General features: G+C 50.9%; 2 protein-coding genes across 6 annotated transcripts in view; both read left to right on the top strand.

Moving 5' to 3' along the window:
• Positions 1-29,771: 29,771 nt before the first annotated feature.
• LOC122373214 (carboxypeptidase M-like) lies at positions 29,772-56,289 on the top strand. Of its 5 annotated transcripts, none has more exons than XR_006255003.1 (11): positions 29,772-30,198; positions 41,381-41,709; positions 42,502-42,635; positions 44,661-44,797; positions 47,640-47,827; positions 49,367-49,671; positions 50,046-50,222; positions 51,606-51,698; positions 53,407-53,477; positions 55,178-55,910; positions 56,140-56,289. XR_006255003.1 is itself a non-coding variant. In XM_043351062.1 (9 exons), the coding sequence occupies exons 1-9, from the start codon at positions 30,176-30,178 to the stop codon at positions 55,298-55,300; spliced, it is 1,509 nt and encodes a 502-aa protein (XP_043206997.1). In that variant the 5' UTR covers positions 29,772-30,175; the 3' UTR covers positions 55,301-56,016. The 5 variants fall into 5 exon arrangements, 1 of the variants encoding a protein (XP_043206997.1); XR_006255005.1 differs by lacking the exon at positions 29,772-30,198 and adding an exon at positions 36,207-36,360; XR_006255004.1 differs by having other exon boundaries at positions 53,406-53,477; positions 55,178-56,289.
• A 10,364-nt stretch (positions 56,290-66,653) lies between these two features.
• The window catches only part of LOC122373215, a gene marked incomplete at its 3' end in the record, with an annotated part of 13,419 nt that continues 8,229 nt past the window's right edge, over positions 66,654-71,843 (top strand). The window contains exons 1-7 of the mRNA XM_043351063.1: positions 66,654-66,658; positions 67,062-67,216; positions 68,353-68,473; positions 68,725-68,915; positions 69,251-69,444; positions 69,862-69,990; positions 70,367-70,519. Of these exons, the coding sequence (XP_043206998.1) occupies positions 66,654-66,658; positions 67,062-67,216; positions 68,353-68,473; positions 68,725-68,915; positions 69,251-69,444; positions 69,862-69,990; positions 70,367-70,519 (948 nt within the window). The remainder of the gene's footprint in view (positions 66,659-67,061; positions 67,217-68,352; positions 68,474-68,724; positions 68,916-69,250; positions 69,445-69,861; positions 69,991-70,366; positions 70,520-71,843) is intronic.

Raw genomic sequence — 71,843 nt, forward strand, 5'->3', positions numbered from 1 at the left:
CGGCTATTTCCCCCATTCCTTGCATTTCACAATAATGGTGTATTAAAGCACCAAAATTGACCCCGTGCCACGGCACGTGCAATAGCACGTGCGACACGTGACCACCAGTGCGACAAGCTGGATTCATCTGCTCACCGGCTGCACTGATTTGGTGTCGCTAGTTGAAGTCGTTTCCACGCCATAGGACCCCCAGTTGGCCAATGTCGGATTTTCCCGGAGGTTACCCCATCGAACACGTTTGCACGTGGCACGTGCTTTTCAATCGCCCCATATCTGACCCATACCATGTGGTAGCCGACACCCTGGGGCACAACATATTGGAACATTTTCAAAATCTAACGTGAAAATTTTTGACAAAATCGATTTGAAAATAATTTTTCGAAATCGCCATAGGCTCAACATGGGGTAACTGTTTGTGACGATTACCCGAAATTTTGTCAATTATATTTTAAGTAATTACCACCGTCAGTTGGGGTGCCAGCCCGAGATCCGACCCTAAAAATATCAGCAAATATAATTGACGAAATTTTTCGCAAATCGCATTTTAATTTTTTCCCATGTTAACCCTATGGGAAAATGCACGTGCCGATTACCCCAAAACGGGCCATTATATTTCATAACGAAGCTTAACAACATGTTCTATGGTCGTTTCTCAACAGGTCCTGAAAGTTTAAACAAAATCGTATCATATAATTTTGTGCAATGAACGAATGAAAATGTCTCTGCAAAAACGTCCATTGACTTAGCATGGGGAGCAAAAAAAGTTCAACTTCAAACTCGTGCAACTCAAGTTAACGAATTCTGACGGGTATACGGCGCCCACGGGCGTGTACCTGAACGTGTCGGTCATAAAATGGTGTGCAGCAAACCATACCTTGATCGGCGATTTTTTCCGCTATTCGCGATCGCGCAAAAAGTGTCCAAAACCCCGTTGACTTAACATGGGCGAAAATTGAAACGCACGTGCCACGTGCCACGAGGTTTTAAGCGAGTAGCGACCGGTGCCATCAGGTAGATCGCCTGCGGGAGCCCATACCCTGAACTTTTTACGAAAATCGCAATGCACGTTTAGGCCCCACCCAAGTTGTACTGATTCGCGGCCAACTTTGCAAAACATAGCCCGGAGAACGACCGCTCCGGTTGTTTTTCAATAGAAAAACACAATTCTAACGAATAGTGTTTGTCTTTTCAAACAACCTGCGGTTAAGCAGTAAGCACTGCTCAACCGCAGGCACAGGTTTAGACGGCGTTGGTCCGCATCAAAGCCAGTGTGCTGGAGAATCCATTGGCTGAAATGCTCCATAACATTCATCACTGTGTTTTTATGAAAGGTGGCTACAAGCTCAGTTAAAAGAAAAAGTACCAGATTTTTTTGCTTTTTAATTACAGCGGGAAGAAAGGTGTTCGGATAATTTCGTTACACCCCCTGTTATGTTCAAATGGTTGCTAAATTCGAAATCAGCTCCAAAAACTAGCCTAGAAACATGTAAAACTCGAAAAAGGAACCGAGGTCATCAAAGGTCATTGAGCTGACCTGACCTTCAGGTGACCTTGACACCCACCCTAATGCATGGGACCAGCATCGCTGCATCATATCACATGTTTCAACGCTTGAAACCACGTGAAGACTGCAACCGCGCGGCTAATGCGAGCCGACATACGCCGAATCGCGATTCGGGCCAAACATGGTCTCGAGAAATAGGTCACAGGTCAAAGGTCATTTGGGTCAGGGTAGGTGTAAAATTGATAAAATCGGGGGCATTGAAAGTTTCGTCGCGATCGGACGGTTTTTACGCGAGTTACTCACGAAAAACCGATAAAGCGCACCCAAAAAGGCAGAAATATGCACATGCGATATCCTATACTGCGAAAAAAGGTGCATCATTTTTTAACGTCGCCGACAAATTGTAATTACCCTGAGCTCAGGCAAATGTATGGTAGAAAATCTCCCAAGTGAAATACACTACGGCGGAAATAAAATACCCTACGGCGGAGCTCGGTTGCAATTTGTAAATACGCGGTCCGACAGCCGCCAGCTGGCCCTGCGTGCTCTCACTGCCACCTGGCGGCCGACCGGACAACTACCGGTCGGCGGCGTGCATGACCGGCCGGCGGCGGCGGCGGCGGCGGCGGCCCAGATCAGCGGCGGCGCATATCGACCAGAGCCGGGCGGCGGCGGCGGCGGCGGCGGCGGCCGTCAGACGGGCCGGTCGCCGACCCGGCCGGGCCATGGGCCGCCGCCACCGCCGCCGCCGCCGCGCCGTCCGAGCGGACTGCAAGGTCGGCCGGCGGCGGGTCTGTTGCTAGGGCGGCCGCCGCCCGCCAGCCGACCGAGGCCAACACTTTCCCGTCGTGCGTGCGGGCCGCGGCGACGGCGGCGATGGCGGGGGCGGCTGCTCACTACTGCACTGACGGGCTACATCAGACATTTGTATATGCATTTGGTGAACTTTAACCCCCGACTGTCAGGTCCATCTGGCAGTCAGCAGGCCGACCGTACCGGCCCAGACAAAGAGACGTTCCGCCATGCGTGCCCGCCGGCCACGGACCCAGCGCCGCCGGCGGCGGCAGTGCGGCGGCACACCTGACTCCGTTCCCAGTGTCCTGGGCCGATACAGATTCCCGCAACCACGCTATCACAGTGCTATCTGCCGACGCACCAAACCCGACAGCCCGGCGCAAGCACCACAAACGCTGTTCATGTGCTCGCGCCCACAACATGCGTCTGAAGAGTTTGGCAGCGGTACTCGAGTTGACAGGCCGGATTTGGCATTTTTCGCTGCCCAAAGAACGCAGAGGCCGGGCAGAATTTCGCGGACAGTTGACCGTCGGTGTTGCCCGTGCCGATGCGCGCGCCGCGGCTATATGCAGTCGGTCGGAGCGCTCGCGGGCAGGTGGCGTGTCTCCGCACGTGCGCCGTCCGCTGCGGCAGCCGCGGCAGCCGCGCCGGCCGCCAGACAGGCCGCCCAGCAACCGGCCGGCTCCGAGGCTATCCGCCGGCTGCGCCGCGCCGGCCGCCATGACACGGCGAGGTCGCGCGCGCCGCGCCGGCTGGCGGCTCGCTCCGGCCGGCGCGGCGGGCTGGCCCAGCGCGCGGCCGTGGCGGCACAAAGGACGAGCCTCTGCAGCGCAGCGGCGGACGGCACAAACAGTACCGTACCCCGCCGAGCGAGCTGAGCCAGCACGGTCAGAGCACCCGCCAACACACCGCACACCGGGCGAAAAACACCAACAGGTGTCACCAAAACCGGGGGGGTGCCGGCTTGGCACACCTGGCCGGAGCTTTGTCATTTAATTCATGATCCGTGGATAGTAGATACAAACGTGCGATGGACAGCTAAGCGCCTTTTCGTGGCATCAAACATATCCCGTCACCTCATCGTGATTATCTTCTCGCTGCAATGGCCGTAATCTTGGCGGCTCTTTCTGGAGTCCGCAAAATGTGGGCGCGGGAAGTCTGTCAATGGATCCGATAAGGACGGCGATGGACCCACTCCCGCTTCACACTCGACAAAACAACAGCGAATCTTCACCTTCAATTTGCGCGTTTGTACCATGCAACAAAGATCCAACAGGACCGAAAGAAAGAAAGACCGAAAATACAAAGCACAGAGGAATTTTCACTGGGCGGGGCTGGACGAGAAGCGATATGGTGAGCAACGGCCACCGGCGGAGTGGAAAGGATAAGAGGGGCGGGCGCAGCCGGAGTTGTCCACTGAAATGCTTTGCGACTAGCATTAACTGGGGAAGTTGACCCCTAGCATTATACTTGTCACCTCAGTCGGAAGAAGGGACGCGGAAACATGGCTCCAAATTCATATTGTGGAATTTGCTTTGCTAAGCTCATCAGCTTACTTACTTTTGATGGTCTGGATCATCCGCTGACGTTCGATACGCTAACATACGATCTAAGCTGCACTTTTGACCCAATTGAAGCAATAAAAAGCCTAAAAAAGACTTCATCGACTCAGGTAGCTACCTACTTCAAACGTCACTGTTTTTACAACCACCAGTTTTGTTCGTATGCGTTATCTGATACTGTGGTAGTTCTGACAACTTTCTATAAAAAAAAAATCAAATGAACAGCACCGCGTGGCCGGTGCTGTCCCAGAGCCCTTTTGAAACTGTCTGCCTTATGTCGCCCTTTCCATTCAGGCTGCGCTGTCCCGTTTCTCCATGGCTTTAGAGTATAGCGCACTTTGTGCTGGCTCTGTACGAGGTGGCTGTCATGCACGCGCTGCAGTTGCATCAGTCGGCTCCGTCCTGGCCCGCTCTCCTATCCGTCCTCTCTGCCCACACCGGTAGCACTGCCTGCCCTTCGGTAGGCCTGGGTAGGCCTATCTGTGCTCGTATTAGGCCTGCCTGCCTGCTCGGCACCAACAAGCGGCGGCCGGTGGCGGACGGAGCCGCCGCAGCCGGCCGGCCGGGCAGCCCCACCATTTCTAGGTCAGGGCTGCCGCGGCGGCGGCACGGAGGCAGGCCAGCGCGGCGCGCGGCGCAGGAGGCGGCCCCCGTCCGGCTCGGAGCGCCGCCGGGCCGGGGGCGGGGGCGGGGGCGGGGGTGCCAGACAGACGACCGTCCGGCCGCGCCGCCGACCCGCCCGCCAGCCATCGACCGACAAACGGCGGCTCGATACCCGGCCCAGCGGGCCACCGGCCGCCAGACAGCGCACCTGTCCTAACCAGGCAGCGAATCTGTCCTGTCCGGCCGCCAGACAGCTCGCCCAGACCTCCAGACTCCGCGTCCAAGACAATGGACTGCGCGGCACAACACGGCAGACAAATCAAGGTCAGACCCGGGTCGATTGATCAGTAATCCACCATCCGGCTAATTTCTGCACACACCCAGCGGGCGCAGCAAGTACAGTAGTTAGTTACAGTGCGGTAAGAACAACAAACACTAATCACACCCAAAACCGCCCCCGCTCCGCCCCCACCCAGCGGGCGGTCAGAACGAGAGACCCTCGCGCCGGCACCAACAGCCACACTCCCGGACACCATTCACCATCGGACCGTACTCGCGCGCTGCACAAAAACTATTCTGTCGTTTTTGCCGACCGGCAAAACAGCGCGCAAGGCCGCGCGTATGAAACTCCGGGGCAGCGCCGGGGTCAGACCGCTAGGACGGAGCCGGCGAAGCGGCTGCCACCGGGTATGGCATTGTTGTTGTTGAGCCGGGTATGCCCAAAGGCGGGGCCGGATGACTACGAGACAAGCGAGGTGAGGCGATCAGGTAGGCGAGGGGGCGATTATGATTGAATTTTAGGGCGCCCTAATTGTATCATTGAATCCGCGGCGCCCACGCAAAGTCGGCACTCGAATGGTCGGGGTTGGTGGTATGCCACCTTTGACAGCCATCATAGTGACTGTGACAGCGTCAATGACAGCGACGCTCGATGACAGTGCGCAATGCGCACCAGGCGGCGACGGTAAGTTCAGTATCGGACAGAGGATACTGGCATTCCCCAGCCCCAATCCATACATGCCGATGGTTTATAGCTTGCAAGCTACTGAGCCATTCAGATTCATCGCACGACTGACAGTTGCAGTTGACCAGTCAGTTGACCCGAGCATGGGGCACAGCCGCCGGCAGTCATTCGCCCGTTTCACACCGGTAAGACCTTCTCAGTAGCACGCACCGCGGATTCTCACCAGCCACGGCCTACGCCTGAGCAGGCGGCCACGACGGGAGATACCAGCAGTGAGAACACAGACAGCCGGACACAGACAGCCCGGCTGCATTAGGATCATGTTTCGCACAGAAAGGAGTGTCTGAAATAAGCACACGGCATCCACCAGAACACCACGGCTTGTCTCTCTGTTAGCCGTGACTCGCATTGTCTCAGTTCATACCGCGCCGCCGCTCTCCGCAGTCAGCTATCCCGTTAGCGATCTCACCTAACCGGCCGAGGTGGAAAGGTCGGCAATACGAACGCCACCACAGCCAGCCAAACGCCCCGAGGCCAAGGTCGCAGTGCGCCCAGTTTCCGACCTCCGCGTGCCGGCGGCTCAGATAGGCATGCCAGAATGTCGCGGTGCAGCTGCAGCCTTTGTATTGTGTATTTGCCTTACACGAGAAGAAAGCTGTACAATACCGTCTGTGAATTCTGTCCATGATGACTTCGACGTAACTCGGTAGCTGAAAATATTTCCATGAAAGAATCCATCTTATACGAACATAAGTCACAACACTATCCTAATTATTGACAGAGAGCAGCGGCATACGGACTACCACAGCTATATTTGAAGTTTGATCCATGCATAACGCTTATGTCGTTTAGGTTGTCATTAGCGATAGTTCAGGAAAATCACCCCGCATTTACAACCACTGGGCTTGCACGATCACTGATCAGTGACTGGTATGGCGATGCCGCTGATAACGGTCCCGGTCCAATGGAAACAATCGCTGATTATGAAGAAGCACGCCCCAGCATTCAGAGCGTCTCATGTCTGGTTACCGCTGCAGATTAGCCAGCCCCTGAAGGCTACAGCACCGGCGGCGCATCACAACAGCCACTAGTCCAGCCCAGGCGGTCTATATGGGAACAAATGCGGGAGCGCGTCCATCATATCATCACACCCAAGGACCCTCACAGCCGCCATAACCGCCCTGACAGGTCACGTAGCTGGGTCGGGGGTCCACGGGTGACCACTGACCAGCGCGGCGGCAGCAGTCCGGTGCTGATTGTCCTCAACGAGCGGCGCGGCGGTCCCCGCGGCCGTGATCTATTCAGTCGGGTCAGAGTCCCAGCATTGACCCGCGCACCGTGTCACGAACTTTCCATTTTGTCCTACCAACTTAAATTGGATTCAAGCAATATTTAGCCCAGTAGCAATTATTCATCACTCAACCCCAAGGCTCCTCCAATACGTGTAAAATAGGTATTAATTACAGCCATCACTTTGAATCAACATATTGAATCCACCAATTAAACTTAGAAGCAAACTTCAACCGTTGATAACCAATTTATGCGAAGACTGTAGTAATTTATGAAGGCTCTGATTTCAACTGAGCGACAAAAGTTCGCCGTCATCCCACCATCACGCATGAGTGACGAATGTAAAAGGCATGGAATGCAAAAGGCAACTACCACAACTGCCAAGGTGATGTTAGCATTCAGAACGCCTCCAATAAGCTGCCTCAGCGGACAGCAATCACAGAAAGCTCGCATCAACCTTCAACTCCTAAAACAACACAAACATTCCCCAATCCCCATAACTCGACTTTAGTGACTCATTTTCGACTTCCTGTGTCCGCATCGTTCAGACAACGGTACAATGGCCCGTTGCATAACCCAAAGGTCAATCGGCAAAGATTCCACTCTAACAGTCTAGACGGCAGTCGTTGCGGAAGTGGCTAGTCGTAACCCGCAGAGCCGCTGTTCAGCGCTGTGGTTCAGACAGCTGCAAAGGCCGGGAAGGACTGACTGCGATCTCTCGGAAGGATTGCCCAGGTGGTTATTCTCAGGTCAGGACGATAGAATCGTCCAACGCCATTCGAACAACTTCATCAGCAACACCTTGACCGATGAGCCCAGAATGGCGACATCACCTATCTGAACAAGAATCAGACACGAACAAACGCAGACAACCACCCCAAAATTCAGAGGATCATTCGACCGCGTTGGAGTTTAAGCAATGAGGCGAAAGGTTGATCCAAAGAGGATCCCCAAGGGTATAGGCCATCGGAAGGAGCCCTTCGTCAATGGACGCCAGCTGTGCCAGCTGTCCTCGTGCTCATGCTCAGTAGCACCTAACTTGCTATCCATCTTGATCTGCGCGTAGCCACCAAGCCCAAGAGCATTTGCGCCTCGAGTGCGCAATGCGCATCAGGACCCGCATCAAAGCAATAGACACTTCCCAAAATGGCTGATGCAGCTTAAGCGACAGGCTGATGAAATGGACAAGGTCACTCGTTCCAATGAAAAATGATGTAACTTCTCACAACAGGCCATTAATATTGATGCATGACAAACACATGTTACTTCAGCCATGCATACCTCGAATCGATCGAATACACACTAGACAGCCATGATGCACGTGTGAGGCGACTTGCTTAGAGGCTCACCTTGAGACCAGATTCTACTAATTAAATGCGTCCGACGTGACAACACGACCATGTGAAGGTATGCGCCAACCTCCATACACTTTGCATGGAATAGTTAGTTGTCATACCTAGCCACAGCCCACAAGTTCGAGAAAGACAGGTTCAACATAGCCCACGCGATGAGAAAAGTCGTGCCTAAGCACCAGAAGCAAAAGTCTAAGACCGACAGCCAGAAACAACGTAGCCCACGCGTAGAATCCATTCCAGGTGCCTAGAAACTTGAGACAAATAGTTAAAACTGAAACAAATGAGGCACAACAAGCGTTACCATACCGCGGAATCGAAGTCAAAACCCGTACTGAGATTTGCGATCCCCAGCCGAGGGGCGCAGTGTTGTCAGATGAAACGCACTGTAAGAAGAAGAAGCACTGCGCAGTGCACACGTTGAAATCCTGTGATGACATGAAAACGAGTAACCAAAAATTGTAGCAGCTCCACTTTCAGCAAGCAAATAAATAGCTCAAATCGTGCCAACTGGAATGGAATGCACCTGTAAAAGAACAACACAAACACAACACGCCTGGAGGCAATGAAAATAAACAGGTCTCAGGGAGCCGAACTGGAGGACGATAGCCGGTCATGCGCACACCACGTGATCAGCCGAACGGGTACGCAAGGCCACGGCGGCTCGGCGGCCGGCGCCGCCCGTTTCGGCTCTCAAAAATAGCACTAAATCAATGGCGTTGGCAGGCCGGGAGGAGACTGCGCATGTCTCGCCAAGCGCCATGTAGCGGCGGAGGCTGCGGCAGCAGTGCGGCCCGCCCGGCGGTCGGGCGGTCGGGTCGGGTCGGTCGGGCCGCGGACCCGCCGTGGTCGGTCTGTGCGTGAGCCGGCCACCGCTCCGAGCTACCGCCGCTCGGAGCGGTCGGCCGGCCGCGGCGACCGGTGACCTTCAGCCGGCCGGCTGGCGGCGGCGGCGGCGGCGGCGGCGCGGCCGGCCCGACAGCTCGACGCCGCGCCGGCCGCCCGGCTGTTCATGACAGAGGGCGGCTCGGTGGGCCGACCGACCGGCGGCCCGACCGCCGCGCCGGGCAGGTCAGGCCGCCACACACACGGAAACCCTCAGACAGGCCGGCGAAAGCCAGCCGCCGCCGCCCACCCTCCGAGGGTCGCAAATGGCATCACCTGGCAACAGCGCCCCTGGTTGCCTACCTTCATAGAAGTGTTCGCCCATGGACGGTCCCGATAGGGCGTCCGGCGGTCCCAGCGGCTGGTACATGGCTGCACCGAGTCTCTCCTCCTGGCTGGCTGGTTCTCACTCGTTCCCGGGTCCTCTCAGAGCGCCAGTGTCACGCCACACATGTCGCCGGCTCACACGCGCGCGCCTCTCATGCCCCAACACCCTCACTCCACGCGGCCCGGCCGATGGCTCCACACTCAGGCCAGCCGGCGGCAGCGGCGGCGGCGGCGGCCGAGGTGGCGGCCGACAGGGGGCGCCACGGGCTGGGCCATGAGCGGCTGGCCGACCGACCGCCCCCCGCCCCCCGCCGACGACCGACAGAACACGGCCGTCGGGGCGCAGACCGTGAGGAGACGTCCGAAAAGACCGTGATGGGGCTGGCAGCTGAACGCTTAAAGGTAGACTGCCACCTTTTTTCCACAAAACGGTTTTCACTAGAGCTGAGCCACCTATGTCCCAGACTGAAGTCGGTTTTCCGAAATTCGAACCCGTTTGCGAGAAATCGGAGACCAAAGTTCAGTTTGATGCCATTTTTTTAGTCCAAGAAAACCGACATCTCTACTGTTTATCGATAACTTTGAAACATGAATTTTCTTATCTTTTGGTAAATATATGCCAAAACTTTGATTGTTTCGAGATCAGAGAAGAATATTGGAGTGTCAAAATAAAAGTTAAACTTATATATTCAGTAGTTCATTTTTTCCAAAAAAGTGTGGGAAATGGGGTTTAACATGGGCCAGACCCATTCCAAATGAGCCATGATTTTTTTTTAATGTTTTACGAACTTAAATGCAAAATAAATTAAACATGGCCAATTTCTCATGAAATCATATATTAGTAAATTATAAAATACCTTACTTTTTCAAATAAAATGTAATAATCTTATGACCTTGAAGTCTAGTGATGTGTAAACATTGTCGCTAGACATTAACCGATTGATAATTGTATGAAAATCGACAATTTTTTTCGCGATTCACGTGATGATACTTTGTCAGGTGAATTCTAAAATTTTGTTTTGTCCAGGGAATAAATCATAGGCCGATCTGAGAAAACTTTTTGAAGGTGGCAGTCTTCCTTTAACACCTTCAGGCATCAAACGAAGGCCGAAAACATGGGAGAGGATAAAAGCGCATGTATGTTTGGCATCAGCGCACACGCACGCGGCAAATTAGCCAAATGCCAATTTTGCATAGCACTACTGCTAAGATGCACGCACAAGCGTATGCAAGCATCCCAGGTTGACCTGTTTAATGTCTCGTTAATTTAATGTCCTGAATCATTCATTGATAGGTAAATATTAAAAAGAACACAATTAACGGCTTTACAGCACGCACCACGGTCTATCCCCTCCTGGGGAGTGAGGCCCTAAATATGTTTTTTGCATTGTGCAGTTATCCCAGATGAAAGGCCCACTGATGCTCTCATGTCATCATCATGTATGAACATTAGATACTCAGTGCAGTGGTCTACGGACAGAGTAGAGGGAAAGGCGGCAGTTGCCCGTCATGAGCGACAACGTTTGATCATTTCCTCCGTGATTGTGCATGAAACAAAATAAGTGATTTTTAGATTTAGCATCTTCCAAAAGTCGGGCAAAACCAACTGCTGCAGATATATAAAACGCATTCTATAAAAATCGCACTTCAGGCGTTTCGTCCAGTCCTCTGAAATTCGGGACCTGAGATGCACCATTGAGATGCGTCCTTCAAAGCCCCCATATGACAGAGCAACTGTGACTGCGCAGTGCGCACGCATCTTTTTCTCATTGAATCCCTTGCAAGTACTATGCTATTATAGATGCAATTGCTGTGTTCGACAGAGGCTGTAGGTGCTCTGAGAAGGCTGGGGTAAAACCCTCAAAAAGATATAAAGATATAAACCTATGGTGGGTGGTGCTCACTGAAGGTGTAACGCCCCGTGTGTTACTCTTGCAGGGGCAACGTTCTGATGCAAGTTAGGAATCGCGGCAGTTTTCATATGGAAAGAGGTGGTAACCACTTGCAATGAGCGTAAGAAGAGTTGGCTTAATTAACTCTTAACTCGACACAGCGATAAAGACTGAAGATGTTGAAATATTCGGTTTTTAGTATTTTTACCTCAGTACCCGGGAGTTCTCGAAAAAAAACAGCCGAGGCCTCTTGCACCAAACTACCTAGCTAGGTAAAATCGAAAAATCGGTTTCAGAATAAGATAATCTAACGGTGATAAATTTGTTTGCAATAGCCCAATACATAATCCTAAAGGTGCTTGGTAAATTTTACATGTAAATTGTCACATTTGAGTATTGGATTGGGTATACGATGCAAAATAATCCAGGCATTGGTGCAAGAGGATTTTGGTGCAAGAGGCCTCTGCTTTTATTTTTCATCTACTGGGAGGACACGAGATTTGGTTTGGTTTCAGAAAAAGGAGGTTCAGACCGAGACAAGCAACGCCCAGTTGAAGGTGTATCCGGATGTCACGCCCATTGTTTTCTTAATTTGGGGATATCTCAAGCTTCAAGTGTACCGGATAAATGGGAAAATGATCAATGAGTTTGATAATTAGCCTAGTGTGCTATTCGGGGCGCACGGCGGTGGCATATATACAGTAAGTAAGTAAGTGTAAGTGAGGCATCATGCGTCCCCGTGTCTGGAGCGTTTTGGCAGCCTTGTGGAAAAAAATGCTGGACGGACGGCATGCAACACCGACGTGAGCACCACACCACAAAATAACATTGAATATACTATCGCTTGGTGACTTTTATATTTCTGGAATTTATGGTTTTCAAAAAAAGTGAAACATAAATCCGTCTGTTTTTTTTTTTCGGGGACCTACGGTGGCACCTACGTTCCCTGTAAAACATAACCACTTTGCTTGCAATCCGAGCCTCCTCTAAAATGTTAGCTGGCGATTAGGATCGCCCCTGGTAGGTGATGAACGATGCCACCTGTGTAAAGGCTCTACATACAGCAGGAGTTTTTTTCAGTTATTGACAAGTACCGGACTAGGCTTTTCAGACTTAAGGCCTGGCTACACTAAGCGTTTTCTGCGTGCGTTTTTTTGCGAGTTTGCGTGATTTGCGGAATATCGTTCTTGAAAGAAACGACATTACGTTTTAGTTATGTTTTTCATATAAACCTATAATCAAGATAAAGGTTTTATTAACTTTTATATGAACATTGAAGATGTTAGGTATATTAGTAATATCCTTTTTTCTAGAACGATATTACGCAAAACACGCAAACTCGCAAAAAACGCACGCAGAAAACGCATAGTGTAGCCTGGGCCTTACGTGGAGGTTCTATTCCAACGAGCAGACAGCCTTCTGTATTCTATGTAACATACCTAACATAGTTGAAGCTCATAATTCCATGGAATATTGTTGAGGCTCCAATATAAATATCAGGACAACAAAACATAGATACACATGATCAAGGCTGCGGAGTCGGAGTCAAAGTCGATTTTGGAACTCTGAGTCTGAGTTGGAGTCGGAGTCGTCAAAAATACAGCGTGCGGCAAAGGTTTTAAAATCTTGCGTCTATCCGATATAACTTGGAATGTTTCCAACATAATCCCAAATATCGTGCTGCTGAGAACGTTCTTATGTTCTTGCATTCTTCCCTGGGGCGGGAATTAGCTGAACAGCTGAACTTGACCCAGAAGGTGACTAGCCTGGGTCATTGTTCACCCAGTGATTGGCGCATGAACCACGGCTTAGACATGGAGGTTTAACTTCACAAATTACAGGTTCGTACATAGTAGCGCTATTAGCTTGCACTAAGCTGGCAAGTGGCAACACACAGAAGTACGTTGCCTGACACTTCGGAGTCACAGTTCTCACCGCCAAGCGTTGGTGGAAGAAGTTTCAGGATGCGAGGAGCGTCAAAAATAGCCAAGAATGCAAGGCGACCCTCCTGCATCTCAACCGTCCCCAAGATCAAAAAGAAGAAAGCACCTGGGATGTCTGAGCACTCTGCGAAAAAAGCTGGCTAGAGGGCTAAGTCAAAAGTGATAAGGTGCCTTTCCGTCGGTACTGAAAGGACACAATTGGACCAACCATTCCCGCCCATCGGGCAATAAGGCTCGTGAAGGGCCAAAGTCAGTTAGTACAGAGCTCAACACTTTGCAAGACAGTCAAGACCTGGAGTGCGGAAGAGTGGAAACGGAGTAGAAACGAGTCGCCGTTTCACCAACTTTGCCAGCCAACACGCCAGAAAGAGCGAGTATGGACTGAAACATCGCTCAGGTTCCGAAAGATTTCCACGCTAATTCCTCGCCACGTCTGATGGTATGGTATGGCGCATGACGTTCCTATCAGGACCTGGGCTAGTTGGACGTGGTCCCGCTGAAAATGGTGGTCGATGCGTGCTACTACATGGAGAGCTGAAGAAAGCCTGCTTCCCTGCCATCAACAGGACGGCCACCACCGCCTCCATTCTTAAGCGGCGCATGATGGTGCCCCGGACTTCAGACAGCATTTTCATGCAGGACGGTGCTCCTGCTCATCGGTCTGCCAGAACTCAGAGGTGGCGTCAGGAGCATCTGTCCGATATCTGGGCGGACACATAGCTGGGGAGTAGCCCTGATCAAATCCCATCAAATCGATCTGGGTAATCGTGTAGCAAGAGCTTGACAAGACTGAATCTCCCAGCGACACCGGACAACTCCAAAAGACGCTCAAGGGGGGGGGGCGCCCGGACTACAGTGGTCATCGGCGGCGCTCAAGAGGGCGTGAGGCACGCAGACATCAGCCCTTAAGCCTGAAACAGACTCTTTCCGCAGTCAGGAAATCGCATGCGAGAACCTATTCAAATACATGGAAGCACGCTCGCATCAATCGCACGCACCTCCCGCAAGCGATTGACGCGAGAAGAATTATAATGTATTTGAATAGGCTCTCGCACGCGATTTCCTGAATGCGGAAAGAGTCTGTTTCAGCCTTTATACCCTGCAGAAATGTGTGTCCAGCATACTTGCTCGTGTCTCACGCTGTGTCCAGGTTCATGGGGAATGAATCTGTTGCATTATTTTTACTGAAGGAAAGAAACAATTCGTAAAATATCAAAACATCTGCCGCACTCTATACATCGACTTGGCAGGCCTGCCAGGACTACGGAGTAGAAGTCGGAATACGTCGGAGTCGACAGTTCTGCCCGGAGTCGGAGTTGATTTTTGGAAGCCAAAGTTGGAATCGGAGTTGAAGTCACCGAAAACACATCGATTCTGCACCCCTGCAAAATATGCACGTGATAACTATATAAGTCTCATCAGATGCCTGTTTCACTAAAAACTCACTAAAGTGTTTTCTTTGTATTTGCAAACTTCATTTGTTAGTGAAACAGGCCTCCGAGTGTGATACTGTAGCAGTATTAAAGAAAGTGATGGGCTGCATGTAGGATTTACTAGACTTCCACGTACCTACTCATTGTTCAGGAATGCCCCAGTGACCAATACAACAGAAATAACTTTAAGCTATCAAACAGATTTCATCGAAAAACGTCTGATGTCATTTGCTGTGGAATGTAGTGGCAATTTACCGAGAAGTGACCTTCAGCCATCCAGACAGCTTTCAATAGCAATGCTTCAACCTAGACAGGACGAACACAGTTTTGGAATTGATCACATATCTATGAGGAACGAGTCAGGCCCAGTTCCTTCAAGCCACGTGTCTTCTTCCCACCCCACACCAACGACTCCTAGCGGGCCGGCTAGCAGTGATAACATCAAAACTACAGCCCACTGTGCGCTCCAGCAATGCAACAGCACAACCCGCTCTGTAACGGGGCCGGAGCGTATTTATATTAGTGTTTTCATTGCTAGTCGCCACGATTTATGGAGTGCAGTCTATATTTAGCGGGCGAGGTGGGCAGGGCGGCGGTGGCCGCCGGGCTGATGGTCGCAGCTGTCGGCCGAAGGACACGCCGTCCCACAGGTGATAGTGTCCCCCCCCTCCTGACTGGGGGGGGGGCGGCCATGACGCCCGGTGGAGCTGCTCGAGCCGCCGGAGCGGGTCGCGTCCAAGGAGAGTGAGTACGAGAACCGGGGAGGGTCGCCGAGCCGCTCGGCTGGCTGGTGCGAGCTGCTTGGACCCTCGCTCGGCTTCATGGGCAGGAGGTGAGGGACGCGTTCGCTTGGGGGAAGGAGGGAGAGGGAGAGGGGGAGAGAGAGAGAGAGAGAGAGAGAGAGAGAGAGAGAGAGAGAGAGAGAGAGAGAGAGAGAGAGAGAGAGAGAGGGGGGAGGGAGAACTTTCACCCCCGACTGGCGGTATGTATGGGGAGCGGACGCCGTTCTTCGTGGGTAGACACACTGACCAGACACGTGGCTTAATTGCAGTGACCAGATAGCGAAGATACACGAGGCCCTCTGATTACAATGATTCCCTGAGCTGACAGCAACGGGCATTTCGTATTTGTGTACATTAATAAGTTCATACATTGCATTGTACCTACATACAGGGATGTTGCAATGCAACACACCGTTTATCAAGTACCCGCGTAAAAATATATTTAATCCCATCAGTAGACGAAATGATATTCAGCGTAGTATCTTTCTGCAGACATCTTGCTGAGCGCTGAGGTTGCTAACCACACCGATACTGGCGTCGTGGGGTGTCACTCGTCCTCGGTCAGCACCACAAGGTGGACACAGGTCAAAGACATTCAGACCAGGTCACACGTCAAGATCTATCTGTGGATTGAGCTATCCGAATTGTCAGACTCACAGCACCGCGTGGGATGAGCTGTCAGAGCCGTCAGCAGCTCCCTAAGGACTCAGCTATCCGGAGCGTCGGAAAGAAACTCCATACAAGGACTGAGCCTTCCGAGTCATCAGGAGCTCCCCAGTTCCCGTGAACTGATCTATCCGAACTGGACCGTCTGCTCACCCGCTAAATTTACCGTCGCCGACCCGCCGCCGGTTGTCTGGAGGACAGTGGACCGTCAGTGCCCATCAGCACCCTGACCTCACTGGGACGGAGCGTGGGCGACGCGCCCCTCCAGACAGGCAGCCAACCAGAAAACCACCTCGGCGCTTCGTCACCGGTAACCAGTCTGCACAGCTATAATGAGCGGCTGCGACCGACCGGGCGGTGATGAAACGCAGCTCACAGCCGACTGAGCTTACCATCCGGGTAAGTTGACAAAGACCAATCTTCAAATAAAGATATCTTAATTTCGTGCAGCTTCAAAGAAACAACTGCTGCTAAGGTATGATGTGATTGCTTCATTCAACAAAAATGAATGAAAATAGGGCGGCCGAGACACTGACCTGAGCTCATTAGTTCGAGGATAAAGAGTCTAGCATGTTGAACAATGACACAAATAAAATGCTCAATGTTTGTGGATGTGGATTGTGGATCATGTTTAATCTAGATATACATATAAGGAGTTCACTCCACCTGTGCTGGCGACTCCTTAAATAGGATCCCGATGCGTTTTCTTGCGTATAATGTAGGCTTAGGTTGAGGTGAACTCAAATAACAACAATCAGACCATATTCTCGGTACCTATACGTAATCAAATAAGACTTTCCCCAATTAATACTTGAATGTTTTGTGAGTGGCGAGTGTCAGAAAAAAAAAACAGCGATTACTCACATGGCGATTACCAGGTAAGCCCAGTGAAAAATCTCTTCAGATGAATGGAAAACACAGTGAAGGAGCTTTCAGACAATTTAGCAGAAATAAGGCACAAAAGGATTGATGATTGTTGCACGTAAAGCTGGCGCTTGTGAATGCTTAGCATCATTCATGAATCGCCATTGACAAAAGGTCAATGGCTTCTCGTTAGCACGTTAGCACATGCCACATACACACCAAACATATAAAGGACCTCTCCATGATCCATCTGAGTGGCGGCAATTGGGAATAATTGCCGATAAAAAACCGCATCCAGCCGCCTCAACAGGCACTTGGAAGGTATTCACACTCGGCGCTTCACAACATTCATGCATTCACAACAGTACCTAAGTATTCACACTCGGAATTACTTAACGGGCATGAATGACTTTTTTCCATCAAACACGACATAAGAGACACCAGTACGCCCCTTCAGCAGTAAGGGGAAGGCGGAACAAGGTGTGACAAACAATCAGGCACGGGTGCCCAACTCTTTGTGATGTGACTTGAATTTTGTTTGTTTTGTTGGGTTAGGCTCATTCGGTCTAACAAGACCATCTCAGAGCCGGAAGGATGATAGGAATTAGGGGGAGGTATTGGTCTGGTCGGGTACCCTGGTGACAAGTCGGGGCTGAGCGCCTTGAAGAAGACCTACATAAAGGCTTGACAACATTGGTTAGATGCTTGATATTTCAATAATTATAAAGACAAAACGGACCCATTACACCATCCCTCACTTGTATGCACGTAAAATTCCCAGTTCTCAATCTGACGGTCGATGGATGGGTGTATGAGAACGGATAGTTGTTGGATATTGACGTGAATATGAAAGACCATGCAAAAGCCCTTTGTGTATTTTATCTTGACCTTCTGAGTCTATCTATTTTATCAGTTCAACATGTTTCGAGTTCGGAGTTTCTGATGGATAACTGGCACTGCACTGAAACTTCGACCAATGCAAGCTGAAATAAAAGCTGTGAGACAATGGCTCCATCCCAAAAGACCAAGCTTTAGTACCCGGCAGCACCGCGAGGTGGCAGCACCTCACCCACAAAAGATGTGCTGGCCGTGGGAGCCATACCATGGCTCCCCTTCTGCCACACACCGCCTTGACAGTTACTTTCAGCCAGTTGCTTCTGAGCCAGCCAAATTACCTTGAAGAAATGCCAGCTGGACTGATGAAGACCTTTCAAGCAAAGCTCAAACAAGCAAAATGAGCGATACTAATCACCAGTTGCCCCAGGCACCAGAGTCGCCTGTCGAGAGCAGGACAACAAGAAATTCATGTGCTGGGCGGCCCTGGTGAAAGGACGGTTGATGCTCCACTGGTTTCCCATCAACCAGAATGGACGTGGACAGGCAGGCGTATATGAGACTCCTTGACGAAAAATAAAAGGTGTCAGACTTCTGTGCTTTCAGAGGGACGGTGTCCCCACCACCGCGGCAGCTCGCGCCTGGCTGAAGGACAAGTTGGGCAGCCGGGTCATCAGCCGGCTGAAGGATCATGCTCGGCGAGTGGGGCGGCAAAGAAAAGCCGGCGAACGGTTCATGTCAAGTTTTATGAAAATGATCAACTTCTGTCCCCAAATGGCAAATTCTCCGGATAACCCGGACTTCCTTGACCGGACCGTGGAGATACTCTTTGGCTGCGAGTTCTGGTCATCATAAGCTTTGCCTCGACCACTTTGTTCGATCAAATTATTTGAAATAGATTCATTGAAAGAGCAAATGCCATTTTGAATGTAATTGTGTGTTTCTGCACCGTGGGTTGACACTATTTTTAGTGAAAAACTGGTTACTAAGAAAAAAAATAACTTATCTATGTGAGAAAAAAAAATATTTAATCTGGCTTGGTCCAATAAGGAAGGTTGAAAATGAACAATTTGTTAATAAAAAATGTTGTAGCAATCATGTTCAATGTAAATTGCATATGTGAATTTGTAAAAGCAACTACTTATAAAAAATGTCAACATGTATGCACATGTGTCAGGTAAGCGTTAGCTTGGTTTATTTAGGCATCGCCAGGTCAGGAAGTTCTTAAGATAGAAATGCTTAATATTAATAGCACATTACCCACAGACTGTGAAATTGCTGACCATGTTTGAGTTGACCTATTAAATAGTGAATTAATCCTCTCAAATATTTTGAGACTGGTAGTTTGCTGTTGAAGCTAAATTAGGCTACATCAATTGTAGAATTCATTGGTGTCAATTTTGCCCAACAAATCATTTAATTATTCCTAAAAGAACAAATTTAGTTGAACATATGAATGGGTTGTATTGAAGGTTACACATGTGTCAAAATAATCTTTTAAAGTGTGTGGTGTGTCAGAGATGAAGTTTCAATCCCTTTAGGTTAAATTACCATAAAAGATATTGTAATGCTGTTACCTACCTACCTTATTAGGGGAAGCTAGGCAGCACCAGTTCTGGCTGAGAACTATTTGCTTAAAATTAGACCAAAAGTTCATTGTATTTTTTATACTTTTTCCAAGAGTCTAGAAAGCTTGAGTAAGATAAATACATATTTCAATACTATAAAACATGAGTCCAGTAACATCAGTCATGATTTTCATTGATCCTAGTCATCTATTCTCTGCACATCTTAGCTATGACTTATGAGACTAACCACAACTATCTCATCTTTGATCTTAGATTATCAACTTTAACATCTTAAAACTAAAAGCACATCAGTACTGAGGATTGGACATCTGCAAATCAAATTTCTATATTGTCTTATGCTGCTTCTCATGATTTTTGTGCCCCCTTTGCACCTACATAGCCAATCTGTTTTTTTCACATTCAATTTCACATTCTAGGAATTGCCAGCAATGAGTGTTCTCACCAGACCAGACCATGTGGATTTTTCTTTCAAGAATCAAATACTTAGGTATAACCTACACTCTGTTAATAACATAATTCACCCCTCTCATGTATTTGATTAATTTATGTTAAAGATGAGCTAACATGCCATAGCAATGTGGTACAGCTGTGACATTTGGATAACAAAAAAGCAGGTTCCTTCATCAAAGATTACTTGTAATGGTAGGTACCTACCTCATCTCGATCTTTACCTCACTGGTCACAATCGAAGCTGGTTCAAGTTCCCATCCAGTTACAACTTACAGGCATAGGTCAAGGTGACAGGAGCACTCGCCACTCAGTTTGAGTTCCGCGAAGATAACTTCTACTAAAAATCTTGAACAATTTGAAAAAAGCAATACAATTAAGTCTGGGCCTTTCGAAGTCAGAACTCAAAAGTTTAATTTATCATTATTCTTATGGTTCAACAGCACGCACCAAAAGCCCGCAAGACGACTAGCTCATTCGTATTGGACTTACCATTCTCGTGGTCCTCACTGCTGCCATTGTCAGAGGGAGAAATCATCTTGTAGATTTTGTGTTCTCCTCTTCACAGGTAGAAGCAGTTTTGAAAATGTTTAACCAGGAGCAGTTTCAGTTTAGGTTCTGATAATCACATCAACATCAGTAGGCGGAACTATGGTCAAGCGTACCCATTTTCGGGAACGCATTTTCGTTCCCATCTTTGGGAACGATAAACCCAAATATGGGAACGCCATGTAGGCATTATTTAAAACAAGAAAAAGAACCGTTAAATGACGTCCAAAAAATATAAAACGATCGTGAACCGCCTGATATTTGTCTCAATATTGTTGGGAAAGAGTTTGATATTGTAAGGCCCATCGTAGTTTCAAATCGTTCCCCTATTTCTAAAGCAGTCCATCATCCGGGCCGCGAGCCCAAATTTGGGAACGCTCTCGTACACTGGCGCTGCAAGCGTTCCTTATTATGGGAACGGCGTACCCAAAATTGGGAACGATTTCACCGACGGCTTTCAGGGGCTCTTTTCATTAACAAGCATCACGTCCAACGCCGCAAATTATTGTTAACGCAACAATCATCAGATGACCTTTCCGGCAAGACCGTCGCATGTTTCGCCCGGTCTTCTGCGCTTTTATTCCCGTCGATCTCGCAACGGGCACGCCCCCCTCTGCAGGATTACGTAATTCACAACGCTCAGCGATGTTCAACAAGGTCTTCCATACCTATATACACCGTCCGCGCCGAGGGTGGAGGCATGTAAAACACCTGTCTGTTTAACACTGATAGTTGATGAGCACAAGTAAGTATCCAAAAATGGGAACGCTGAAATGTTTCACTCTCAAAACACCTAGTCCCAATATAAATCTACTTTTTTCCTTTCTTAATGAGTGTAAGTGGCAAAAAGCCTGGTAGGATGGGCACGAGAAATGATCAAAATCAGCATAAAAATTATAAATAAGCCACACAGGGCGACCTGCATAAAAGAAATTCCCCCAAAACGATCGTGCTTAAAAATACCGAAGGCAAAAACCACGCTCATGACGCTCCTTAAAAGCAATGCTTAACAGCTAGCATCCAAATAAAATATGTCTTTCAGGGTTGATAAAATACAGCTGGATAATTTTCAACCGCTTAAACTGAGTTTACAACAGTAGTTCGGTAAATTCACTCACGTTCCACGCGGTCGTCCGCCCCGACACCAAAAGTCAACAATATTACCTCGGGACCGTCCGCGTCTTCGCTTGCATTTGTCAGCATCTGGTGTCGATAGTATGAAAGTTCATAACCAGGCGAAAATTACTATACTTAACCTCAAACTAAAAAATGCTTCATTTTCCTTAAAATTGCATGTTAAATGTCGTATAACCCATATTTTCAACATTTTGTCATTTTTAAAAAATCATTAAAAATATCATTCCACGGTCAATTTCCTTGTTCCACGGTCAGATTAAAGATAACTTTATGGAGATTTAGTAGATACTTCAATCAGCGTGCACTTTTTTGAGACGTGATGCACTTTTGAGTTTTAGTGGGCGAACGGCCAAAAAATTGCCTTCCGTTCTCATAAATGGGAACGCCCGTTCCCATATTTGGGAACTCCGTTCCCAAAAATGGGAACGTTCCTATATTTGGGTACTCATGACCATAGTTCCGCCTACTGACATGTAACCACTCAGAAACTCTTCGTCTTCCTATCCTATCACATTAATAATATCACAAAGTTTAGGAGATTCTTCTTCTCCGCACCCGTTTGATTTAAGGTTATTTGTTTTATATAGGCTAAAATGGCAGTGGAAAAATTAATATGCAAATTCTGGACGCAATTAATCAGCTCCCATTCACGTCAATGCTTTCCTGAAAGTGGGCGGTCTCTTGCTTGTTTGGTGCGCTACTTTCGTCGCTTTTGTCTTATTTCTGCAAACCAAGCTGAAGTAGAAGTCGCTACTAAATTGTGTTGCTGGCTTATAGATGTGGCGCGCGCGAATTTCGGCTTCAACTATGTACCATTTTAACAATTTTTCTAACTACCAAGCAAACTTAAAAACATGTGTCATTTTGAGAAAACCTAGTTGCATTCGATCATTCAATATGACTCCACTTACCATTTTTGTATTTGCATTCCAGCTAACAGCTTGCGCTCTGTGCAGTGTGCAACATGCATAGTTTACTCGAAAATGAAACCTTTCTGGCCGTTCCAGGGAAGACTTTGCTATGTTGTTTTTTGCTAGGTTGTTTTTTATTGCACGATGATTATGAATGCCTGCACGGCGTGGTAAATGTGTTCGATCATACTGCAACACTCAACAGTGCAACATTGACACGTCAGCTCTCGAACATGGCATCAGCATGGCCAGGCCATGGATGAGATAATAAGTGTAATATCATCCATGGCATGGCCCTCCTTGTTAGCTCATTTTTAACGTTTTTGTCCACTTTTGTTGGAATATTCTACCAGGCAGAATGGTTCAAGTTTTTAACTCATTATTTCTCTTGCTTTTTATGGAGCCAGTTAGACCAGACATCACCTCGACCAATTTGCGTGCAATTTGCATTAGCAGTGCGTGCGTCCCAGTACGTTACCCTCCCACCTTCAAAAAAGTTAATGAATTAGCATGAAAGTGATGTCGCTCGATTCAGAAAGAGCAAAAACGAATATTTACCAAATTTCACCGAAAAATATTGACCTGTTTTCAAGATATTAGGCTTTTACTTTTGTTTACTTTTTTTGGATCTCCGCTGTTCCTAGCGGCTTCATTTTGGAAGTGCGGCGTTCGCGGCAGATGTTGCGCGCAAAGCAGCATATACCTGGCATATACCACCGCGTGCTACAAAACGTTTTAGTCAAACATTTAAAAATCGTTAGATATCTGCGCTGACGTCACACATTCAGAGGGGTATTCCTATGCATTAGCCCCTCTGAATCAAAATGCTGCAATTTTGAAATTCAATATTTCAGATTTAAGGCATTTCTCGATGTTGTGAGTGCCGAAACCGGTAATTGTGAGCCAGGGACCCCATTTTGGCTATCTCAACTCAAATCTAATGTTAAGGTGGGAGGGTCCCTTTAAATTAGTGGCCTTGACATGAACAGCGCGTTGAGACAAAATAAGCGCAGCGGAAAAAGCAAATTATGGGCTCTCTCTATCGCCTGGATAAAAATAGGCCCCGCCCATCCCAATCAGCTGCTGCATGACGAGTTGATGACGACAACCACTACTTACCAGCAACCAATCTAGGGATAGCGTACGTGACAGTAATGGTGCAGCGGTTGCAAAATATTACATTGTTATTCAAACGGTGTTTGCTTTTAGGGCCTTGTTAGATGAGGATGAGGTTAGATTAGATGAGGTGTTGATGAAAGCAGGTATTTTTTTAAAATATTTTTTTTTGACAATTTTTTGCCCTTGTTTTACTTAATAGCTGAACCCGGGACCACCTGAAGTCTAAACCTTATTTTATATAACATGTCAATGCTGATGCTGTCTTGAAATGTGAAATTTAGACAATGGTAATAGGAATAATGAATAGCAATTTCACCAACAACATTTTAATCTCTAGGAAGTGCAATTAAAATTAAAATCACTGTCTGCCACACTGCTCCATCCTGGTCATGCAACCAACGTTCATGGGTGGTGTTTCACAGCAGAGCACGCACTGCAGTGCTCAGCACTGCAGTGCACTGCAGTGCGCTGCGTGTGTCAGAGCATTGGGTTTCCATGGCAGTGTCAACAAACTTCACTGTGACGCTAAGCTATGACAGCATCCCAGAACGCTAGCACGCTGCGGTACCAGCACCAGCAGCATGCTAGCAGTATTTGAACTCAAACCTCTGTTCTTGGTACGGTTTTTCAGAACCTCTCACTCTGTTCCAAACGCGATTGATCATAAACTAAGAGATCACATGCAACGTCATTTGAGTGATGCTATGGTATGCCGTAGCTACCAGTGCACACAGTGTCTGGATGGTGCCGTGAAACAGGGCCATTATTAATCACATTTGCTTTGCTTTGTTTCAGCAGAAACCTGTCTGCACATGGGAGGAGCGCAACAAAAGCCCATCAAGTTCATGCATGGCAGTGGATCTCAACAGGAGAAAACCAGAAAGAACATGGATGCTTGTAGATTGCAGTTGTACACTGCTGTTATCACCTGATGTGCGTGGCTGGCATTGCTCCTGGCAAGAACCACCTGCAAGTGATGAGATGGTGCCTCAGTCGTTGAGTGTGCTGCAGTGTGAGAGGCGCCCTGATCTCTACTTTGTGATGGGTTTCCATTGGAGGTTCAACTGAGAAGTGAGAACTGACTGTGACCATGCTTGAGCATGCCAGTGGAGCTTTACATGCTTAGGGCAGCTTTTGAACAGATGCTGACCATGGCATGTCCCATCCAGTTATCACGTGCACAGAATGGTGGGGGGAGGGCAACTCTGGGCTCTTGAGTCAGCCCTACTGCACAGGGGGTACAGATGACAGCTTACGTTTGGTGTGTCCTGCACTGCATTATCAAGCCCAGTCTGCGCCACAGGCAATGGGTCGGGCTGCACTAATTTAAAGGCAGACTATCTTGCAAAGGAGGCTGGCATCCTCTCCCATAATGACACACCAATTGGCAATCATCGCTGCGATGATCACGAGGGTGTCTGCTTATCTAACATGGTGAGGTGGAGAGCCAGTTCAAGCTGGCCTGAGGGATGGTTTTACTTCATCTGAGGCCCCCTTTCCCCGCCTGCCAGGTCCGGTCAAACGACCGTTTCACAGTGAACGACTTGCAGTGGATGCCGTCCCACAGCGCAACGAGCGCGCCGACCAGAGGCGGCGGCCAAGAGGCGGCCGCGCTCCCCCAGTCGACGGTCCCGGTGGACGTCGGCAACGCCCACCGCGCGACCATCAGATCGGCTCGCGACAGCGCCGTCGCCGACTGACCGCATGACTGGTATCTGTTCTTGATGTGGGACCGACTGCCACCGCCGGTCGCGGAAGGGCATCGCTCATCGGCCATCGACGTCCGCCAGCTTCGCGTGGGTCACTGTTCGGGCTGCCACCAATACACCGAATCGGATGGAACCCTGTCGGCGAATGCCGGCGGTGCCCCGACATCGACTGCGCGGCGGCCAGTGCATCGCGTGCCGGGAGGAGGCTGGCACCCCCGATCGGTCATTGGTCACAAACCGTGTCCCAGCTCATGACTGCATCCAGCGCAGCTCTGTGAGATGTTCTGCAGCTGCTGCAGTCTGCCGCGTGTGTTGAAAGAAGAATGAACATGAGAAAACCTCAAAACTTTATGCCTATTCGTAATTGACCAGTATTGGAATAAGTTTGGATTTTGAGAATTTGTGTCCCTGTGCTTGTGCCTGTGTGGAAAGGCATGCTTTACGGTGTACCATCTCAATGTCAAATCCCGGCTGCGCTGTGCGGATTTGTGCGGCTGCTGACAGGCCACCTGGGTGCCAACGTATGTGCGAATCCGCGAATACGTTGTGTTTCGTCAGTCAGTATCGTTCTGAAAATATTGACTGCAATAGGCTATATAGCGTATGACGGTTCAGCCCAGCAGTAATAACTGACCATTGATTGGGCGAATTTTGTGTGGTGGTTCGCTAATACATAACCTAAAGAGTGTTTTGCCGGAATCGTTTAGTAGCAGAACTGACCGGAATATAAGTAGAATGCAACGGTTTGAATCGTTAATTTGTTGAAACGATTGTTCTCTGAGACCACTGTGTAACTTTTGACCTGAGAATCACCAATTATAACGACAATGGGGAAGCAGTAGGCTGTACTGTAGAGTGTAGGCAACACTATATAGTTGGCACACTTACGGAAGCACACGACTTACGCAGTGAACATCTGCATCATGCATGTTAAGGTTTACTGGGAAGAGTGAGAAATTAGTCAGAATATAACTGACTAAGGAAAATAGGCGATATTTCCTATTGAGCTGGGGCGGAGAGGGGGAGGGGACGTGTGGTCAGCTATGCCAATAATTCATTCTCTTTATGCAGCTGTGTAAAAGGGCGTCCGTTTTTGGGTTAGACCTTCCCCATCGGCCATTTCCAAGTTAAATCGTGGTGGAGAGTCTGGAGACCTCAGCCTCGGTAGTCGGTACCCTGCGCGCTGCGCCACCTTGCGAAACATAAAGCAGCAGTCCTGACATCTACAGGCGTGACTTTTCATGAAAGCGCGGATGTGTTCGCGCTTATGCGAAGAAAATTCTTCCGAGTATGGTTGATAATGAGATTAATTGTTGTCATTTATTTATTAATTCATTGGCAAAAGTACCCTAATAAATCGGTAAAATAGCTTGAACTGTATCGTATTTCCTTGGGAAAAAATGACGAACTCATCCTAAGACATCCAGATTATTGGATGCGTTCGTCAGTTGTAAGTAGTTCAAGTTTTTGGGAAAATTTGCTTGTGGAAAATCATAATATTTCAAAGATATGCCTATTTTCGAATAAATTATGTATTTATCTGCATTGAAAAATGATTGTAAAGCAAAAGTGCAAAAGATTATTGTCAACTTATTTTCTCAAATCACGATTTACGAACGCACAAAACTCCAGCTTTTAATTTAGTGCGTGTGCGAATTGCGGTCAAGAAAAAATATTTAAACTGTCTATATTCCTCTAAAAACAATGAAGGATGAATGAGGAAAACGCTGTTTTGAACAATTGTATATTTATTTTTTCTTAATTAAGCAAAAGTACAAAATTTTCAACTATTATTACATTTGCTCTCACAAAACCCATCACTTTTTAGCATGACGTCATGTCAGCCAAATTTACTAGCGCCATCTCTGGAGAGCATCTTTCGAAACCTCCAGACGATAGAGAGAGCCAAATTATGTATCGTATGTAATTAGCAGCAGGGTAGGTACAACAATTTAGGGTATTCAGGGCCTTGGCAGGGTATTTACAATGGAAAAAGCAAGCTTTAAATACACGGGAAAACGGGAAAAAGTATCTCAATCTGTAAGAATCTTGGGCATGGGGAAAAAGAACAACACAATCACAAGGTTGAACTCGTCTCAAGCTTGGTCTCAAGCAAGGTCTCAACCAAGGCGTCTCAACCAAGTCTCAACTCTCAACTCAAGGCTCTATATGAACTCCGTTGAACTCAGCGGGCCTACTCACCGTTGAAATTTGATTGAGATTGTGTTGTAGATTTCCTGAAATTATTCAAAACTGCACAAATAAATAGGGTTTGTTAGTTTGTAAATATCGTAAATATCAAGGTTAATGCACTGTGGTAGGTAATTTGAATTCAATTCGTCCTTGAATTGAATTGAGTGTTCGTCCTTTTGGCTGCGCAATGGTCAAGACAAGGTTGTCTAGCTCAAGGCAGTATATACCGTCTAGCTTGCTTTGCTGTGATGTCGTTTGTTTCAGATTGAAATGAAACCATTCTCTACAGAATATAGGTGCTTCATCGGCCACTTCCGAGGGCTAAAGGGAGTTCAAGCTGTAAATAAAACTCGCAGAGGTGATGGCATGCACAAAATTTGCACTCGCCATATCGATAATAAGACTGCGCCCTGCCGGCGTTTCGACTCAAGATTATGTCGAACTTCTCCGGAGCAAGATAGCTGCCAACGCCGATCCATTTGCGGACATCGCGGCGGTTTTTTCAGTCGAGCGGGAGCTGTTCGGTTGCACTTATTCAAAGTCTCCTCGTTTGGACGCAATCCACGCGCCCCTCCCGGTCGGAGAAGACGTCGACGATGGTGACTCTCCAGAAAAGAGAGGTGTTGACTCTCCCTCAAAGACCGGTGGATCGCCAATCACTTCGGATAATTCACAACTAAAGCTAGGACGCGTCTGTACAGACGACAATGGTGCTTCACAAAAGAGGCCCAATGACGATGCTTCCATAAACACCTCATTATCAGAGGCAGTTGACGAGAACACCTCTGAAATCGACGACTCGTCAAAACTCAGCGGTGACGCGTCCGCACCGGCCCCTCCGGAGCCCCTGGTGTCGCCGAGTGGGTGCGCCTCGCTCCAGTTTCTGCAGTCGGTGACGCGGCTGCAGCGGGCGGCGTCCGGCCGGCAGCCGCCGCCGACCGACGCCGAGCTCGACACGGCGCTGGACACGGTGCTGCGTCACGTAGCTGCCGCCGCCGACGGCGCCGACGCCGTCTGGCTGTCGCTGCACCACGGCCTGCAGGTGGCCTGTCGCGTGCTGGCTGCCCGGCCCCGTCTGCTGACGGCCGCCCAGCCGACGGCTCTCGGCCTGCTGGAGCGGCTGCTGGAGTCGGTGCTGTCCCCGCGCGACCTGAGCCGGCAGACGGCGCAGCTGCAGCAGAGCCGGCTGCTGCTGACGCTGGGCGCCGTGCCGCCGCTGGCCGCGCCGCTGCTGGTCCTGCTGACCGACCGGCTGGCCGCGGCCGCCGCCCACCTGCAGCAGGAGCACCGGCGCGCGCTGCTGGGCCTGCCGCCGGCCGGCGCCGACACGGCCGCCGTCCTGGAGAACTCTCACTACACTCTGACCATGCTGGAGACGCTGCTGCAGTCGGCGGCCGGCGACGGGCAGCCGCAGTGGGCGCCGGCCGTGCGCCGCCTCCGCGCGGAGCTGGAGCGAGCCTCGCTCTTCATCTGCGACCGACATCCGGCGTTCGTGCGTTTCCTCTGGCGGCTGCTGCGGCTGACGCAAACTGCAGACGAACTAAGGTCACGCACGCACGGCCAGACCGGACTGCGGTGACCCTCCCCCTACGGTCCCCTCCCCATCCGGCTTCTCCAGCGCCGTGTGTTGCGTAACTGCGTTATCGGAGCAGCAGTGAACTTGCGTCCTGTCCCGTCCGTCTCGTATTCAACGGTACCCCCACCCCTCTCCTCCCCCTGCCGCCACCGATGGACAAACGGGGCAGCTCGCCGCGGTAGCCTCTGGAAAGCTGGCAGCGCTGCGGGCTGGCCGGCCCGCCCGCTGTCGGCTCGATGAGATTGGTATCGCCGCTGGCTGAACCCCTGGCACCTCACCAGATTGGCTCCAGGGTGCGGCGTGGGCGTGCAGCGCACAGCCTGCGGTGCGTCGTCGGCGGCGGGGGGGGGGGGGACGGAGCTCCCGCGCCGTGCCAGCCCAGTGACAGCCGTTGGCGGACAGAGGAGACAAGTGACACTCTGGCGAGATCGAGGTGGAGACGGACACGGACCGCAGTGTGAGTCAATGCAGTGGAGAGGACGGTGTAGTGATGTCCACGCGTGGGATGGCGATAGCGGCTGATCCGAACTGATCGTCAGCAGTGCTTTGTCAATTGTCAGACTCGGTGATCGGAAGCGGAACTCATCTTCTGTGGGCGGCAGCTGAGGGAGAACTGTGACAGTTTTAGTCTGAATCAACTGTGGTTTGCGGTGGTTTGTCACCGGTGGTTGTGTTATCTTACCGCACGGCGTGACGATTACAAGTGTCGGGTACAGCGAGTGTGACCTGTGAGACACTGCACTCAGCGACAGACCGGCTCTCGGACGACCCGCGGTGACGGTGATCCGTCCGACCGTGTCGCAGATAACGCGTCCGCTCGGCGTATAGGTCAAACACACCGGACTCGACCTGCGGTTACCGGTGGAACTTCCCAAACCGGCGCGGCGGCTGCAGTAACGGCGCGGCAGAAAGCCGGAAACTCGTCCATCCGGCTGGCCCCTGCTCTGCGCAGCTCAGATTGGCCCCGCCGCCTGCAGCTGGAGGAAAGATCGCACTCGGCTGGAGGCCCCGAGTCAGTGCACTGCGGCGCGGCCCACTCGATACAGGCGGTCCGGCATCACTTGTGGACGATCCTTAGTGAGGAGCAGTAAGGCGTGAGGATCGTCACGTCACATCAATAGTAACGTGACGTCACGTCACGTACGACCACCGACGTCAGTGTGCCGTATCGACTGACGTGTGAATCAGTTCACGTCTGCCCGGTCGGTGGAGCGATCGGCACCTATACAGGAGCAGCCCCGAGACCAGGATGGACACCAAACGAAAATCAAGGTGGGTCACCCGCTATGGTGGGTGGGCTGCTTGATGGGTGTCTTGAGTCTGTGTCGTGTTTTCTCATGTGTGGTTTGAGAGTGACTCGGCGGTGTGTGATCCGTTCGTTCTTCCGTTCGCCCAGAGTCGATCTAAATTATTATCGGTAGCTGCTTGATGGTACGGTGTTGGTCCGTGGAAAATGAAGCCGGGCTTTTATTCCGTAGACTGCTGTTTGTAAAATTGGTATACTGGATTTTGTCGTAAATTTAAGATTGAGCTTATATGAAAATTTTCAGACTGAAGTCTATTTTGCCCTAAATTTGGTCAGTGCTTATTACGAGCGAGCGAGCGCAGCGAGCGAAGCGAGTCTTTTCAATATAACGGAAAAATCTCAGTATGAGCGGCCCGGCCCGGCCCGGCCCGGCCTGTAACGCTTTTGAGAGGCTTATATCTCAGCAACCGCTGGACCGATTGGCCTGCGGTCTTTTTTGCTGGGTAGCCCCATCCCTTCTACCCCGTAATTGACTACTTTTGATACATCTCAGTGACCGTCGTGGCACGTGCCACGTGAAAAGTCAAGGGCATTCAAGCTGTTTTGCAAAAGTAGTGATTTTGAGAGGCTCATATCTCAGCAGCCGCTTGGGCGATTGACTTGCGGTAATTTTTGTAGGGTAGCAGCATCCCTTCTACCAAAAATAGGATACTCTCGATGCATGTGGGTCACCCCCAGTGCACGTGCAAAATACAACAATAAGAGGTGTCAAATTTGTTTCCATTTTAATAACTCGGTAATTTTTGGGGCGATTTCGCTGAAACTTGGCATACAGGTAGGCACCCACCAGGCAATGCATTCCCATGTGTTGCGGTTAAGGTGCTACTGCACGTGCGCACGTGCAGGGGGCGCTTCCAGATCTCGAGAACGGCTGGGCCGATTGCGCTCAAATTTGGTACACGGTTGGGGACCAGTTAGTAGGGTGCCGTGCAAAAGTCAGTTTGGACCCCGTTTGCACGTGCGCACGTGCATAGTGCCGCTTCCAGATCTCAGGAACGACTGGGCCGATTGCGTTCAAATTTGGTACACCGCTAGCGACCGGTTAGAGGGGTGCTTTGCGCAAGCCCGTTGGAAGTACCCTCACGCCCTTCCGCATGTGCAGGGCTCACTATCTCGCTCGCTCGTTCCTCGCCCAAAAGGCGTTTTACTGGTGTGCTATCTTTACTGGAAAATTACGTAATTATATGCTTTCAACAATAAGTGACGTGATAACATGCATGTGATATGCCTATTGTCTAGTAACAGTTCTCTACTTAGAAATGAAAAATAGATGTTGCGGCGTTCCCACCCTTCCCTAACGTTTGCCGCCGTTTTACGTTAGGCGTCGGAATTTCACAAATTTCATTGTATGCCATCAGAAATACCGGACAACTCGTAGATGTCTGGTGTAATAACTGGATATGAATTTCGTCCATATTTCGTCCATTTCGTCCTTTCCAAAGCGGCATGGAAACTACTGTGTCGTTAACCGCAGTAGTTTCCAGGGTGAGTGATCGATGGGTGGGTGGAACTTTGCAACGCCTAAGCGTCTTTTGAGTTGCCCTTGCTTCACGTGAATCGATATAAGTGGAACTTTGCTTAACTGGAACCGGCCAAAATGTAAAATCCACTGAGCGGTGGTCAGTGGACATTGAAGGACTGAACGCTTAACGCGCCTCTAAAAATATACGGGGAATAAACGCTTGGCCTTATTTTACATAATATTTCCGATATCGTAACGCTGAACTGGAAAAGCCTGAAACATTATATATTATGCTAGCTGATGGTCTGAAATCGTGTTGATGGGACGGCTCCTTTGTGTAATTTGTATTGTAGTCGCGGCTCGTGGGGTGTTTTCGTTTGACATCACTTAGCACGCACCCACGATACCTACCCACACACTCACATACCCAAATAGTTACATGCCAGCGTGCTTTATCATACCTACCCAAGAGCCTGTGATAAAGCACGCTATGTCCGGCGCCGGTGCTAGCTTCAAGTATGAGCTTGGCAGCCTTCCACAATCCACAATACAGCACCGCCGCTGGCTGCTGGGTCTCCGTGTTGTAGTTGTGATTGTTCGGTGTAAGCTATGATAGCGTGAGTCAACATTTCGTCACCCAGTTGACGCGGTCGTGTGACCTAATCACCAGTGATGCCAGTGTCCGAGAAACGGACAGCGACCGTGCAGGACTGGGAAGGTGTCGAGAGGGCACTGAGTTGCACACAACCCTGCAAATGGGACGAATGTCTCCTAATAACCTCCCAGAAAAAGGTCTTGGCTCCCTCCGGTCTAAGGTTGTCGGTACTATGACCGACAGGTCCGACACCTATCCGGCATATCAGGAGTTATTCTGGTCTCGATAGGTACTAGTCCTGACTTCCTGAGTACAACGCTGGCTTCACATATCTAAGATTTTCATAATTAGTGGTTGCATTACGGCTGACTGCATCCATTCCACGGATTTGTCTTCGTTAGACCTTCCACGAAAACGGCTGATGGATGTGACGGAAATACTACAATAATAATTGACGTGCTTACGTCATCGTGTTCTTTTGGTTCTACTTCCACGTGGATGAGTCTCTGATTTTTATAAGAAACATTGCGTGCTGGCATTATGTGAGCTTAGCTGCTGCACGCGAATCTATTTTTGTCTCGCTGGCTATAATAGTACTTTATTCGACTTCAGATATTCCGGTTGAATATGACGATTCAGAAAACGGCCATGTATATGGTGTTTTGACCCTCGCCGGTATTATCATTTATCCATTTTCTCTTTCGACAGCTCGTACACCCCTCTCTTGGGCTGGCCCCTGTACTTGAGCGAGAGCCTCGAAAAGAATCGGATGTGTTGCACTCCACAAGCGAAAGACAATGGTACCTATCCGATTTGGTATCGGTAAACCGCTGACCTTCCAAGTCAGGTCAATTAGGTATGTACCTGACCGTCGGTGGTCGACTCAGCTCAATGTCTACACTAACTTATCCAAAGATAACATGCTTCATGTTATTTATGCCTTATCCCATCATTCAACAACCCTGAAATGGTCTCAAGACCGAAAGAGCAGTGTCTGCGCTCAAATATCGTTTGTGTTCTTAGTGCTACCTGGCGGGAATATCTAGAACCTCTGCTTCACGATCGATTGCCTGGTCGCAGCAGCATCGGTGATTCGCCTAAAGCAGGACATCGTCTCTCCCTTTCACCTGAGGGTAGTCTGTGGACTGTGCGTTGCGTCATCCGTTCAAGTATATCCGGGTCGCATTGGCTTCGTTTCAACATCATTTTCTGATGATCATGATTTGTCATGATTGGTCAGTGGTCAGCCGGTCCAGTCTTCGTCAATTGAGGACGCACAGCCGGCTATTTTCCTTATGGACGTGGGTGTGTATTGTGCAACTTGCAAGAACGTCGTCTGAATCTATGGAAACCCATTCTGTGGTTTGATTTTTATAATTCGTGCGGCTATATTCCCTGCAATTGGCTCTTTTTCAAAATAAAAGCTTCCGTCTATTGCCTTGACGGTTGACCTGTTAAACTGACAACCGTTGAGTCATTCTGCAGAACGATTCACTTCTTACGTAGGTATTGCACGATTCGTAGGCATTAAGTAGCAAGGAAGAAATAAATTGAACCATCTTTTCCACTTTTATATCAAAGTCGTCTAAGTAGACGAAATAGCTTTTATGAATTGGTCTACGTGAACTCGACTTCTGTTTCCTTAATAATCGTGCCAAATGTCTTAGCACTTTAGGCACACAATTAAATGAAACAACAGCAAAGTCAACTTCCTTCTATCAGGGTTTAGCCATCAGTGCATGGCCATCGTTACCACCTGAACACGCCCTGGCGTCAATGTGAAACGTGCGACCGCATTGCTCCGTCCTGCGTAACTACATAAGCCGGTCATCGTCCGAGAAATAATCCGTGGATCACCTGGTGTGATACACCCTGCAGTATCCGGTGTGAGATCATCTCGTCTCATCATCGTGGTGCGGCTGTTGATCACTTCACACCATCTGTCCATGCTGCTGGACAAATCTGGCTGATCGGTGCAGATCGCAATGAATCGTCCACCTTTTAGCACGTTTGTTGAACAAGGTTGTCGATTGTGAGATAACGTGTAACGAGCGCAGATAACAGGCTACTCGAGACGGTCGGCTTCTTAACCGGTAATAGGCAGCGATGATGAACTGTGCGATAGCGAAAACGCGTGGTCTATGTTTTGTTCCCGTTGTCAGACTGGCTGCTCCGTATGTTACGAAGAATGTGGCCTTTGGAAAGTTTTTAAATCTCCTTAAGATACTCGTACAAGGCCAAGGGGAATTGGAACGTGACAGTAGCCATTTCCCTCCGGAAGAAAGTAGCTTTGGCGTGAAAATCGCCGAAATTGTGCCATCTGTGCTTACAACTTGCATAGATGCACGCACGCTTGTATACGGCACCCTAAAGTATGCGTCATATATGCTGATCTTTCACAGAATTACGCGTCCGCTGAGCGTGTCATGCTCAACTTTTTTGTGCGAACTGAATTCACTGCCAGCGAACTGCTGTGAGCTAGTATGCATAACAAGAATGGGACTTGTTGCACCTTTTCGCCTGATTCTTCACTCACTACGGGGCTTCAAACCCTAGTGGGTGTTCATTATTGGCCACGCTACATAATGACGGCCGTAGAAAGATGGCGTAGAAAGAATACAAAAAAGAGAAAGAGCCATGAAGCTGAAAGGGGAGCTAGAACTATATGACAACGAGAGCTTGGCAGGAATTCCAAGTGATTTGCATTGTGTAGGGGAGAGCGGGGAGAGTTGTATCATGTCCAAGTTGTATCAGGGCGAATTGTGCGAAACTTATCCAATTGATGGCGCTCGTGACACGACCAGCCGACGAGGTTTTCCGGGCGCCATCTTTCCCTGTTCTGTCGTGTGGCTGGGTGGACGAGTCTCGAGGTGAGAGCCGATTTTATGTTTTTTTAATGTCATTCTAAAAAAATGAGTTGCAAGAAAATGTGTGTTTTGGACATTTAGATGTGCACGAATTTGAAAGATCTCCGTAGCGGTGGTGAGGGTAGGTTCTAAGGCTGCGTGAGTGAAAATGGATTTCTCCAGCTGTCCGCTGTTTTTGAGCACGAGGATGTTTTTCCAAGATGGCGGCGAGGTACATGTTGTATCAGAGCCGGGTGGGGTATGTTGTAACATGTATGTATGTATGGGTATGTTGCTTTTGATCGCGAAAGCTAAGCCCTGGCTCGCGTTTGTAGGTAGCTAGTCAATACTCGTTCCATTTTGGCACAATGTGTTGGCTTCTTTGCTCTTAACGGGCCACTTTTGCGTCAAGTCTGTTGATGTTTCGTTCGTTTCGATGTTTCGTTCGGATTGCATTGACCTAAGTTTGGTCGAATAAAAGTGAAGCCTTTGAGCATATACATTGTATCAACCCCATTTAATGTTGTTGTTATGCTCAAAACCAGTAGCAAGCACACTCCCTGAAACGTGAAATACCTAGTGATACAAATTACCCCACCATGTGATACAACTCACCCAAGCCATGGGGCAGGTTGTATCAAAAACATTGTTCTATTCGGCAGACTGTAGAAGAAAAACTAGTAGAGGTAGCGGAAAAGTTACTTGGCACAAAAAAGCAGAAGAATCAAGGAAGGAGATAGTATGGAAATAATGAGTTTATCACGGATAGTTACGAGGTTATGGGTCTCGGAGTAAAAACTGATACAACCCACCCCACTCTCCCCTAATTCTTCTAACATCCCCGCGAGAAGGCTGGTCTGAACGGCATCTATAATGCCCCGGTAAAACCCCGAAAAGGGTCGATTCGCCTGACTTATCCGGCCATATTCGGCGGCAAGTTTCGGCTGTATCTGGGGAGGCTGAGGCAGCGGACCGCAGCCGCGGCGCGTGGCGGCGCCGAGGCGCGCGGGCCAGTGGCCGCACCGTTAGCGCCGCCGCTCGGCCGCCTCCGGGCAGCCGCGGCTGGCCAGGGTTTCTCCTGCGTCCGTCTCCAACGGTGCCACCAGTCAGCGTCACACAGCGTCACGCGCAGAACCGGTCCCGGCGTCACGAGTGGTACGCACCGACGAGACTCACACCGACGGCGAGAGGAGGGTGTGTCGTGCTAGTGTCGACTTCGATACAGGTAGGTATGTGGCTGGGTGTTGTGCTATGCGGGCCACGCGTGCCACTCAACTGGTTGTGTGCGTGCGAGCCGGTCAGACGAGGTTGTTCAATCTGTGACGTTCACGTCACACAGCGGTCAAGCACGAGGTCGTCTGGTCGGGTCAGCCGGTCCGTCTCAGGTCGGGTTTGCCACCGGTGAATCAGCGGATATTGCCATCGTTTCTGATAAGAGCGGACTCTGGTAGCTGGTGCCAGGCGTTGGTCATTCAGCTAGCGGGCACAAAGAATCTCCCGACCGGTTTCTCTCCTGGTGAAACTGGGACTGCTGTCCGGCAGTCATGGAAAGTGAATGGGAGCGATTGCTGGAGACTTCTCGAAGCTTCCTCTTTATATCACCATGGGAGTTTAGAAAGTCGTCACTGTTGTGCGCCATTTAAAATGCCCGTATACTGAAGGCCGCTCACGCCCAAATGCGGAATTTATTGAGGTTTTAGGGCGCACGACCTTACGTGTTATTCTAGTTTTTCATACCTAACAGGCGACTCCCACCAGATGGAAATGTTGGGGAGGGCAGTTGTTTTTGTCGCTTGGATGTTTCGTCACACAATGTGGGCGCGGATGTTGGTCAGTGGGTCGAATGGCTTCCATGAGACCTTAGAGCTCCTCCAATCCTACCGAGCTCATCTTTGTGTTCCTGAATGTACCTACTATGTTTTCGTTATGCGCTGGCTGCACACTGATGAAAGTGACGGTGCGTTTGCTGGTTCTATGGATTCCAGCTTACTAAAACGTATGATATTAATTATCGCTTCGGAGATTGATAGGACTGCTGGTGCATTACTGGCAGGTGTTTTATTTGACACCTTTTTCACTTAGCCTCCGTCATCCACACCATTGACGAACTTCGTCTGTCCCTCTTTGTCCCTCGTTCCCGAATCCCGGGTCATCACATCCGCGTCTCTGGTCCCACAGTCTTCCACACCTTCCGCCTGTTTCTCAAACACCAACCAACGACCCTGGCCGGCGGCTCGCTCAGCACGGCCGGCATTTTGCATACCGGACGCTGCATCTGCTTCCTTTACCGGCTGCATGCATACAGCAGCGCGCCCGCTCTGCCTTTACAATCACCTGTGACCGCGGGGGACGTTGACCGCCTGCCCTCGCTCCCCCTCCCCCCTCCCTCCCCCGGGCGGCCGCGCGCGTGTTACCGGCTGATGCGGCGTTGGCGTCACCGGCCGGGCGCCGCGGGGCACCGGTGACCTACATCCCTCGCTCGGTCACCCGCCCGGGAAGGCAGGCGGGCGGGCCGGGCGGGATGCGGCACCATTCCGGGCGGGGTCGATGGGTGAGGAGGCACAAAGCGTGTCGGATGGGGTACGGTGTACCGGGAAGACTCACCGCCAGTCCGTTAGGTTGACGCTGCCGCTAAGGGTGGTTATGCACTGGGGTGTGTCAGAAACGGGCTGAAAGAGCACTGACGAGCTGTTTTCCGCCCAAACCCATGCTGAGGTCGCGATAGAGGCTCTCAATGGTGTATGGTTACCTCGGGTGACATTCCGACGTAACACGTCCCGTTCCAGAGGACTGTCATCAATAGGTCTGTTCCAGTCGCACTTCCTAACACCTTTAAGCTCCTTCAAGAGCAAGATAGATGAGCTTGGAGCAGGGCCCTCCTTGGCTTTGTAGGGGCTAGAGCTGCCACTGGAACAGGGAAGCAATCTTGGAGGAGTTTACATAGAGGTGTTAGGAAGTGCGACTGGAACAGACCCATTGAGTAGGGCTGTCCGCATCGTGCCGGCCTATTTTGAGGGGTAGCCTCGGGCGGTTCCGGGACGGTCCACGTCTCTTTAGTACGAGCCCGTGAAGGGTTGACTCGGAATCGTACACAGCACATTCCAATGTGGGAGTGACAGAAACTGGGCCACAGTGACGGGCGGGCCTTCACTGCAGTCTCCACGATAATGGAACGTCGAACGATTTCTAGGACCATGAATGAAGTTTCCAACCATACGCTGCCATCATCTGGGTTTTTACCGTAAAGCTCAGTAAATCACATCATTATATATTTCATGAACCTCAGTCCGTGGCATTTAAAATGATGGAGTCCAGGCACGCACGATTGGCAGTTTTACGGCCATTGTTTGTGGCCTATTCGTGACTTGTGTTCCTTTTGTTGTGTGGTGAAAGCGTCACACTGCAAATCTGATGCTACTGGGTCACTGTTCCTCCCAATTTCGTATTTTTCCGTACCGTCATATGAGCATTGAGCATAGTTCGTCTTTTTGTAGGGATTCGTTTCGTCTGTTGATACTAATTTCAGAATAATTGCTGGGAGGCCAATAATAGAACATGTGGCTGCTGGGGCCATCATTACCTTGCTCGTCTCTAATGGCTGGCAGGAGTAGGAGGCTGGATGATCGGTATTTGTACATATAATGCTCAGCGCTGAACTGACCCGCAGTTCTGCCCCTCGGCGGCCGGCGCTCGTCTGTCCCCGTTGTTTTCCCGTCAGCCGTTGGGTCGTCTGCCGCGCTGTCTCCTCTCTGTCATTCCCGCTGGCGCTGTCTATGCTGATCATTCTGTTATTCTGTTCCCGTCTGGATTGTTCGCCCACTCAGCACAACGTGATGGTGTTCCGTCTCGTCCCGTCCCGACCAGCAGCGTCGGCAGACGCGAGCGGAACCCGCTAATGGGTGGCCCCGGCTGTGATCCCCTCCCTCCTCCCAGAATCTCCCGACCGGCACCGTCGGCAGGCGGACCTGTCTCTCCGAGTTCCCTCCCCCTCCCCCCCTTCTTCTCCCGGCTCCTAACCCGGTCAGGCGGTGCCGAGCACTTACCGGTCTGATTCTGTGAGCCATACGCCGTGTCTGTGTGGGGCTCGACCATGCGTGCCGTCCTAATGTCCGTCACCATTCTGTCATCCGCCTCCCGGCCCTGTCACTGGGCTGAGGATGGAACAACTCCGCTCTCGGAGATCCACAGTCTTGTGCGCTGAAGTCGTGAATGTAGGTCGTTAATGTGTCCTCCAAAGGTGACATTGTGACGAATGATGGCAGCTAAGAAGCTTCAACGGATTTTACTATGCTTCTCCACCCTCGTTAGATGGGGATTACTGTCACAAACAATATCCATATCGTCAGCACGGTTGTCGGTTTCCACGAGGATCAGTGCTGCTGTGAGCTCGTGTTGGGAGGCTCTGGTGTGAATTACAGTCGCTGCTCTGGGCGCGGCTCGCCTGGCTGCTGTCCAGGAATGTTTCGGAGATGAGCCGTAGGCTGGGTGTGCGGCGGGCGTGACCAACGGCAGTACATCATCGTGCCCATCCCTACTGAGAGGGTGCACTGATGCGAGATTGGACTCTGCGCAGTGCACACCGGATCAAACCGAAAACCTCGGGGCAGTAGACGTTATAGTCCGCAGCCACGTCGTGCAGGCTTTATGTCATGCATGTGTCAGTGTGATGTCCTCTGAACCGCGTGGTAACGAGATGTCACTCGTCACGGTCTGTGTTGGATATTTCATTATCTCCAACCATACGTGAAAGCCCATCGCTCTGGCTCTGGACGGACTCCCGTTCTTCCATTCCATTATATCCAGTTTTAGACCGTAACTAGCGTTATGTTCTTATCGTCAGTGGCGGATCCAGGGGGGGGGGGGCAAAATGGGCATTTGCCCCTCCCAAACGGCATAATTTTAACATTACGCCTATGCGCGAGGCATGGAAAGAATCGATAAATTGTTATGGTTTGCCCCCCCCCCCCCCAAAAAAAAAACAAAAAAACTCTGAGCTGGATCCGCCACTGCTTATCGTATCAATTTTTACATCGTTTTGTACATTTACCTATATACCCGTCCTCTCTGTGACTTCCGTGGTAGGTAGGCACTTTGCACTTTTCCGCTGCTGGATGTGTCATTCCGCCCCGCCCCGTTCCGTGCCAATCCACACCGTTCCGTTCCGTGACCGTTGGAAGCGCTGTGTGTCGATCCCATTGACCCCAGACGGTGTGATGTGTCGTCACCGGCCCCTCATCAGCAGACAGTCAGACCTGTCCTTGCTGGCGGTGCCCTGCTGACGGTGTACTGCTGAAGGCCCTCTGTTGCCGGTGCATCCTTCGCCGTCTGGCTAATCAGCATTGAATGGCGGTCTCAGCTCGGGGGATAAGGGAGGCGCATGGCAAACTATTGAGGACACTTCCTGGAATGAAATGATATGAACGCGGCACTAGTGGTTGTATGAACTGTGCAATCGCGCATAGGTATGCCAGCTACAGGGTATATTGAATTAGGTGCCAGCTATATAAATGGCATGTCAGGCCTCGGGGACAAACAGATATGATAAGCCCTAACACGGAAGAGTTTCTACAATTTTCTTGTCAGTGGCATTGAGCAGTACTTCTAGAAGGCGCTACTTTGCATCTTTTGTTGGCTACAATTGCGCTTCGAATTCTACGGAATTCACACCGATTTTATTGTTGATAAAAACTGATGCGTTGACTCTTACGTATGAGTTGTTTACTTCCAAAGGACTTCGTGTATGCAGTGGATTTCGTTTGACGATTGGCCGATTTTAACACTACCCAGACTCAGGGCACTGTTACAACACCTAGCTGTTCTCTCGGAGGGGGAGGGGTGGGGACTCGAAAGTGCATCATTCGACCATTTCCGCTCTGTTTTCTCTCACCGAAGAGTGAAAGCCTTCTGTCCAGTCCCGCCCGCCGTCAGCCGTGGCAGCCCCCTGTTGCAACGTCCACGGCCGCCGCGTCACGTACCGTGACCGTGACGCGTGACGCGTTACCTCACCTCGGCTGTTTGCTCACCTCGCTGTCCTGTCTCTACGCCGTCTACCTCTGGGTTACCCCTGCCCCCCGTTCTGCCCCCCGGTCCGCCCGCATCCCTGCAGGCCCCGCCCCGACCGCTGCCGCCGGCGCGGCGCGTCCACCGTCGCCCCGCTCTGTGCGCCTGCAGTGTGCCCCCGGCAGCCCGCGGAGCACCACCGGACACCTCCACTGACCGGCCATGTCCCCCCGCTCCTCTCACAGTCGCAGCGGGTCGCTGCCGCCACACACCGCCATGAGGACGGCCAAGTGGTACATGTGCGTCTTCCTGGTGGCGTTCCTCTACTTCTACGTGATGCTGATCAAGCAGGTGCGAGGCGCCGAGGTGCCGCCGCGGCCCCTGCTGCCGGCCGAGGGTCGCCAGGCGCCGGCGTACGAGCCGCCCCAGTTCGACCCGCAGTTCCAGGACGGTGAGACGGACTCTGTCGGCTTCAGCTACCACAACTACGACCAGCTGACGGCCTACATGCGGAAGGTGGCGGCAGAGCGGCCGGACATCACGGCACTCTACTCGATCGGCACCTCAGTTCAAGGTGGGTTCCATTCATCCGCTGTACTATCACGATGAAGCTCTGTGTCTGTCGTGGTGACCGTCAAGCTCTAAGAGTAAGAAGAGCTGCTACTTAACCGATGACTTAGGAATGCTCTGCTGAATCTTGTATGAAGTGAACAATTAGCAGGTTGCGTTTTGATTTTTCATAAAGTGTGTTAACTTTTTGCGATAAATATCATTGAAACGTTTGATGCATTCAGTTTTGCTCAGTGAAGATACAGATGAAAAATCATGCTTTAAGTGTTTCTTCAATGATATCGGAAATGATGGGAAGTCGTTATCTTTGCTTACCGCTTCAGTTGATTGATCCCAGTTGAGCTGGACATTAATTAAGGTTTCCTACCATTACCGGTTTCCTTACAAATGTTTATTATAAGTCTTACTGAAAACGGATGTCTCACCTGTATTTCGTACAAATCACCGTTGTAACTGAACTTCACAATGATTTGTTTCTTATCGCGTTACCGTTACAAACATAAGCGTCCTTGCCTATCCGATAAATTGTCCGGCAGAAAAAAGTCGGTAACTTGGTTTTACGCTGCGTATAAACACATTGGAGGGCCATTTGTATTTTGTAATGATTCAGCAATCCCTATTCTTTGCTGCCTTTCTAATGGTTTTCGTATTCACCGACGACTCTGTTTACATATCCCTTGACGTCAGCGGTGATTGTTGTGCTCGGTTTACCTGGCGGCAGCCGTTAGTTACTCCAGTGTCGGGTTATGTGCAGCTAGTGATGCAGTGAGGCTCACCGACGCCCTCCCCGCTCCAGGTCGTGAACTCTGGGTTCTGGTCGTCTCCGCCTCACCCTACGAGCATATGATCGGCAAGCCCAACGTGAAATACGTCGGCAACATTCATGGCAACGAGGCGATCGGCCGAGAGGTTCTCATTCACCTAATCGAGGTAAGTTGGTGACGTCGCCGGGAATTTACAACCAGGTGCGAGCGGCGAGCTTTAAAAATCCCCTGTAATCCGTACACTGTCTTCCAGTCTAGACGGGGAGCAGCGGTGCGGTTGCCCAGTTCTACCGCCGCGTTGGGCTTCTCCAGGGCGGTCGTTCCCGGGCAGTCGGTCGTATTAGTAAAGTAATCTTGGTCGTTCCCACGCCGGCAGCCTCAGAGGAAGTCGGCGTGCGGTGGGAAGGCTGGCTCACGGGCCCATAATGTGGTAGAAATCCCTGAGCGCAGGGAGGGGACACTCTGGAAACCCCGGCCGCTGCGGCGGCTCATCCCGTGCCGCCGAGGACCCGGCTTGCCCGAGGCGGCGGCTGGCCGTCCAGTGCGGGATTTCCGTGTCCAGTCAGTCGCCCCAGCCGTCGTCGCTATGCCGCGCTCGGTGTGGGTTGTGGAGGTGTGCGCTCGCTCGCGCACGTAGAGACCACGCACGTGTAGGGGTGGGGAGTCTCGCCTTTTGTGTAGGCGGAGCGTGTTTTGTTTGGATTGGGTCTCGGTCACACAAAAGGAACACTTCATACATATTTTACCCATTTTGCTACCCGTTCTGGCGTCAACTGATGAGAAAAGTAAATAGAATAGTTTGACTATCATCCACCTTTTACAAACACCTCTGCCACACTTTAAAACCAATTGACGTGCTAGTATGTTATCCGCATTTGCATTCAGCTAATTCTCCCAAATCACAAAGCCAACAGTCCGTCGCCCAGCACCGCCCACACCACCACATAGACGATGTTTAGCGCCTCCGTCTCCGTTAGTCTGCTCGCGACCTGCGACCCGCTGCGAGACGGCTCTCAGTTCCGTTCTCCATATCGCCATTGTGCCGGCACAAAGCTGCCTTCGCTCTTGCCCCCCGTTGTTTTTCTCGGGAAGGCTCCGCTCTTATCCATCAGTATTCATGATGGTATGGCTCTACCCCTTAGTGCCACCCCTGAGATAGATCAGCAATTAGCTTCTTGTGTGTCTTCATGAGATTGATCTGCCCGCGGCACTAAACGGCTATATATACGGCCTTGCTGAACGGTCGATCTCACCTACCTAACCAAGCCGGTAGCCGGTAGCTCGGCCTGTGTCCCTGCTGACTCGACCGCCTGCTCCTGTGTGGCAGTAGCCGGATTCATACGGTGACCGTGACCCAAAACAGCACCCAAAACATGACTGTGTCGCGCAACGGCGGGTTTGTCGCGCTGCGAGTCAGCCTGTTTGTTGGGAGCGCGTCTGGCCGATGCAAATCCGATTGGGTGGCTGAATGAAAATCATAATTGTATGGGAAGGATAAAGGGAAAGGGAAACCGATGATAGTGGCTACAGGCTAACTGAAAACGCACTGCTGCCAATTTTAATTTTGGCAATTGCGTCCTGCTGCGTGCTGATAAGATGCGGTAACTACCTTATCATTTCAGATAGACACATTGTCCTTTGTTTAAACATTTACGCACAGTAGCTACCTTATCCTTTCAAATCGATGCATTGTCCTTTGTTTAAAATCTATGAGACGCAATCAGTTATATAAGTCCCTGAATCATATTGCACGGTGGATTTCGTGACATATGTTAGATATGAATGCGGACACATTGGGTTTCATTTTCCGCACGCGAGCCCGAAGCCAACTGCGAGGTCGCATGTCGGCTCGGGAAGTGTCCTTTTGTCTCACGAAGTGATTTGTGGCTTGTAACTGTCGATTGACTCTCATTGTTTTGTTCAATCAGTGTTGTGCCTCTCGACCTTCGCATCAGTAATTGCGTTTCCTGGAGTAGAGTTGTCGTAATTCGATACCTCATGTCTGTAGTAGAGGCTACCATCGCACGGTCTCCCAAAGCGCGCTTAATATTGCCTGAAACGACCACCTGCTAGCCCTCTCATTTTGTACTCACATAGCCACATATACGAGTATGTAGGTGCTAACCCCACTGACTCAACATATACAGTATACAGTATGCACTGTATCTGATCGCTGACTTTCTGTCCCCAGTACCTGACGACCCGGTACAACACGGACCCGTACGTCAGCTGGCTGCTGGACAACACGCGCGTGCACATCATGCCCTCGATGAACCCGGACGGATTCGAAGTGAGCCGAGAGGGCTCCTGCCAGGGCGGCCAGGGAAGGTGAGTGGTGACAGTTGGGAGGTCACAGGAGGGGTGAGGTTAGGTCAGGGGTGGCGAGTGTGAGGTCAATGAAGTCAGGTCAGGTCGGGGTATGCCACCAGAGCTGGTCGGGGATGGTGGCGGCGTTAGCTGGGAGGGACGGACGTTCCCACTGTTATTGCTGTGTTAGACGAGATAGGAGAGGGGACAACGCAGACGGGATAAAGTTGGCCTTTTACCGGTTTATGTGTAATGTGCATGACCGTAATTGGATAAGTTTCATGCTATTGTTCGTTGCTTTTGCGAAGAAGATTTGGACTCTTACATATAGCTGACTCAGCTTTTTATTTTTTGGGGTGTTTTTGATGTGATTATCACGGGACCTACGCTGAGCGCTCTGCTCTGATTGTGCACGAACACGCCTTGCGTCATATCCGTTCACGGAAAGGCGTCAAAATCCAGGCCCATTTTAATCGCAGTGATGCAACTCACAGTTGTGGGCTGTGCTATTTGCTCTTTTCACCGTAAATTAGCGTCCAGCATAGGTCGTTAAACTTTTACGGCTGTTGGATTTAAATCGTAAGAACGAGAGCTGCTGACGCCTGTTGGTTTCCACTTCAGTCAGTTTAGTTTGTTTTTGATTTGATGATATGTTGTGGAAACAACTGCCAGTTAAATTCATCATTACAATCAGTATTTGAACGATTAAAGACATTCTGGAGCAAGGCGATTTCTCAACAGAACATTCTCATAGTTGCGCTTGGCTTGCGATCGCTTTATTCTTTGCATCAAACATCGCTAATGTTTCACACTTCATTTCTGGGTCTCTTCTAAACCATCAACCATCCTGTCGGTCCCGTCTGCATACTGTCTGCCGCCGAGCCCGACACCCACCCGTTCGCCCCCGTCTCGCCTCCGCGGCCGTTCCGCTCCGTCGCTCCTTGTCGTCACGACTCCTCACGGCTCTGCGTTCGGTACCGTTGGACGCGTACCGCGCGCCTCCGCGACCGTTCACCGCGCACCCTATCCTCACTGACGAACGTTACACTGGGTCTTCGACTCACGACGCTTGATTTCGGAGTTTAAATCCCGATCTCTGAGTCCCAGTACCGATCCAATTTTAAAGTCCTCCAGTCCCAGATTTTCGAGTCCGCAGTCTTGAATCCCGACCTCGAGTTAATTACCGACTCGCGATTGGTCGATCTGCTGTCAGTCGCCCACCGTTATTTTATCTCCCGGTCTCAGCGGGACTGGGTGGGATGGTGAGAGCGGCCGAGCGTGTCCGGTGACAGAACCCGGACCGAACGAACGGTGGTCGGCCGGCACTGACCGATAGAACGATTGGATCGGACCGGGTTGGGCTGGATGGCGGGGAGGGAGGTGGGCCAGCTGGATAAGGCTCACGTCTGAACACTTCCCTGTTACTAGCTCGGAGAGGATGAGGGTGAACCTGAGAGAAAGCGGGAATCGACTGGTACAGGAGGAGTTATTAGTTATTCCTTTCCTAAGGCTGGAGATGACAAGACCTCAGGCTGTAAATATATGTGTTATGTATATTGGAGCCTTGAGCACATGGTGTTACATTATACTGCACGTGGCGAAGGGACCGGTGGTGATCATTTGCCGCTGTTCTGTTGTCAGGCCCGTGGGTAGGGCGGTACCCGGACTAGCTGGCAGGGCGGGTCCGGCTAGCGGGCGGGGCTGGGGGAGGGGGGGGGGGGGGGCGATGATCTGGCACATCCAGCCGTCACTCATTGGCCAATTATCTCCCGAGCCGCACCCAGTGGTGACGCACAGCTGAGCTGGAATCAGCCCCGATATACCAAACTGGAATCACTCGCTGCCCGCAGAGCTTCTGTTCTAACGGGACCGTAAGATGTAGAATTTAGAAAGGTGTGGCGTCTGACACATCCCGTTCAAAACGGGTATTTAAAACACCGTCTTTGATCTGACAGTTTGGTTGTTTTGATTGAATTTAAATACAGACAGCCTTTGATCAAGGTTTGCTGTATTATCAATAATCGGAATGCGGCATTGCAAGACTCGCCCTTAGCAAACATAGTACCGTTATGACCGTTCTGATGGGTTTGGCTCGAAACAGCGGTCCTTGAACAATAAATGAGCTTAGATAGGGCAAGGCTAACCCGCATCCCGTTAGCAGGCAAACAAGAACAGTTACTTCAGACAACATTCACGTATTTAATTATGTTGCTGTTGGAACAGAAATGGTAGAGATATCGAGGGATTGGAATTGAGCCTGAGGACGGATCGTATAGAGGCTGGCCCGGTTGGCCCTTATCCACGATTACTGTTGCAAGAAGTGAACGGAGTGTACCGATTGAGGTACTGCAGATGTTACCGTCGTTTCATTGCTCATATAAAGTGACTCATATTGACCTATAACAGACCGTCTGATTTTCATCCTTGCAAATATTTTACCTGCTGCTTGCAGATATTTCCTCAAACCATCCAGAATCCAACAGTAATTTCCAGTGATCCGTCCCGGCTTACCTAGAAGGCATGAGTCGACAAATTCTCACACTTGCAGAATTCCCGCGATGAATGACTCTCTGAATTACAGGATCGAGCTATGGGTATTTATTGCCCATTGTCTCGTCGTTATTTTAAAACTCATACTAGGTATTACTCATGACGTTATGTATAAATGGTTTATGGTCACGAAGAACGGTGGGTTTTTGCCATAAACGAGTCCGATTCTAGCGCTGGACGTGATGGTACTGTAATAATCATGACGCAACAATCAGAAGGCTGAAAAAGTCTTTTCTTTCATCTGTTTAATTGCCAGTGGTCACAAATTTCCCTTTTCTGTCGGTGGCTCACATCATTCCCTCTTACTCTCCAGGTTCAACTCGAACGGCTTCGACCTGAACCGTAACTTCCCGGACTACTTCAAGACCAACAATAAGAAGAGCCAGGTGGAGACGGAGGCGATCAAGGAGTGGCTGAACAAGATCCAGTTCGTGCTGTCGGCCCAGCTGCACGGAGGTGCCCTGGTGGCCAGCTATCCGTTCGACAACACGCCCAACGCCGGTGAGAGGAAAGATAATGCCAGCGGAGCACTGGCCGGGTGGTTTTCCCGGCACAGTTCGGTGGGAACTACTGAGACGTATGCTCATTGCACACGCTTTATATGCATTCTCAACTTGATGTAAACTTAATTCTATCTTTCTTCTGTGCTGAGCGCTTACCCGGATCCTGGCATCTGAACAAGGCTTGACAGGGTGACGATTTGTGACGATCACATACATAGCTGACGACTGACGTGACACGCGCCCTGTTCGGTCATCGGTGATTTAACGAAACATACTTAGGTGACGGGCGAATTGTTTCTTTAAGGTGCATTTTAACGTTCTATACGTCATCATCCTTCAAACTATTCTGTAATTGTTGGTTCTAAGTTCTACCGACTAACTCAACACCAGACAATACCCAGCCCCGACCGACTGACCTAGCGACTGTCTAAGCAACTACTGGTTCCCCGGACGTCCGACAGATGACGGTAACTCCGTGCGGGACAGCCCCGTGCCACAGCGCACCGGCCGCGCCTGGTATGACCCTGTGGTGCAGCCGGTGTGGAACGCGCTGGGCGAGCCGATCCGAGGTATGACCTGCCTCTCGCTCTGTTCCTAAGGCCCCCTCCTGGCGCAGATGAGGATATGGTGGCCATTTCCGACTGGCCAACTTTCCTAGTCCCGATTTCTATGGATTTGCCTGCTTCTTATGGGACACTGTTACCGTATTAGTCTTTTAATTATTCTTCAATAGACGCCATCCTGGATAATTTGATCGCCTGCGCATGGTCTCACCCATCTGATGCAATGCATTTTATGGAGGCTGGTTCAATGAGCTGGTGCTTGGAGCATGCCAAGGCTATGGTTTTTCGACTCCCCTTCAAGTCAACTATGCTCAATGTTTATATTCTGAATAACGTTTGCTGAAAGTAGTGAATTGCTCATCCGTCAACTTTAACTTTTTCTTTTCTCATGTTATGGGTGGTAGTGTTAGTTTCGATATCCTATTGTCATTTGTGAGGGGGAATGGAATTAGCAGAAGGTAAAATGTGATCCTGACGGACCCATGCTGGACTGGATTGATCCGTGTTTGACGCAATACACTGGACTGATCTGGACTGAACTGGCATATTGCGGTATCTCGTAACCATGGTGATGGTTATGGACAATGGAACGCCCGCCGAACCGCAAACTTCGATATTGACGACCGATTCGTGTTACGTTTTTGCGATGTGTGAGCTTGACTTGACGCGGACATCTGCTGTATTCTTGTCCCATCTGAATTCTTGGTCATGTCCTAAGCGCTTATTATCTTCCTTCAGAAACTCCACCAGCTGACTCTTTTCACGTCCGTCACCGGTCACGTTTCCCCTGACCTCGCCGTCATCACTCTACCCCAACAACCCGTCCCTCTGTTACTCCCCCTCTGTCTTACACGTCCCTCAGGCTCAATCTACCTCGGCCCGCCGTGGCCAGTCAGTTCTCTCCTTCTATTGCAGTCACCCACCGCTCTACCCTTCTCACCGGTCCCTCTCTAACTCTCCCCCTCTATCTGCAGTGATCCGCCAGTTCCGTACCACGGAGTCGCGCTCGCCTGATGACGACACTCTCCGACACCTGGCTAAGGTGTACTCGTACAACCACGGCCAAATGTACAAGGGCGAGCCGTGCGCCAACAAGGGACTGGGCGCCGAACGCTTCCCTGACGGCATCACCAACGGAGCCAAGTGGTACCCGCTGACCGGAGGGATGGGTGACTACAACTACGTCTGGCACGGCTGCATGGAGCTGACGCTCGAGCTCTCCTGCTGCAAGTACCCCGAGGCGCGCCAGCTGAGGAGCTTCTGGAGGGATAACAGGAAGGTGGGTGCTGCTGTTTTATTGGAAGGGTGGGGGGTGGCAGGATTGATAATCGGGTCCGTGAGGGAAGGGCAGAGTGATAGGGCCGGGTACTGTTCGACCCCTTTGGGCTGGGTATTGTTCGACCCCTTTGGTGAAAACTGGAAGGGTAGGACTAGTCAAATGATTTCGTGACGCATTGGTTTTCTTTGGTTGCACATTGTCCTTAGTGCGGCTATTTCAAATTAGCACATCCAGACTCATCCACTGAAGTATGCGTTGTCTGTACTGTGCTGGTGACCCTGCTCCTCTCTTCACTCACTTCCCCCTCCACTCCCGCGAAGGCCACTCCACCGCTCCACCGTGTGTCCTTATCTCACCCGCACTCCTGCGCTCAGGCGCTGGTGAAGCTCCTGGGCGAGGCTCACCGCGGCGTGCGCGGCTACGTGGTCGACATCAACAACAACCCGATCGAGGGCGCCGGCCTGAAGGTGAAGGGCAGGAACATCGGATTCCAGACCACCCAGCACGGAGAGTTCTGGCGCATCCTGCGGCCCGGAAACTATGTGATGGAGGTGAGATGAGACGGACGGGACGGTTTAGGGGACGGTGTGGGACGGGTAAGGGGTAGCAGGACCGAATCGGGGACGGAACATAATGGTATTGACGGCAGGAGTTTACTGGGGACTCGCGAGATCGTGTTTAGGGTGGGATCGTACGGAACACGAGACAGCTGGGAATTCAGCCGATCCGTGCCTGACTACTAGATTCCTGAGCTCTCGAAGACTCACACATACCGACGAGGGTCAGTGACAGCGGCATGCAGCTTGAGCTGTCGTCCCCTGACCTTCGCATCAGACGGCGCAGTCTGGGGTAGCACACGAAAGGTCGTGCGGCTCGAAATAGCTCTGTGGTGTACCAGATTCGACCAATGATATGTCCGTGTTACATGGGCCAAGTCGTGGCTGTGATCTAGGTATTGATATCATGGTCATTGGTCATAGCAATAGCATGCATGTGAATTATTAATGAAGTGATGTTTATAAATTGTTTAGTAAAAAGGTCGCTGAATCAAGTTGTCCAGCAAAAATAGAATGTCTGGATGATATTCTCGCGTATCTCGCCTGAGTCATTTTGACATTGGAGTAATTACAAGCATGCAAGCCCATGCAAGGTTTGTCTGTTCTGTTCCCAGTCGCACGGCGAATAATTTTTAGGATATCGGCTGGATAGGTTGTACGATGTGCTCGCTTTTTATGGCGCCTGCTCGCCTGTCATTTTCAACAAAACATCGTACAGAAACACTATACAGACGGTAGCACTCGTCATTACGCGCCCCACCCATTTTCGTGACAGATGCGGGCCATAAAGGAATTTGAACGTCCTAGCGTTGTGTGATAATCCGTCGAAATATGTAGTCTTACAACACGATAGGGTCATTAGTGACGCGCCCTGACGCTATAGCTGGCGTCCGGGTGTCGGGTCACGTGACCGGCGACACAGAGCGGTGTTAGCGACACTCCCTGACGCTTCAGCTTGCGCCGGGATGGATGTCGGGTCACGTGACTGGCGACACGGAGCGGTGTTGCCGGCACTCCCTGACGCGTCTGCTAACGCCTGGATGGGTGTCAGGTCACGTGACTGGCGACAGGTCGTTGTACGGGTCTTTCAATCCAGTATGTATCAAGACTGGGATATTCGGGTGGATCATGTGTTCCGGAACATCATTTGATGTGGTGGATAAACCTACGCAGTGGACAGAAACTCTTGTAAACGCAGGCGATTTTAAGTTCATGGGGCTTCAGCCGGCCAGTTGATCGTTGTTCGTTCACCCCCCCCCCCCCCCCCACACACACACACACGCGCGCGCGGCCGGGCGGTAGCGAACATCCGCCTACCGGTGTGTCTTTTTTTCAGCCATGCTCGCGTCACCTCACCATCCTTCCTACCCCCCACAGGTGTTCGCCGAGGGCTACTACCCGCGTGAGCAGGCCTTCAGCGTCAGTGAGGAGCGCCCCACTGAGATCTCCATCCTGCTGGAGCGTGTGCCGGTGCGTATACTCGGGGAACGGACAGGTGGGGTGTATACTTGGAGGAGTTATGGCGGTCGGGGTGGGTAGCTTTCTAGCAGTAGCTGTCTATGTTACCGGAGTATGTGTGTCTGTCTGGTGTACGATTATGTGACTGGTGTATGTGTACCGGCTATAACAGTGATTAGTATTCTTCATGACTACATATTGGACAAGCGGGAACTTGCCATAGGAGTCTTTGTCCTGGTTGACTGGTGTGTTTTTATTTGTGGTCTCTGTCATTTGAAAACGTTGTTTTTCGGTGTGTGACTATGGATTTATTAACGAGCTATCGAGTGCAGCTAGCGATTTCATAAACATGTGAGAACTTTCACACATGGTGTAGTCTGGAAGGTGGATGATCAATGTAAATGAATAAATTAGGCCGCACCATGGCCTGCTTAGAAGTCACTTTACTTTCAATCATTTCATTTGGGCTTACCCGACGGCAAATTGCGGCGTTACCAAACCGTGTTCTTGTGTCTTTCCTCGAGTGAGTTCGGTCACGTTACTTCTTTGTGTTGTCAGTGCGTCCCTGTGTTCCCGTGATATCTATCTGATCCTATGCCGTGACTATGTTGTTCGAGAACGGTTGTGTCAGTATCTGTATAGGAGCCGTGCACCAATCTTGACGAAACCTGTCACACTTGGCGCTACTGTTGCCAAGTGTTCGCCATACCAGCCTGAACGGGCCCGGTCTATCGTGTGTCTGTCTCGCACCGACCCCACTCCGTAGGGCGGCGTGCCCAAGTCATCAACATCATCCGTATTCACCCTGCACTACCTGCACGTGACACTGGGGAGGCCGTACGGGCCGCCCCGCCCGTCGGCCGCCGCCGCCGCCGCCGCCCCCGCCCCCGCCGTGGTGGTCTCCCTCGGCGCGTTGTGGGCGGGCGGCGCCGGCCGGGCCTGGGTCCGTGTTTTGGTCTGAATGGTGTGCCAGGGTAGGTGGGCCTTGGTGTGTTATTGTGAGGTGGTGTGTGTGTGTGTGTTTATTTTGGCTGGGAGTCGATGACTGACCCTGCACGTAGCTGTCGACATGTCTGCTCGTACACAGTAGAGTGTTGTGTTTGTGTACTCGTAGTCACATAGTGTACTGCGTGACTAGCACCCCGCCTTGTATGGCGTGGTCACTTGAAGTAGCATGGTGTGAAATTCGCTGTCTGATTAGGAACTTTGCCTGTTCAAGTGTGGTTTGTATTTAATTATAGAATGCCGCTGTTAAATAGCAATACTGAACGTTGACTTGAGTGACTTTCGCATGACTTTCCGACCGTCTATGGATCTTGTACGACTCTTACGACTCCTGCCTTGTGCTGCTGACTAGACTAACGCGACATTTATAATTCATTGCATGACGATTTCGACCGGGTGACTAACTTTCTTCGTAGTTGAGACTGCCACAATACTACGAAGCAATGCCGACTGATAAACATTGATAAACACTGAAAAACACCGGCTGATAGTTTTTGCGACAACCCTGCCCGACACAGTAGTTAGTTCGGCACGCCAAAGCTGCGACTTCCATTGAAAAGCGTAAAAATCGTCCATTTTCACGCTAATGTAAGTGCCAAACAGGCGAGACTTAACTGTTGACTGGACACACCACGGAACTTTGACACCGTTGACTTAACTATCTTCCGTTATCTGCCTCTGAGATGGCCAATTACATTTTCTTCCGATACTCAGGGGGGGAGAGACCGCTGAGGACCGATCGAAGATCTTTTTCCCGAAATAAAGCACAAATGGTCGTCGGGATACGTGAGTGTTTGGCTCCTTCCAATCAAGATACCTTTGGCCAGTGCTTCCATGCGCCTCTGCTTTGCTCCACTATGACTATTGTGCAGCTCTCTGTAAAGCTCACAGGCCGCGCATTTCGCCTTTTGTACCTACTGCGTCGTTCAACATTTCTGCTTTATGTGGCTAATGCTGCCTTTTGCTTTTTCTCATGCATTATCTATCTATGCTTCTTTGCTGTTTGTCTATGGACATTTGTTTGTTTATATATTGCGTGCATTATCAGTGTTCTCAATGCTGGTTGATGCCTATACGTTCAATAATAGGGTATTTTATGAATATCATTTCTGGTATATTCATATATTCATATATTCATGCGACACAATCACAGTTGCCAAAGAATGGCCTTGGTGATGTTTGCTAAAACGCATGACGATGACGATGACCAGCATCCATCCATCTAACAGTCATACGTAATCACATTCAGGTTGCTCTCTCATTTCTAACAATCTCACAACAATCTCTGGTAACAATCATCAACAATCTCTGGTAACAATCTCTGGTAATGAAATAATACATAGAACCATTGGCGCATATTACCATTTACGTATTGTTCCGCTTACTCAAAATCTTAGTAAAAATTCATTCGTTTAGTCGCCCGTCATAGAGCGGTTGCTGCACACTGATCTTTCATGTAACGTCAGTCACAGCTAACTATTTCACGTAGGGCGAGGTGGACGCTGTTGAACCATTTCCCCAGTCCAAACGATGTATAATTTACGGTCACGCCAGCCCCGAGTATGTGAAGGCCGCACTGAGCGGCACTGTCCACAGGCCGTGGTTCACAGCACTGTCAAGACGCAGTTCGGCTTTGGAGCGGTGTCTTTTCTTGCTGCCATGTACACCTGTTGGGTGTGACGTAAGCGGCTAGAACATTATCGATCAGAAATTTAAAAAGCATGCATGCAAATAATATCTTCATTGTGCTAACAATCGGCATTTCTGGCAAAGCTTTATCACCAGTTACCAGCGTTAGATCCTGAAAGCGTTCTCAGAAGCATTCGCTGCAGCATTGGCGCCCTGCTGCTCAGGCATGTTCATTAAAAACTGTCGTTGACTGTTGTATCGATTTTATCGCGCTGCATCTGTCCTCGACGCCTCCCATGATGCATGAGCTTCCGCTAAGTGCATTGCCTGGCTTTGGTGCTGTGCTGTGTATCATGCCCGGCGAATATCGAGCCCCTTTCGCCCCGTGTATGTCTAATGGCTTCCTCGGCCGGCTCCACTGCCGTGTTGTACCGTCGGACTGTGCTGTTTCCGGGACATGTTGCGTCGTCAGTTTAGTCTCGGTCGATCCATCAAGTCTGTTTGAGGCTGTCGCTGATGGTTACTAGGCTACAGACGTACTCAAAAGCGCAAGCAAATGGCGGGGACCGTGAACTCACTTATCCCTGGTTAGGTCAGTGAGGCGCTATAAAATGGTGCGTACCGTTAATGTAAAACCAGATGCATATTGCATATGCACCCAAGTTTACTAATCATGCGAGCGTAGGTTTTCTTCGTGTCCTGAGTATATCAGTGCTGTTCTTAGTACTGACATATATCCGATATACTTGTGAGTATCGGAGCGGAAGGTCCCTTAGTATGTCAGTCTGGCGTTCAGTTTTACCCCCGTGTGAAACCTCTCGCCCCAGTCCACACATCTGACGTGTGTGCTTCCACAGGAGGTGAACCGACACGACTTCACTCCGCCGCCGCTGGCTCCGCCTCCGCCCACGGCCGCGCCCTCGGGGCTCAGCGGGTTGTGGACGCGCCTGACCGGAGGATTTCAGAGTCTGTTCGGCTAGAATCGTATCCAACTAGCTTGCTCTACCGCTGGCAGACGGATGAGCGGCGCAGTGTTGTGCGCTGCGTCGTGCAGAGCCACGATCTGAGAAGCGCGGGTTCGCTTAGAACCGAGCGACTGAGCGAGGGTTCCCCGCGGCTTGTGACCTCCTGGTGACTATTCGAGCTGTTCTTGAATGTCGTGTAGATCGCGTGTCGAGACAGATAACTCCGCTCCCGATCTACCAGTGCTGGTTAGGCTGACATGATGCCTGTTGTTTGTATTGTGCGGTGTCGGGCCGGCCGGCCTGACGGCTGAGCCGGGCTGTTATTTTAGTGTTGACTGATACCGCTGATGTTGTTGGGACTGACCAGTGACCGGCGGTTCGCCCGGCTGTTGTATACCGGAGATTCTACATTGGGCAATGTGCTGAGGGACGAGTGTGCGCTGTTTATAGTTTGGGCTGAGTGTTAATAAGTGTATAGAGATGCAGTGGAGCATATCGTTCTCAACTGAACTAGTTTTGTTGTGCATCTCTCAGCTCTTCACTTTTTCATATTTGTTACTGATTCAACACGCCCAAAGATAATTCGAATTATTATGAAGACTCCACCTCATTCTATAGAGTCTATATATAGAATATCCAAGACAGTTAGGATAAATGATAACAATAACACGTCAAATGTATATTTAAACACACAAAGCTTTCGGTATGAAAATACCTTGATCACTGTGTTAACAGAAGAGTTTCTGTCCTCATTTCTGTTAACACAGTGATCAAGGTATTTTCATACCGAAAGCTTTGTGTGTTTAAATATACATTTGACGTGTTATTGTTATCATTTATCCTATAGAGTCTATGGTAAACACTGTCGCTCGTGCCTCTCTTGCCTCTTCATTTCATCTCAGTTTCTTGACTTACGCACTAAGCTGTTGAAATATGTGTAAATATGTATGTGGATGACCTGTTGCACTATTCAAACTGATCGTACAATACATATTATATTCAAAGAAGGGAGTTTAACATCATTTTCGCGAGTGGATCAGGAGAATTAAGTCCGTTTTTTTTTTTTTGCCTGCGAGACCGCGTTGACACAGATCAGTAAGTGATATGGGTACGGCGTTTCCCCAGCTTTCCCAGGCCATTGTCAACGTGAGTACCCTGCGAATCACATGGTCACATTGCCAGGGACGTTACAAGATTTTTCCTAGATTAGATCTAGGTTTGAGGACACGAGCAATCGAACGGATATAAAGAGAGCAGCTGTCTCCGAAATCAGTCATTCGCACATGACCCATCCAGGTTCAAATAAGCGCCGTGCCTAACTCGAGTCAGCAGCCTTTGAGCCTCCTTTCTAAGCCTCATTTCGCCTCCAATCCACCGACCCGGCAGCTCTATCCGTCGCTCTGACCTCGGCCGTTCTCGGCCCGTTTCCCTGATGACCGTCCGTCTCGAGATTCCGACAGTGTCCGCTCTAAGTGGCCGCAGTGGCAGACGGCGGCCAACCGGCCACGTCATCGACCTGTCGCTTAGCAACGCCGCCAAACACACCGGGCCGCCGCCGGCGGCAGGTAGTGGGCTGGGAACACGTGAGGTCGGGGCAGCGCCTGGGGCGTCGGCCGCCGACTGCCCGAGGCGACAGACCAGCTGAGTGGTGTGACAGCGACGGCGCGGGTGACGCTGGTTGTGTGGATAGCTTGGGAGTGGCGGTGCTCGGATTTTGAGAATCTGGTGCCTGATTGGTGCGCATTCAATCAATTTAAGCGCTGAGAGATATACGAGGTGTATGAGGTTTACGGGAAGACCTGGCGAGTTAGAAAGAGTTGAAGCATAATAAGGCTAGCGTGTGAACACTTTCGTGCAGCACAGTTCGGTGTGAAAGGTGCAGCAGAGATACACCCGGCGCGGGGGCAGTGGATGCGTCCAAGCTGCTGTGCTTTCCACCGGGTCAAAATAGCGCAGAGGTTCGGGGTGTCAGAACATCCACTCAGGTTCTCCTCTCGCATTGCCAGGTGAGTTCAGCTCCGTCGCTGAGGGTTCAGAAGCTGTATGTACAGGGTGCGCAAAAAGTTCTGGCCCATTTCTGTACTTCGATAAACGAATGCAATCGGAGTGAATATTATCAACGCTAACACCAAATAATGGTTTGCATTATCAAACCAGATACGTTCACTCGCCTCAGGCACAATATTACCCCCTTAATCGGCAATGACCTTCTCCACACGGAGGCGGAAAGACTTGCATGTCTTGATGATGTAGGTGGGGTCCTTCGTCTCCTACATCTTCACGATGTGTGGCTTCAGGGCCTCCAAATTGGGATGGGACACTCCCTGGACCTCATCCTACAAAACGCTTTAGATGCTTTAGTCAAGGGGTTCAGGTCGGGTGACTGAGGGGGCAATAGATAGGTCATTAAGCCAGCAATGGGCTTCTCCCCCGAGCTCCTCAGTTTGCTTGTGCTGGATGGAACTTGCGTTGTTTGCGGGTGTTAGTGTCCCGCTGGAAAACGAAATCGACTTTTGGATACGTCTTCAGGATCAATGGGATGACGTCACTGTCAAGCAGACGCTCATACATCGTCCCGTTTATCTTCCAATTGGCGTTAATGAAGACGGTTGGGCACTTTTTGCCGCCCGAGCCGTGGGCCGTCCTGGATGGCCTAAGACACGGCAGTCACATTCTCAGAGTTTTGACTGGACGTGACCGGTCTGACCTGGGTGCATCCTACAGGACCTCCCCTATTCGTATTTGGCTTTGATACGCGTAATTGTTAGCAGGGGGCTCCAAATTTCATCGCAACCTGCTCAACAGTCATGCCCGATTCGGCCGCGCCGCGCGCGGGTATCCAACGACAATGTGACGTTTAGCACGGACATTGCCTCCATGACTGGCCGTTAATGGTCTGCTTTGTTCGACATCTGGCTGTGTAGCAGGATCATTGAAGATATTGCGTGCGGCTATTGGCTTCCCGAAAAGCAACCGCAGCACGCGTAGGGGCGCTTACTGTAAGAGGGCCAGAACTTTTTACGCACCCTGTACGTTAACCTGCTCGGTAAACTTTATAGGTATGACAGGCGACATCTGTTGTGAATAGTTGTGAAGCTTATCCGTGCCTCGACACAGTAGCGGCGGAACACCTTCAATTAAGGGGGGGGGGGGGCACTGCCGACTTTTGAGGTCATTCTTTCCATGCAACGCCCATAGGGCTAATGTTAAAATGCCAAAATCAAAGGGGGGCACGGTGCCCCGGTGTCCTCCCCGTTCCGCCGCCTATGCGGCTCGACATATATCTACGATGCCATTTAATTTAATTCGCGATGGCTGTCGTGGACTAAAAGGAAAAGTTATCGTTAAAGCTATCGCTATCGCCGAATCGTTTGTTAGTTATCTATGCCGTTTAGTTTGATTGATGGAAATACAAAATGAAGCTGGCCCTAACAGATGTCATAAATCCCACTTATCCATTGGAAAGAACTGCGTAAAAATGAACGCATTAATTGCACAAAGACGAAGTGTAACTTTCGGCAGAAATGCATTGGGCTTTAAACAGAACTGGCCATAAGATAGCTCCTTGGCCGTGTAGGGACATGAGTGTGTCAAATATGTGCGATGTTTGCTTTATGCCTACAGCGCTAAACGGAGCTGTGTGTGACTATGTTATGGGTAGAAGTAATGCTTACTTTGCGCTGATTTCGCGGTCTCTCATAGCAACGCACAGCAGCACAGCGGTTTTCCATATACTCAGAACTGTCGCCGCATCGATTTCTGTGTCTCCGACAGCTCGCTCCTGACGGGACTCGGGTCAGGACCCTGTCATGACGGAGTGACAGCGGGTCTGCCCGGCGGCCGATGGTTCGGCTCTGCGGGACGGAGGGCCGCGGCCGGCGGCCGGTGGCGGAGAGGCGACAATATGGACCCTGAGCTGACGCCATACACGGTCAGTATCGCGGGCAGTAGATAGGAAAACTACTCATAATTATACATTGTCCTTAAAATGTACATTATCCGCTATATAGCCCACGATGCACAATGCACATGTCATGTAGGAGAAGTTGTCAATTGGCGGCAACATAGGTATCGTTAGTACGTATATACAAAGTGGATACGTTAAGTTTATTGCGATGTTTTATGATAGCGCTAAATAAAAGACGGCAATTAGATAACGATGTGTTCGTACGGTTTCAGTTCGAATCGGTAAGATAACGTCGGGTGCTTGTCGCCATAGTGCCATCCGATGGTCATATTTGTACTTAAATAAAATGTACCCCAGGCACTGCGGTAAAGAATAATTATAACTGCTCAGTGCTCACAGCTTCAACTGCTGCTCACTTCGTCTATTTTGAAGGGTAGCGTAATGCACCATCTGTCGACGTTTCAGAGCAGAATGAGACTCGTCAATTCACCTATCCGTTGAAAAACATACTGATCGAGGGTTGACTGTTGTTTGTTTTACCACTGTTGTGAGCTCACAAGGCCTCTGTTGTCTCACGGGAAATGATAGCGGGGCATCGCAATACGTTACTAATGAGAATATAAAGCACACGGTCAACTCATAGGAGTCATGCCTAATTATTCCGATGAGGTTGGTGCGGTGTAGCACCGGAGTGATTGAGCCACGTTGACCCATGCTCTCTCGCTTTAGGTTTTTTCCTTTTTCCAGAACCTTTCACTCAGAACGTCATTAGGTATACATGAGTTTGTAATAAAAAAGACGATGCAACGGCGCTAGGCCATAAAGGCGTACCTAATGCATCGCCATTTAACTCATGCATTTTTCATGCAAATCTAAAATGAGTTGAATTACTGAGCTAGGTAGGTACTTAGTTATGCAGCACACCCAGTCCCTGGGTACAAAACTGCACACCGAAATAATTTTGGCCTTGACCTTGTCCTTGCATGTCCGGCTCATTTTGTCGTTTCGCTACAAGAGCCTTGGTTTAGGTACTGAACGATGTCACGTCAAACGGGCGAGCGGTGAACCTTCATAACACTTGGGAATAGTGGACCGTTAAAACACGGGAAACATCGAGCCATCATAACACGGGAAACAGCGAACCGGTATAACACGGAGGACAGCGTGCCGCAGCACGGTGAATGGCGAACGGACCGTCGCTGTGAGCCGCGACGCGGGTGAACAGCGGCCCTCCGCACAAGTGAATATTGAGCTGTTGCGCAAAAAAAAATTAATAAACAAAACCGGCAGCCAGCCTTCCCGCCCAGGTCGTGTGCACTCAGTGCCTACCTACCCCGGGCGTCTGTAGTGACGCCTCTGGTGATCGATGCTTGACCGTGTGTGTGTGTGGGGGGGGGGGGGTATGTGTGCACTGGGAACAGGGTGTAGTCTCAGAAGCGGTGCACAGCTCGAATGTTATTGAGGGGAGTATGACGATAAAAACCAAGTGCAGCAGCCTACTCATTCAATTCACCTACGGACTTTTACGGACTCACCTACGGACACTGAGTTACTTTCACTGCTCACTGCACTGATAAAGAAAGTCCTTTTCTCGAAATGAGTCACAGTTTTTTGTTGTCCTGTTTTTTGTTGTCCTAAGATGGTGCTCAAAGCAAGAGACTCATTGCGTTTCCGGTTCCCCGTATCCAGCAGGCAGCAGCACAAATCGTCAAACGATCTGCACCTGCAGGATGCTTTAATCCATTCTCACTAGATGGTACTAGTGCCAAACGCCTGGACTACTATGCTGTGCCGCAGAGCACGATTGACGTTTCCGATCACCTCCCTAGATGACGTTAGTTGTAAGCGCCTGAAGAGATACTGTGCCGCAAAGCATAGCAGCTGTTCCAGACTCACTCCATAGATGACGCTAGTTGTAAGCGCCTGAAGAGATACTGTGCCGCAAAGCATAGCAGCCGTTCCAGACTCACTCCATAGATGACGCTAGTTGTAAGCGCCTGAAGAGATACTGTGCCGCAAAGCATCGCAGCCGTTCCAGATTCACTCCATAGATGACGCTAGTTGTGAGCGCCTGAAGAGATACTGTGCCGTAAGCACAGCAGACGTTCCAGACTTTCTCCATAGATGACGCTAGTTGTAAGCGCCTGAAGAAATACTGTGCCGCGTAGCACCACAGACGTTGCAGATTCACTCAATAGATGGCGATGCCTGTAGGCGCCTGAAGGTATAGTGTGCCGCAAAGCACAGTCTATGTTCAAGCATGGTAATTATTGATCAGAAACGGCTAACATGTGGACAATGGTGTGTCGTAAAAAAGTGGCAAACGATATCATTTTTACAGGAGCCGCCGCGCGAGTCCCCGGTGGCGCCGCGCCATGTTCAAGTTTCACGCGGTGCACGGCTCGCACGTGGCGCTCGAAAACGATGACACGTGCGCCACACGCCGCGAGGGCTTCTGCAATGGAATCACGTTCAGGTCAGTGGATGGCGAGGAAAATGTTCCCTTAGAGAGAAATCGGAGGGATTTCCTGCCAGAGAACTCCTCTCCGTAAGTTCGCTGTTCTGTGGGACGATTAACCCTCGCCCATGTAGGGGGGGGGGGGGTTGGTGCAACCCCCCCTGAGGTTTTTCTTAGCTACACGCCGAACCGTTTCAGATAGCCTGCTCAAATTTTCATTACCCTTTGGGGCATCCTTTGCGCAACTTTTGGTATTTTATTTTTGTCAAGGTCATGTCAGGTCACGGAGTTATGACGTCATAAAGGGAACAACCTCCGGCCAGATTTACGCTAAATTGGAGATTGCTCCACATTGGTATAAATGCCGACTGACCTGACACACTGATGGATTGTTTTAGAATCACAACTGGCTGATTTGACATTGGTACAATGTCCGTTGACATTTTGAAGGTTACTAAGGTCAAGGTAAGGTCAGTGACCTCGGTTGACCTGTAATGACTTCTTGCACTTGTATGCCTTTTCGGGGTATTTTGATGCCCTGAATTCGAATTTGCTATCCATTTCAGGCATCGCCGGTTGTTTCTTGTAGTTCATTTTGGGTCAGGGTCAGGTCAGTGACGTCACACGCCTGACGTGACCCAATGCACAAATGACCTTGCAGACTTCCGATGCTCCCAACGCATCATTTTTAGAGGTATGACATCGAAATACACACCAAACGATAGAGAATTGATCAAGGATCACGATAGTGAAGGTTTCAAGTCGATATCTCTTAATGTTTTGCCGCAATCGGCGCGGAAATCTGAAAAAAGTTAGATTTTTCCGAAAATTTGACCTTTGACCGGTCATAAGTAGGTCAAATGTTTACCTAGGACCAAAAAATATACCACCAATCGCGAGATCTCGTTGAGAGCAATCCGTTGGTCTGTTCCGCTAAGCTCTACAACGCTCCGTTTTCAAACGCCAGGGGGAGGGGGGTCGCACCAACGCCCTGCATGGGCGAAGGTGGCAAAACACCGTTTACGGGCGAGGGTTAATCAACGTCCAATCCCAATCATAGACATCTGTATACCCGGTATACAGAGGTCCATGGTCCAATTGATCCCCATGAGCTTACCACTAACATTTTCAAGTAGGTGCTAACTATAACGACCTCGCCCTGTGGCAGCGGCTCTCCCTGCTCCCCCGCGACCGGCGTTACCGCGCGGGACCGCCGCCGACCCTGACAGGCCGCCGGCCGCCGACAGGGGCCCGTCCAGGCCTACCCGGCGAGGGGTGCGCAGCCGGCGGCGCGGCTCCAGGGGCGGGCGGATCTGGAGAGCTGGAGAGCGGCCAGATCAGCTGTACATCGCCCAGCTTAACGTGCAGTCGGTGAAACCAAAACTGCTCGAACTGCGTGACGACATCGCGCAGCACAATTTTGACCTCATTGTATTATGTGAGACGTGGCTTAAGCCGGCCACACCCGATCGACTTTTACCGGTTCCCGGCTACCAGCTGCTGCGGAGAGACCGAGCTGACGGCAGGGGCTACGGCGGTGTCGCCGTTCTGGTGAGGGAGGGGATGGTGGCCACCGTGCTGGACGGACCTGACCGAGTCACAGCGGACTCCAGGCTAGAGTCGCTGTGGGTCCAGATCGGCACGGGCCCGCAGAAGGTAGTAATCTGCTCCCTCTACCGGCCGCCGGTGCAGACACAGGTCCGTGTCACCGCGGACCTCGACATACTGGAGCAGCAGCTGCAGCACCACATCACTCGCCACAGCGGACCGATCGTCATAGCCGGCGATATTAATATCAACACCGCGGACGGCGGCAGCGCTACGGCTACCAGACTCCGAGAGCTGTTTACCGCCTACGCAGTGCACCAGCATATCGACGGTGCTACGTTCCGGTCATCAGGCTCCACCATCGATGTGATCGCAACGAATCGTGGTGTTGAGCGGGCCGGGACGCTGCACTGTCACTACAGTCCTCACAACTGGTGCCGTGCGGTGGTGCCGACCCCGGGCCGCCGACCGGAGCGGTGCACTCTGGCAGGACGGAGCTGGCGCAAACTGGACACCGCCGAGGCGTGCCGCCGCCTGTGGGCCGTGGACTGGAGCCCTGTGTACCGCAGTGCTGACCCGGGCGAGCAGTGGGACTATTTTATCGCGGTGACTATGCCCATTATTGACAGTCTGGCCCCGGCCAGACGGTTCCGAGTGCGTAACCCGACGGCGCCCCCAGTGACGGAAGCCACAAAGGACCTAATGGCCCGGCGGCGGGCGGCGCTACGTGCCTCAGATCGTGCCTTGTATAAGGAACTGAACCGGCAGGTTAGGTCGGCCGTCCGCCGTGACACGCGAGAGGAGATCGACCGGCGCGTGCGGGAGAGCGGGCCGAGCTCCTTGTGGCGCAGTGTCCGGCCGGTCATCGCGGGGAAGCGGACGACCAAACCTTCACCGGACGCTGACACGGACGCAGTTAACCAGTACTTCGCCAGTATTGGGACCGCCACGGCCCGACAGGTGGACTCCGCGGGGCCCGAGCTGGCGGTGCGGCTGCCGCGCGTTTCCACCGGCCGTTTCCAGGTGGCACCCGTTACACCGGAACAACTGTCGTGTATCGTTGGTAGGATGGCCAGCAGTACATCGTGTGGCGCTGACGGACTATGTATGCGTTTTATCAAACAGTGTTTTGGCTCCATCTATCCCGTCATCACCCACATCGTCAATTCCAGCATCACCAGTCACAGCGTCCCTAGCTCATGGAAATTAGCCTTGATCCATCCCATCCAGAAATCACCCAAATCCACAGACGTAACCAACTTCCGCCCCATATCAATCCTTCCCACCATCGCCAAAATCACTGAACGCGTCGTTTACGAGCAGCTTTTTACCTATATTTCACCTGTCATCATTTATTCTCGTCTAGTCAGCACGGTTTTAGGACGAACCATTCTACCGACACCGCACTTTTAGATGTTACAGACCGAGTGTTTGAGGCTATGGACCGTAAGGAAATCACACTTTTGTGTCTTTTAGATCTGTCCAAATGCTTTGACGTCGTACCGCACGCCGGACTTTTACGTAAACTCGAACTGTACAATGTCGACACGCGCTGGTTTGAGAGTTATTTGGCCGACCACCAGCAGCAGGTGGTAGCTGAGAGCCACTCTGGCTCTCGAACTCTGTCGGCGGCGCTGCCGAACCCGATCGGCACCTATCAGGGGACATCGCTCGGACCGCTCTTGTACAGCATCTATGCTAATGATATGTCGCTATTCGTTGATGACGCGAGCATCGTGCAGTACGCGGACGACACTCAGGTTCTCGTGGGCGGGAGGCCCGGAGACATTGGCGCCCTGATCGGATCCATGGAACGAAATTTGTCACTGCTCTCGAACTGGTTTGGCAAAAATGGTATGAAAATCAACGCTCAGAAAACTCAGCTCATTGTTCTCGGCACTCGTCAAAATCTCCGGCAGCTTCCAACAGTCAGCATCAACTTTATGGGCGCCATTGTCCCCGGCTCTCCCGCGGTGCGGAATCTGGGTGTCGTATTTGACCAATGTATGTCGTTTGCCGCCCATACCGATGATGTCGTCCGGCGCTGCACAGGTATTTTAATCGGATTGAGTCACTCTAGACATATTTTACCACATTCGACGCTCACCACCCTAGTCCAAAGTCTAGTCATTTCGCTCATCCGCTATTGTATCAGTGTGTACGGCTCCTGCAATACCACTCAGCTCGCACGTCTGCAAAAGCTGCTGAATTTCTCAGCCCGTGTGATATCGGGGCGTCGGAAGTTTGATCATGTTAGTGACGTCCTGCGTGACCTGGGATGGCTGTCCGCGCGTAACATGTACTCATATCATGTGCTGACCCTATTGAAACGTATGCTGGTCACTGCGCAGCCCGAGTCAATCGCGAGTAGAATAGTGCATAGACGTGACGTACATCAGCGAGCCACAAGACAGACAGATATGCTACATGTGCCAAGAATCAAATCGGAGTCCGGGAGGAGACGATTCCTCTTTACCGCCGTGACAGCTTTTAATAGCCTACCACCGGCGATGTGTGACCTGAACCTGCGCGCGTTCAAGGCAGAGTTGCGCCGGCACTTGTTGCGACAACAGGCGGCTGACCGTTAGCAATGCTTCATGACGACACGTTTGTGAGAGAGTGACTGCGAACGAATGTCTGTCTGTGTGCGTGCGTGCGTATGTTTTTCCCACGACACCCATCATTTTATATTGCGACCCTGGTTCAGGAATAGCCATTTTTGTGGAATGAGCCTACGATGTCAAATAAATAAATAAATAAATAAATATAAAGGTATCACGCATCTTGTCTCTAGTTACTTTCGGCAATCATTCCTATCGCTATCAATATGAGTTCCCTTTGGCACGTGTCGGTCGGTTGGTTTGGATGACTCCGAATTCTCCCTCAGCTCGGTTCCGATGGCACGCGGTGAGCAGTACCACCTGAGAGTGAGCCAGGTCTCCGACTGGAGCGGCGCGCTGCGACTGGGGGTCACCTGGCACGACCCGGCCACGCTGACCTCCCTGCCGCGCTACTCGTTCCCCGACTTAATCCGGCGGCCCGGGTTCTGGGTGCGCACCATCCGCGAACAGCACCTCAGTGACGGCGCCAGGTGAGTGGGCGGGGGAGGAGAGACAGGGAGGGACAGGGCGAGTGATTCGACAGAAATAAGACGGGATAGAGTTGGGACGGAAGACGGCTTAGGTGACGGGACGGGGTCAGCAACGGGACGAAATAAAATGAAGGAAGAGGTCTATACTCATTCCTAAACTTAAATTCACTCATTTCCTTCATTCAGCGAGACGGGACAGATAAAGGAACGGGTGACAAAGCGGGGTGTGTTATACGGGGTAGTGACGAAACAGGAGGTGTTACAAGATGTGGCCTGATCACTGTGTGGTCGTTGGTGGCCGGGCGACGGGACAGAGCAGCTGCCCTGTCGCGCGCGGAGTCGGGCGTCCACTTAGGGCGAGCTGATGGCGTGCCAACGGCTGTCCCCAAGGAGGCTGTCTTCGTCCCCAGTAAAAAGATTTAATTGGCCAATCGAAGATCCCATCAATGTGGGGCCGTTCGATTCGTTTGATTGATTTGGTCAGTCCTACATCGGACCACCGTTTATCGGAGCCACAAACGGAAGTGGTCGCGTAAGCTTTCAGGAAACGTATTACCTATAAACGAGACATAAACGTTCAGTGCGAAATTGACTTATAGCGTATGGGAAGTCAACATTTGCTGAACCTCTGTTCACTGAATTCTCACTAATAGCTGTTCAAAACGTGCATTCACGTGTGTAACGTGTGCAAATTTACCGGTCTAATCTGTCTAACCAGCTCCGCTCACCCCTGCCCTAATCATCTAACACCATCCACCTTCTGCATCCCCAGGATCCACTTTTGGCTGACACTGGACGGAGTTCTACACGTCTCGGTCAACCACCAGCAGGTCACCCGGCTGGCCACCGGCGTCGGCGAGGACAGGCCGCTCTGGGCCCTGGTGGACGTCTATGGCAACACACAGTCGGTCCAGGTCACCGGGGATGGTGAGATGATGGGGGCAGGTCACGGGGGGTGGTGAGAGACAAGGGTCAGGTCACTGGGGGTGGTGAGATGGAGACAGGGGTCAGGTCACCAGAAATGGTGAGATGATGGGTCAAGTCAGGTCACAGGAGATGGTGAGATGCCGGGGCCAAATAAGGTTATCGGAGGCATAATGAGATGCTGGGGAAGGGTTATCGGGTGCGGCGTAGTAGTTATTACATATACTGATGAAAACGCTACGGATTTGTGTTGCATTGAGAATAGTTTGACAGCCATCTTACTAGAGAGTGTACCTTTCCTCAGGAAAGAAGGGCTGTATGAACAGACCTGGTGTAATGCATGTCGGCTGTCCGACTCAGTGAATGCGATGGCGAAAACCACGGTGACGTGAAAACATGGCGCGGCCGGTGTAACCTGAGCAGGGGTTACACGAATGACGCGCAGCGTGACGCGTGACGCGAATATGTCGAGTGACGTGTGGCGCGGGCCTTGAGTGGTGCCGAGGGATTACGGCTGACACGGCACCACGGTGGGTCTGTCTGTCGGGGTCACGGCACGGCAGGTCTGTCTGTCAGGGACACGGCCATGTCTGTATTGTCAGGGGACAGGGGCACAGTGCGGTGGTCAGAGGCGTGTGATATATTGGCCCCTGTCTATCTGTGGGGATCGGGGCACAACATCCCGTTTCTGTCTGTCTGTTAGGAGCACAGCGCGGTCAAGGTCGTTTGACAGGGGATCCCTGCCGGAGGCTGCATGTCTGTCAGGGACACAAACAATATCTGTTTTCAGGGACGCAGCGCGGTAACTGGTCGGAAACGTCCAATGTAGACGCTTGACCGTGCGTCTGCCCCTATCGGGAATACAACATTCCGTGTCTGTCCATCGGATTGTGGGTCATTGGGGATCACGGTGCGGTCGGTCCAGTCAAAGGCGTGTGACGGATAGCATTCGTCGTGTAACCTCTCTCCAACAAAACGTCGATAGCAGTGTTGGTGGAGGAGTACGATATATAGGTTTATTATGCCAGTGTAGGTTATATGTGACATCTGCCAGAGGGGACACACCGATGCAAATCTTGTCGCGCTATCAAGGATCTAGCACCAACAGTTCGTGACCTATGCCCTGCGACCCGTTCCAGAGGAGACGCCTCTGGAGATTCTGGCCCGCGGTCAGGCGGCGCGGGACCTGTACCGTCAGGTGCGCAGGGCCGGCACTGTACCGGTGTACCGTAGTCGGCTCTTCATCATCGGGAACTGCGGGTAAGGGGTCACTTCTTACGACAAACGATGGGTATGATGCCGTGTAACGAGGCAATATTCCGCGCAACGAGGTAATCTAAATGTAATGACCCGACGACTACGACCTTGGATAGCCACAAAACGTCCCAATGACATCGTAGCCAGCACAGCCTTGTCTTTAGTACAACTATTGTGTCGCACCACTATCGACTGCCTTCATTTCACTCTGTCTGTGGAATGAAGACCCAGATCGACTGTCCTCCTTGCGCCAGGGCCGGTAAGACGACGCTGCGTCACCTGCTGCTGGGCAGCTCTGCCGTCAGCCAGCCACCGCCGACCGCCGGTCTGGACAGCTCGGATCTGTTCACATTTCCCGTGGACGACCCGTCGGCATGGCAACCGGACAGCGCCTCGGTGGGCAGCCGCCGGCCCAGCACCGGGCGCTGGTCGAGTGCCCAGAGAGGTTAGAGGGGGCTGTCTGGAATCGGTTACTGTCACTTTTATGTCATCAGCCAAAATCAATTTCACATGGGCCGCCGTCATCCCAGTGAAAGGTTTCCGGTCGCGCGCACAGAGAAATTAGCTGACATCTGACGAAGAGGACCATTCACTGCCTTTAGCTTGGAGGTTAGCTGTCTTGGACCATGAGGTACAGTCAGTCACTGTCACACTGTCTGTCGCCAGTTGCAAGCCAGTTACCGTCGTATTTCTCAACGTCACGTTTTCACTTTTTAGTATCACCTCTTCCCGTTATCGCATCACGTCTTTACATCACGTCTCTACCTCCACTTCTCTCAGAGCCGGAGGAAATTGAGGAAGAGTACCAGACGGCCATCGCGCGGAACGTGGTCAGAGAGCTGCTCAAGGACCGAAAGTCGCGGGAGATGGCCAAACGGAAGAGCCGCTCATCGTCGCGCCACTTCTCCAGCACGTTCAGGGTCAACCTCAGCCGCAGCAGCCTCAACAAGGTCATGCCCAGGAAGGATTTCGAGGTCAGTTAGACCGCTGAGCAAAGGACATCGCTCGATTGGTTTTTAATTGAATGTCCCTTAGCGTGGTCCCTTAGGTCAGTGTCACTGTCTGGTGTCTAATGCAAGGTTATCGATTTGGTAGAAGGTGCCACGCCCGCGGATACTCAGAATGACACATAAATAACGCAGCAGTCACTCCGGCACGCTCATTACCTATTTGAATATTTCATACTGAAATGACTGTCTGGTCACTGGACGAGAATGGCTATACGAAATTGGAGCTAATGCATATCATGAGACATTATGTCTGTAACTACTCGTAGGCTGTCCCGCATGACATGCATGTATTGCGGTACAGTATGCCCACACTCTCGGCCGCAACGAGTGATGCAGCTAGGCAGCGGAAGTGAGTCAAGTGACTTTTTCTGATGTGTTCAGGTAACTGACGAGGGTGCACTGAAGGAGCTGCCCCCGGAGATTGTCAGGCTGGTGGAGGAGATGCTGGCTGAATCTCCCGACAACAGCCAGGAGAGGAACGAGTCGCCCGAACCGGGACAGAAACAGCAGGTCGGTGGGACGGGACAGGGAAGGGATGGGACAACACGAGGCGGAACGGGACGATAGAGAACGAGCAGTAGTCACTTAAGAACGTTGGAGTGTCATAGGGGTTGATGTGTCTGTGTCTGACGTTTGTCAAGGGACGGACCAAGGACGGACGCGCTCCCTGCAACTAATGTAGTTATAATGCGCGGGCTGGCGGTCACTATGGCATAAGGCAGTAGTCACCCCAATTAAGCATATTCAGCCCTTATTGGGATAGCTGACAGCCCTGTACCGTTATCTAGCAGTCATTGTGAGATTGGTGGCAACTGGCAACCATTGTATCTGAAATGTGCCAGTCGCTGTATCTGACAGGTGACATCGACATGCCTACATTTAACAGGTGACGGTGAGTGTGTGGGACTGGAGCGGCGACCCGGAGTACGAGGCCGTGCTCCTCCCCCTGCTGGGCTACAGAGGCGTCTACCTGCTGGTGTTTGATGCCTCTCAGCCGCTGGATGGACCGGCTACCATTACCACCTGGGCGAAGGGTCAGGTGAGAGCAAGGGATAAGTTAGGATGGGGATTGGGGCATCAGGACAGGTCAGGGTGGGGTATGGGGATAGGTCAGGACGGGACACGGAATAGATCAAAGAGAGATCCGGTGAGAGATGTAAAGCGGGGCGCAGGAATATGCATAAGCTGGACACAGAGGTCAGAACCGTCAGGGCGAGGCACAGGGACAGGTCAGAGACGTATGGTACACAGGATATGTCACGGAAAGCCACGGGGATAGGTCAGTGCAGGGCCGAGTACAAATAGGCTGCAAGCCTGGGACACAGCAGATGCGGGTACGTGCTCACTTAACTGCAGCCGCAACGATCAACGCTAATCCAATCAATGCTTTATAGCATAGACTAAGTAACTTAAGTTCGGCCTTGCCTGTTAATGCCATCCATTACGATTAATTGTTAATTAAAAACGCATTGAAGAGGTTACAAAAATTAATCATGGTTTATGTCTGTCTATATTTACCTGGACAAGCATTGATTTTTCACGAAACGTCATCATTGGACTGCTTGACATTAACCCTCGCCCGCACATGCCATTTTCCCATCCTAGAACGCACATGGGGGGGGGGGGTGGTTGCCACCACCCCCCGCGCCATTTCGTTCCTGTTGGAGATAGAGCTTAGCAGTAAAGACCAAAGATTCTTTGGGAAGAGACGAATCCAATGATACCCAGTTTTACCTTCTCAGGTCAGTCATTGACCTTCCAGGTCAGGTCAAACTAAAAAATGTTGCTGTTTTGGGTCACCGTTGGATATCAAGTGCGCTTCTTATCAAATACCGATGACGATGCTGTTTTCTGGTGCCAAGCCAGCTAGAACCTCTTAGTCACACTACCCGACCAGAATTTTGCTGCTGAGGTCATTTCAGGTCAAGTTAGGTCAAGGTCAATTATATGTATAATATATGACTGCGAGGCGCTGGTGGTGCAGCTGGGTACGACGCGCTCTGCATTTCTGGCCACCTGTTACCGCGCTCCAGACGCTGACCGAGAGATGGAGGCTGTGGCGGACCTCCTGCGCGGGCTCCACAGGACCGGCCGCCCGTTCCTCCTGGTGGGAGACTTTAACCTGCCAGAGATCCAGTGGTCGGGCGACAGAGAGGCCGAACTGAGGAGACGCACTGCACGAGCCACCACCTTCATCGACGCCCTCGCGGAGTGTGGCGCGGTTCAGTCGGTGACGGCGGCAACGAGAGGCGTCAACGTCCTCGACCTGGCGGTGTCATCAGGAGGCACTGTGACGTCGGAGGTGCGGGACCAGCTGTTCGCCTCCGATCATCGTGTGGTCGAGACGCGTCTCAGAATCGACA

The sequence above is a fragment of the Amphibalanus amphitrite genome, unplaced genomic scaffold (genome assembly GCF_019059575.1).
Source record: "Amphibalanus amphitrite isolate SeventyFive unplaced genomic scaffold, NRLGWU_Aamphi_draft 001460F_arrow, whole genome shotgun sequence".
Lineage (NCBI taxonomy): Eukaryota > Metazoa > Arthropoda > Thecostraca > Balanomorpha > Balanidae > Amphibalanus > Amphibalanus amphitrite.

What these genes read in the sequence shown, in the direction of transcription:
- LOC122373214 (XM_043351062.1), top strand. Translation starts at nt 30,176, where the DNA reads ATGGACACCAAACGAAAATCAAG. An exon ending in GACACCAAACGAAAATCAAG is followed by an intron (nt 30,199 to 41,380) that starts GTGGGTCACCCG and finishes CTCCTCTCACAG; the next exon opens with TCGCAGCGGGTCGCTGCCGC. An exon ending in TGCCAGGGCGGCCAGGGAAG is followed by an intron (nt 44,798 to 47,639) that starts GTGAGTGGTGAC and finishes CTTACTCTCCAG; the next exon opens with GTTCAACTCGAACGGCTTCG.